General features: G+C 39.0%; 5 protein-coding genes and 3 long non-coding RNA genes across 13 annotated transcripts in view; 1 reads left to right on the forward strand and 7 right to left on the reverse strand.

Annotated features, from left to right (window-relative positions):
• LOC117610917 (uncharacterized) overlaps positions 1-1,869 on the reverse strand; it is a 2,466-nt gene extending 597 nt beyond the window's left edge. The window contains exons 1-4 of the mRNA XM_034338766.2: positions 1,380-1,869; positions 823-1,047; positions 107-163; positions 1-29 (exon numbers count right to left, since the gene is read on the reverse strand). The exon at positions 1-29 is cut by the window's left edge and continues 31 nt beyond it. Of these exons, the coding sequence (XP_034194657.2) occupies positions 1-29; positions 107-163; positions 823-913 (177 nt within the window). The 5' untranslated portion in view covers positions 914-1,047; positions 1,380-1,869. The remainder of the gene's footprint in view (positions 30-106; positions 164-822; positions 1,048-1,379) is intronic.
• A 2,135-nt stretch (positions 1,870-4,004) lies between these two features.
• LOC117610914 (uncharacterized) lies at positions 4,005-4,906 on the reverse strand. The gene is made up of 4 exons (XM_076690561.1): positions 4,580-4,906; positions 4,428-4,490; positions 4,152-4,355; positions 4,005-4,052 (listed from the first exon to the last, which is right to left on the reverse strand). Exons 1-4 carry the CDS (start codon positions 4,904-4,906, stop codon positions 4,005-4,007), a joined length of 642 nt encoding a protein of 213 aa, XP_076546676.1.
• A 1,799-nt stretch (positions 4,907-6,705) lies between these two features.
• LOC117610916 (uncharacterized) lies at positions 6,706-10,294 on the forward strand. 2 transcript variants are annotated; one of them, XM_034338765.2, is made up of 7 exons: positions 7,755-8,113; positions 8,179-8,245; positions 8,336-8,422; positions 8,502-8,579; positions 8,739-8,825; positions 8,924-8,995; positions 9,934-10,294. In XM_034338765.2, exons 1-7 carry the CDS (start codon positions 8,075-8,077, stop codon positions 10,014-10,016), a joined length of 513 nt encoding a protein of 170 aa, XP_034194656.2. In that variant the 5' UTR covers positions 7,755-8,074; the 3' UTR covers positions 10,017-10,294. The 2 variants fall into 2 exon arrangements, 1 of the variants encoding a protein (XP_034194656.2); XR_013062913.1 differs by lacking the exons at positions 8,502-8,579; positions 8,739-8,825; positions 8,924-8,995; positions 9,934-10,294 and adding exons at positions 6,706-7,037; positions 7,127-7,189; positions 7,262-7,465 and having other exon boundaries at positions 7,565-8,245; positions 8,336-8,381.
• A 16,595-nt stretch (positions 10,295-26,889) lies between these two features.
• Positions 26,890-29,910, reverse strand: LOC143305738 (uncharacterized). Its single transcript, XM_076690523.1, has one exon. The coding sequence runs from the start codon at positions 29,251-29,253 to the stop codon at positions 28,267-28,269; it is 987 nt and encodes a 328-aa protein (XP_076546638.1). The 5' UTR covers positions 29,254-29,910; the 3' UTR covers positions 26,890-28,266.
• Positions 29,911-31,219: 1,309 nt separating this feature from the next.
• Positions 31,220-33,864, reverse strand: LOC117610909 (uncharacterized). The gene is made up of 3 exons (XM_034338759.2): positions 31,894-33,864; positions 31,664-31,808; positions 31,220-31,497 (listed from the first exon to the last, which is right to left on the reverse strand). The coding sequence occupies exons 1-3, from the start codon at positions 31,979-31,981 to the stop codon at positions 31,416-31,418; spliced, it is 315 nt and encodes a 104-aa protein (XP_034194650.1). The 5' UTR covers positions 31,982-33,864; the 3' UTR covers positions 31,220-31,415.
• A 6,269-nt stretch (positions 33,865-40,133) lies between these two features.
• LOC143305735 (uncharacterized) lies at positions 40,134-43,189 on the reverse strand. Of its 3 annotated transcripts, XR_013062896.1 has the most exons (6): positions 42,276-43,184; positions 41,994-42,206; positions 41,755-41,914; positions 41,405-41,679; positions 41,072-41,261; positions 40,137-40,967 (listed from the first exon to the last, which is right to left on the reverse strand). It is a non-coding gene; the product is annotated as an uncharacterized LOC143305735 (long non-coding RNA). The 3 variants fall into 3 exon arrangements; XR_013062897.1 differs by having other exon boundaries at positions 40,134-41,261; positions 41,361-41,679; positions 42,276-43,189; XR_013062895.1 differs by having other exon boundaries at positions 40,142-41,261; positions 42,276-43,177.
• A 12,202-nt stretch (positions 43,190-55,391) lies between these two features.
• LOC143305744 (uncharacterized) lies at positions 55,392-57,218 on the reverse strand. Of its 2 annotated transcripts, XR_013062912.1 has the most exons (5): positions 56,302-57,218; positions 56,020-56,232; positions 55,781-55,940; positions 55,586-55,705; positions 55,392-55,509 (listed from the first exon to the last, which is right to left on the reverse strand). It is a non-coding gene; the product is annotated as an uncharacterized LOC143305744 (long non-coding RNA). The 2 variants fall into 2 exon arrangements; XR_013062911.1 differs by having other exon boundaries at positions 55,392-55,705; positions 56,302-57,210.
• Positions 57,219-69,417: 12,199 nt separating this feature from the next.
• Positions 69,418-70,290, reverse strand: part of LOC143305742 (uncharacterized) — a 1,823-nt gene continuing 950 nt past the window's right edge. The window contains exons 2-5 of one of the 2 annotated variants that reach the window (XR_013062908.1): positions 70,046-70,258; positions 69,807-69,966; positions 69,612-69,731; positions 69,418-69,535 (exon numbers count right to left, since the gene is read on the reverse strand). This is a non-coding gene — a long non-coding RNA (uncharacterized LOC143305742). Of the gene's footprint in view, positions 69,732-69,806; positions 69,967-70,045; positions 70,259-70,290 lie in introns of both variants that reach the window. The other variant, XR_013062907.1, reaches the window with a different exon arrangement.

Below are 70,290 nucleotides of genomic sequence, written 5' to 3' on the forward strand. Positions count from 1 at the left end.
TCCATCAATGGTCGCGGTGGATACCCCTTCTGAAAAAGTAAAAGAACGTAAACAAAAACAAGAATAATGAAAGAAATATATATTGTTTTTGTTGAAAAGGAAATACCTGCAATGAATGTTGTTTTTGGAAGAACTTCATTACATTTATCATTTTCGTTAGAATCTGTAATATAACTTGTAAAATATAATAAATATTGTTCCAGATTAAAATACAGTGTTATGTATTATATCATAGAAACTACGTAATAAATAATATGTATGTTCGAGCGAACTATTTCCCGAATGCCTGTCGCGACTAACTTCTATTATATTCCTATCCTTCTCTCATCGGCGCCCGTCTCTCTCACGCCGTTGGCCAGCGGTGTGGGGCGAGGACGCCGGGGGAGAGAGGGAGATGTGCGAACCTTTCGTCGCGCTACGACGATGCTCACTCTCGTTTCAAGGAAATTCTCTCGAGCAGTTTTCGGAGAATTCATATCAGCAAATCTCTCTTTTTTCTGGCGCTTCGCTCGAACCGAGTGCTTCGGCGAACCGCAATAACGCGGATTAGTTTATGTGAATGGTGGATCGAAATATAAACTTTTTGTTCATTTTATCTCTAAGACTACGTGTTAATTTATTAAATACAACGAGTTTTTGCTAAAATTACGCAACACGTTGTTGTGGAGTTCATTGCTTCCGCCTTTTCAAGAATCCTGCGTTTCGGTAAACGCGATCCGGCACCTCGCTCATTTCCTAAAGATTTCCAACCGCGGAAAATACGCCGCGACGAAATTTGACGGAACAATGTACGAGTATAATTTATACGAATTCGAAGCATACCTTTTGACATGAAATCGCTCTCGTAGTGTTCTTGTCTATGATCTTCGCTAAAGAAACGTAAAAATTCCCCTAATGGCAGTGTCCCAGACATTAAATTTTCTTGTGATGTTGTAATTTTCTTATTCTTTGCTTTATTCGTGCGTGTTCGTATACTCCTTATGTTTTCATTTTTTAATAATCTTTTATAATTTGTTTCTTGATCCGCAATTAGATTTGTTAACTTATCTGTATTTAAGAATTAAAAAAAACACACATTAAGTTTATGTAACACATTAAAATGATTAGAAGGATGGACGTATTCGATTAGTCTAGAACAGTGGTCCCCAAACCGTGCGCTGCGGCGCACCGATTCGCCGCAAAATAATTAAAATTATATCAAAAATGAGTAAAATATGAAATACCATTCTCAATATAAATCATTAAAATAAAAACAATATATGCATATAAGGTGCACTGAAATTTCTTCATTTGTTATAAAGTGTTTGGGAACCATTGATCTAGAACAGAGCTCGGCAAGATTTGCACATTTCAGCCGATTTTCAGCTGCCTCCGCCTACCGCTATTCCCCTTGCCGCGACATGCAACGCGCAGCCGACGAATCGTTCGAGGCTCAGGAGCGTATCGCTCGTGAACGTTTACTGGCAACCACTTAAAAATGTGATCGCGCGGTACCCCTCTCCAGTGACCTTGGTGCGTCAGTCTCGCGTATCGTTCGAATTTAATGTTACAGGATTGTCTGGAAATAAGCAAGTGGCTCGGGACCGAACAGTTGCTTATTTCGAAGCAGGTATGCTATTCGGCTTGACTTTGTTCTCGAAACGAGACGATAGAGAACGCGAGAAACAAGTGAGAGATCCGAGGTAGCGGCAAATCATAAAGTGATCGGCCGAGCAGCGATGTTATTTTTTGAACAAGGATAGAATATAGCATGCCCTCTCATTCTCGCACTATGCGTTTCCGAAGGCATGTAGAATCACATGAACGATACATGCTCCAATTTACTAATTGCGTGTTACACTCCCTCTTATTTTTTTTGTCGATTATTTTAATATTAAAGCACATCTGTGTACGAATGTTATATAATTATTGCTGTTCCAGTTAATAGGTTTTAAATAATACACAATACATGTAATTACAAATATTCAAAATGTTCCCTAAATTATTGATATACATAAATGGATATTTAATATACGAAAAGATGTTTTAAATGTCACTCTTGAAGAAATAAAGAAAATTTAAATATGTTGTAAAACTCTTTTTCACTGGCGCATCGACAAGGAGTTTTGTATATTTTGTATATTTTGAAAATTGTTGTTACTCACAATTAATACATATCCCACTATGTCAGTATCATCCGAAGCGAGTTGCTTATTTCGAAGCAAATATACCAGACTGAGAAAGCATTATATATATTCCATCCTTCTTTTACTAACCGATGTCACTGCTCAGTCAAGCGTGAAATTTATTACCCTAAACATCGGCTTCCCGCTTTCATGGACCTCTCACTCATGTCTCGTACCTCTCACTTTGCGGGCGACTTCAAACAAAGAAGAGGGGATAGCGAGTTGTTTACAGTAAAACCTGGATAAATTCAACGAAAGAATGCTTGGATAAATGAAACATCGCTATCCCCTCCACTTGGGGGGATCCCCCTAGGCGAACCGAGCCGCTCGACGAGGAAACCGTGTAATATGATCCGACCGTAATATCCGTGTGACTAATACTAATTCAACGATAAAACTTTTTTATTTTTAACTTTTTCTCAATGAAACTGTTACTAATGCATTTGTGAGATTTTTCTGATTAAAATGATACCAAACTCGATATAGGTTGAATTATATTTATAAACAATAGTAATAGAATAAACAACATAGAATTGAGACCACGACTGAATATCAATGATGTCGGCTGAATACAAAAGATGTGTACGGACACAGAATCGGCATGTCGGCTGCAAAGAAAACATGTGTACGGACTCAGAATCGACACCTCGCTTGGATAAATGAAACATTAAATGCCCAGAATCGACTCCTTGCTTGAATAAATGAAACATTAAATGCTCGGAATCGACTCCTCGCTAGAATAAATGAATCAGTAAATGCCCAGAATCGACTCCTCGCTAGGTTAAATGAAACCTTTGAAACCAAAGCCGACACCGCGACTGGTTTGGATTTCGATCTCTCTTGCTTTTCGCCAACTTATAACATCAATTTTAGCAAGTAATTATAATTTAAACTATATCGTGTTTGGTACCACTTTACTCACAAAAATCTCACCAATGCGCTAGTAAAAGTTTCACTCAAAAAAAGTCAAAAATAAAAAAGTTTTTTGATTCAATTAGTATTAGTCACACCGATACGTTTCGGCTCTTTCCTTTGATTTCGGACCTCTCTCTTTCCACCACTGTCCGTCCCTTTCTACGTTCACGCTTGGCTGGTCGTCGCGTGTCATCCGAGCTTCGATACCGTGCTTAGGTAAACGCAACCACTGGGTCCCAATCTTGGTTGAATTTATCCGGGTTTTACTGTATTTCGAAGCAGAGACCACTTGCTTATTTCCAGGCAATCCTGTACTGTATTTACAAGAAAATAAATATGAATTTAATTCATCAAAGTTTTACACTTCGAATATAAACGCAAGATAAATGTTTCTTTTTATCACTTCATAGTTCGTTAATTCGTTAATTCGCTTATAGATCTTTGACAGATCTCCAATATGAAAAACAAAATACATACATAGCTCCTTTATTGTAGTATAACACATTTTGAAAGATTTTGTTCCGATAATATAACTTGTTTTTCCACACAATTCATCTGTATTTTTTTAACCTTTGTTGTTACATTGTGTATTCATTCTATTAGTGATGGTAAACATAAACTAACTACATAAATGATAATAATATTCATAGCTATGAAAAACCGAAAATTTGGATGGACAGCCCTGAATTTTCTGATCACAGCACTGTGAAAAGATTCAACAATGTTGTTAGTCCTCACTGCAGAACCGTATACGCTGACCTTGAAAGAAATAGGAAGCCACACATTGCGCAGATATGTCATAAACAGAAGTTCATTTGGAAATGTGCCGCATAAAAGGTCAGCGACTAACTGAATGTGATTTAATGCTTCTGGAAACATATCGGAAGGAGCTAAAGGCATTGTCATAGCCATTGACAGAATCTCTCATGGTGCTCCTTGCAACCCCAACTTCTTCCATTTCCTTAATAGAGCCTGAATAATAAAAAAAGGATTATTCAATTCTTCATTCAGCACGTTAATGAGGTAAGTTATACAAAAGATACATGAATAATGCTAACGGTTATATTCTACCTGAGTAAAATGAAACCAGCATCCATGTATGGTAAACCTGGGGAATTGTGCTTGGACACTTTCCATAGCAGCTCTTTCGTAACCACACATGACAGTTTCTAAGTTGTCTTGCAATCGTGGAACAAGCGAAACTATTTTTCCCCAAATGGCTTTGTACATTGATTTAGTACGACATTCACATAAAGCAAAAATAGTAGCGATTCCCTGTAAATTGACATCATTTATTAATCTGATAATGTGAGATAAGCGTAACAAAAATGGTCAATGGTGGTATACCGTGTCATTGTAACGTATGTGTACAGTATAGAGTCGATGAAAAGGAGGCATTCGTGGTACAACCTAGTAAGAGATAAAAAATGATTAAAGTGTAGAGACTTTCATTATTTGAAAAGTATTAATCATATAAATGGTTTATGTTAAATACTTACTGAAAAAGTACCATCCATATATACTTCTTTAGCATTTTCTAATGCAGTTAGCAATGTAGTATTGGAGAAAATTAGTGCGTACTTGTTATCATTTGAGATTGCACATCCCTTGTAAATCTCTTTCAGAACATCATAATCTTTTAATATTTCGTGTGCACTCTGCACAGTTTTTGGCAAACCTGGTCGTGATTTTCTTTTCTCTCTTGACATTACCGATTTCATACTATTGTATGAAATATATGTTGCTGCATCAAGATTTGTATGACAAATATTGTCAAAGATGTCTTTATTATTTACTGAAGGATTTTTACTACGCTCCTCCAGCATGACTTGCTCGAGCGGTTTGTTTCAAATTTGGCGCTGCGCGAGGGTGTGCGGTTGGACGTTGTCACGCAACCCTGCGCAGGCGCGAGCGGCGTGTCGGTGGTGGTGGCGGCGGTGTATGGCCCGGGGCTGGGCCCGGCTTTGAGACCGTGATCGGTACCCTGTGCAGTTGGAACGTTTTGTTGTGTTGTTTTGAATTGCGATTTGTGCCACAGTTTTGACTTTAATCAGACTTTAAACGTGTGGCGAGTGCGATTGTGCGTGCGTCCTCTGTTCTGAAGCACTACGTGCTGTCGTTTTGTGTTCTGCACGGCCCGGCGATCTTGTGGGAGAATCAGACGGCCAACTGTGTGCAGTGATTGGTACGGCACAGTGCGGCAATCGGCTGGTTCTGCTCACCTGGCTAGCCGTGCAGAGAGTGACGCGTGTTTACGGTCACTCTGTCCCCGATTGCGGGACCCTTCCTGTGATCAGGAAGTTTCTTTTCGCGAGGACCACGGCGATCTGCGGTGACCGCGGCGAGGCGCCATTCCATTAAGGTTTAGGTAAGAGAGATCTCTCTGCGTGCGCTATTTTTTAAGCATTGAATGATCATTCAAATTCGTTTATGTATCTCTAGTTTTCGTAAGTTCTACGTTATATTATTTGTTATTTTCCCCATTTTCAGGCATTCAATTTGATTTAATTTTCTTTTGTTAGGACCAGGCTTTTTCCCCACTTTCGACTGGGGTTTTTTACAGCCGGTATCCGTAGAGTAGAGGCATTTAATTTTCAATCAAATAAATACATTTATTTTCTTTTGTTCTTCTCACATAATTTTTGTGTACAATTTATTTATTACCGGTGACACCAATTCCACCTCATGTCCTACCCATTCGATATTCCGGTTATTCGGAACAAATTCAGAGTATAAAAAAAATCGGGGGTACAGAATTGCCTCGAAATAAGCAACACGCTCGGATCTGGCCAGTTGCTTATTACGGATCAGGTATGCTATTCGGCTCGACTTTGTTTTTTAAACGGGACGATAGAGAACACGAGAAACGAGTGAGAGATCCGAAGTAGCGGCAAATCATAAAGTGATCGACCGAGCAAAGATGTTCGTTTTTGAACAAGGATAGAATATAGCATGCCCTCTCATTCTCGTACTATTTCGCTTATTTCAAGGCAAATATGCTAGACTGAGAAACCATTATATATATTCCATCCTTCTTCTACTAACCGATGTCACTGCTCAGTCGAGCGTGACAATTTATTATCCAAAACATCGGCTTCTCGCTTTCACGGGCGACTTCAAACAAGAAGGAAGGGATATGGATTTGCTTACTTCGAGCCAGAAAACTGTTGCTTATTACAGATCAAGACTGTATGACCATTTCGGAAGTACAAACCTTTCCTTCTATACTGGCTATTATTACTTATATTTTACGAAAGATACAAAAAAAATTTTATGATCTTTGAATTACACGCTTTACCCCTTTTATTCAGACGTGTTGTCATTTAAGAAGAAATTCGTGCACAGAATTATTCATACTTTCAATATTCTACCAAAAAGTAGATCTAACACCTATTTGCACATAAAATGGAAATTTTTAATGGGAGAAGAAAAAATACTTTTATATATGTTTATGAAGGATATTCTTATAACAAAGATTCCAAGAATCCGAAGATCTGCCGTTGTTCTGGTCGTCAATTTAAAAAATGTACAGGAACATTAATTGAAAAAGATGAACATTATTTCGTGCAAAAACCGCACACTCATCCGAACGAACCGCGCTATACAGAAGTATTAAAATTAAAATCAGCCATACTGGAGGAGCGTAGTAAAAATCCTTCAGTAAATAATAAAGACATCTTTGACAATATTTGTCATACAAATCTTGATGCAGCAACATATATTTCATACAATAGTATGAAATCGGTAATGTCAAGAGAGAAGAGAAAATCACGACCAGGTTTGCCAAAAACTGTGCAGAGTGCACACGAAATATTAAAAGATTATGATGTTCTGAAAGAGATTTACAAGGGATGTGCAATCTCAAATGATAACAAGTACGCACTAATTTTCTCCAATACTACATTGCTAACTGCATTAGAAAATGCTAAAGAAGTATATATGGATGGTACTTTTTCAGTAAGTATTTAATATAAACCATTTATATGATTAATACTTTTCAAATAATGAAAGTCTCTACACTTTAATCATTTTTTATCTCTTACTAGGTTGTACCACGAATGCCTCCTTTTCATCGACTCTATACTGTACACATACGTTACAATGACACGGTATACCACCATTGACCATTTTTGTTACGCTTATCTCACATTATCAGATTAATAAATGATGTCAATTTACAGGGAATCGCTACTATTTTTGCTTTATGTGAATGTCGTACTAAATCAATGTACAAAGCCATTTGGGGAAAAATAGTTTCGCTTGTTCCACGATTGCAAGACAACTTAGAAACTGTCATGTGTGGTTACGAAAGAGCTGCTATGGAAAGTGTCCAAGCACAATTCCCCAGGTTTACCATACATGGATGCTGGTTTCATTTTACTCAGGTAGAATATAACCGTTAGCATTATTCATGTATCTTTTGTATAACTTACCTCATTAACGTGCTGAATGAAGAATTGAATAATCCTTTTTTTATTATTCAGGTTCTATTAAGAAAGTGGAAGAAGTTGGGGTTGCAAGGAGCACCAAGAGAGATTCTGTCAATGGCTATGACAATGCCTTTAGCACCATCCGATATGTTTCCGGAAGCATTATATCCTATTTCCTATTTCTTTCAAGGTCAGCGTATACGGTTCTGCAGTGAGGACTAACAATATTGTTGAGTCGTTTAATAATTCTCTTGCACAACGTTTCCAAACAACGCGGCCGAATTTATGGATTTTTTTAGGCAACTTTTCACGCGTTTTTTAATGCGTGTAATTCTTTTTATTTCATTGCAGTAACATTGTAAAGAAATTGATTCACAGATAACTTGTTAAAAGTAATCAAAGATGAAACGATTGACTACGAACGTTTATTAAAGAAGTTGAAGGTTACACGGATTCGTACTCGCGCCAATCGGAAAAGGAACGCCAAAATTAAGTTATTACAAGACAATTTAATTAACGGAATACTGCCAATTGAGCAGTTTTTAAACATGTTTAGTAAAGATTATGAACAACAGCAATACATTGATAATGTATTGTCAAGTGGTACGTTTTCATACTTCTACAATGCTACGTTCGACTTATGCTTCTAGTATAATTTTTTTTACTAGACGTTTTTAGACTGCGATGAAAATGGCGTATATAATGAAACTCGTACGATTGAAACATTCAGTACAGGTAATTATCTATCTCCAAACTAAGATGAATTCTGTTAACTATTTGCATTTAATTTGAACAAATTCCAATTTTTTTATCAATCTTTTTCAGAGGACAGTTCGCTCGAGTACACGAGTAACGGAGACCGTAGTATTCAATATGTTCAAGTAGATAGTACAGCAACCAATGATATAGATGGTACATTTCTAATTACTCCAGTCTTCAATTTTATTTATTACTTAACACGTCAATTATTATCGTACATAATCTTTTATAGATGACATTCCATCAACAATGCCGGATAACAGTATATGTATACAAAATCAAGCAGTACCTACATATAGTACAGTAGAAGGTGCGTTCTGTTTTACCTGATCATTTTTTTTTCTTTTGTTTTCTTGTTTCAAGTGTGCTCAGAGTAAAATACTGCTAAAATTTGTGTCATTTTCAGTTCTTTTTTTTCTGTTGTTTCTACGCTTAATAACTCATAATTTATGTACATCATTTTTTGTAGGTAATGACGTTTATATAATATGTAGCTGTAGAGAAAACGAGGCTTGTGTGCATTCAGGAAATAAGAACAACGAAGAACCAATAGAGGGTAAATTTTTGATCACATCTTATTAATGTTTAGATTATGTATTACAAAGTAAGTAAATTTTATTGGGTCCATCTTTAATGTATACTTATGTGTTATAGGTGATATTTCTTCAACACCCATTAACAAACCCAGTGATATTTCCACGAAGGCTTTAGAGGAATTGCACATAAGTGTGGATAATATGACAGATCGTATGTTTAACCTTCACTGACATTTTCAGCCTATGTTCAAATTTTTAAATACTATTTTACTAATTAAAATCGTTTTACAGATACAGACATTTGTATAAGTAGTAGCCAAATTAATGCACAGAATTTAATAGAATGTAAATTCTTTACTTGTTCATATCTTTACTTTTGATTTTCAATCAACAGTTTATCAGCATTTAATTTGTTACCTTTGATAAATACAGTGTAAGTGATATTGTATCTGTATAAAATACAATGGGGTGTATACAAAAAGATAATATGCAGGGTGTTCGACAACAGGTGTGCAAAATTTGAAGGGGTGATTCTAGGGATCAAATTAAGACGAAAATCAAGAATAATGAAATAGCGTTTGCGGCTTTGTTTTCCAGTAATTAACGTTTAAATATTCGAGTAAAAAGCGCCTCAAACCTGCAATTCGCCCAGCACCGACGACTGAATGTCAGGTCAACAAAGGAAGGTACAGTCATAACCAAGAATCGTTGAATAGTAGAAATTTACCTCGTGCTATTTTGTTTTTCGGTACTGCAGCATTCGGCTTTCTCTTCTTGGTTATGACTGTACCTTCCCCTGCTGACCTGACGTACAGTCGTCGGTGCTGGGCGGATTGCGAGTTTTAGACGCTTTTTACTCGAATTTTTAAACGTTAATTACTGGAAAACAAAACCGCAAACGCTATTTCGTTATTCTTGATTTTCGTTTTATTTTGATCCCTAGAATCAACCCTTAAAATTTTGCCCACCTGTTATCGAACACCCTGTATATAGTACATGATATCATGCAATATCATTTTATATTGTTATCTATTTATGCAAAATTAAACTTCGCAAATGTACTTCATAATATACATATTTTATAGTATTTTAAAATTAATCTCGTTTTGGTGTATTCTGTTTCTATAGGAACTGGTCAAAGAACCTGCTGCTGCGAGTCAGGCGTCAGCAGTACAAGACTACCATGCGGCCATATTTATTTTTGCCAATAATAAAAAGTTAATATTAACCTAACCAAAGCATTTTTTAATTAGACTAATATCCTTGCATTTGTGGCGGATGTGCGGCGAAAGTTCGCGAGAACGTTCGCGTCGAGACGCAGCCAGCGGCACTTCAATCGACGACTCCGGCAGTCGTAAGATCACGAAAGAGAGACGCCTATACATACAGGGTGTCTCACTTAAACGGATACAGAGCTCCTTATTCCGTAACTATTAATGATACAAAAAATTGTTGATATGGAAATTGCTTGGGAAAAGGGGGTCTATGTTTTGGCCAAAGTGAAAAATCTTTCGCATTATTAGTTTAAGAAATATGATGGTCAAGTTTTTTACCATATATTTTTTTCAGATCATGTAATAGTGCTTCTCAAGACAAATTCATTAAACTGTTCGGGATTTGAGTCTCAAGTACCCCAGCGGCAAACACGCGACTCGCGAGAAAGTCTTGCGGTGTTATACACGTGGGTGCTGAATATGCGTGGAGAAGGGTTGAAACACAAAAACGAAAGAGAAATGATTATTATAAGTAAACACAAAACTTTATTATGAAAATGTATAAATTGAGTAAAAACGATGAAGAGAATATACGAAGAGCTCGGCGTAGCGATGGTAGGCACATCGACTAGTCGCGAGGTAGCGTAGACACAAGAGTAAGGAAAAATCGGAGAAAGCGGAAAAAAGCGCGTTCGTGGGGGGTGTGAACCGGTGCCTACGTGAAAGCGCTAGAAAGTCGCACACGGTACAAGTGTCTGCTTTCGACCATGGTGCTGCCGCCTTCCGGTCGGCAGAGCAGGCTCCATGGATTGTGGCGTCTCCGACGAGGGTGCCACAGGGACTCCCCCCTTAGTGCCTGACTGGAGGAGGGCACGAAGAAGTAGAAGAGCCCTGAGGTTGCTCCAGGGGAGACCGGAAGGTCACGGATGGTCGAGGTCCCGGGCGGGGCGACTGGACCGGCTGGCTTGGCGGCTCGTCGACGGCGACAAAGGCCGGCTTCAAACAGTCCACGGAGATAGTGCGGACCTTGCCATTAACGTCGATAACGTATCTCTTGGCGTCGAGGTGCTGGAGGATACGGTGTGGTCCAGTGAAGGGCGGCGTCAGCGGCGGCTTGACGGCGTCAACCCTCCGGAAGACGTGCGTGCAGGAGGCCAAATCCTTATGTACGAAGTGCTTGGCCTGAGAATGGTGCGAAGTTGGCATCGGCTTTAAGAGGCGGAAATGATCCCTCAATTTGTGGAGAAATGAGTGCGGATCCGCAGGGCGATCCTGCATGACGAAGAAATCTCCTGGAATGCGGAGAGTCGTCCTAAACAAGAGCTCTGCAGGAGAGGCTCGAAGGTCTTCCTTGTAAGCAGTCCTCAGGCCGAGGAGGACAGTTGGAAGAAGGTGAGTCCAGAGGACCTCAGGATGGCACATCAAGGAGGCCTTGAGTGTCCGGTGCCATCTCTCTAGGATACCATTTGATTGCGGATGGTACGGGGTTGTGCGGATCCTACCTGCCCCGACAAGACGAGCGAGAGCTGTCCGTCCACAATAGCGGTGGCCGTCCACAAGAGGAAGAACGATTAGGTCCAAATGGACGTGGTTAAACTGTTGACCGGGACGAGGCACTCACGTGCCCATTTCAAAGCATCTGCTCGGATGCCTGGTCAGACGAATTTCTCCCTGAGGCGCAGAGAGGTGGCACGGCCGCTTGGATGGGCGGACGAATGCACCACGTCGAAGGCTCTGCGTCTCAGCTCCAACGGACTGTAAGGCCGAAGGAATCCGGAGGAGGTGCTGCAAAAAATGCGATAGCCGTCGACGACCATCGGCTGGAGGCTCAAGCAAGAGGCCGCGCTCTTGTGCCTCGCTCTTGTGCCTCGCAGATCACCGCAGGAAACAAGGCCGTGGGCATCTCGATGGTCTCTACCCGGGAGAGCGCATCAGCAGCGGCGTTGTTGTTGCCGTCTATGTGGGTGAAAGTGAGGCAGAACTGGCTTATGAAGTCCAGCTGCCTGAGCTGGCGCGGTGAAGCCTTGTCCGGCCGTTGTTTCAAGGCCCTGACGAGCGGCTTATGGTCTGTGCGGACCACGAACTCTCGACCCTCGAGGAGGTGCTCAAAGTGTTTGAGCGCTGCATATACACCCAGCAGTTCACGGTCATAAGGACTGTATTTGGCTTCTGCGGGTGAGAGTTTCCGCGAGAAGAAACCCAGCGGGCGCCAAACGTTATCCTCCAACTGGTCCAGGTGCGCCCCGAGAGCCGTGGAAGAAGCATCTGTGGTAAGGCGTAAGGGAGCCTTCGCAGAGAGGAAGCTCATCTGCGCCGTTGCAGCGAGGCTCCGCTTGCAGCTAGGCTCCGCTTGCAGCGCTCGAAGGCATCTGAGAGCTCAGGCGTCCAGTTGATGGCTCGCCTGTCCTTTTTCTTATTGGAGCCGCGAAGGAGATCCGTAAGGGGCGCTTGCAACGCTGCCGCGGCAGGAATTAGAGCCCGGTAATAATTTATTACGCCGATGAAGCGGCGGAGGTCGGTTATTGTTGGAGACCTTTTGTATTCTAGGACAGCAGAGATCCTGGTCGGAGGTGGCTTGAACCCGTCCGGGGAAATCTGATAGCCGAGGGAGGTCGGAATAGCATTCCGCAAGCCCAGCGGCATACTGAAAAACTCGAACAACCCAAATGGGGTGGTCACCGCTATCTTGGGAATGTCCTCTGGGGCGACTGGGATCTGGAAATAAGCCAAGTTTAGATCCAGGGTGGAAAAAATCTTCCCACCGTGGAGTCCGAGCAGAAGATCCTCGATGCGAGGGATCGGATATCGGTCACGCACCGTGACCGAGTTCAATCTACGGTAATCTCCCGTGGTGCGCCAGTCACCTTTCTCCTTCCTGTCCAGGTAAATGGTGCTGGCCCATTGGCTGCTGGAAGAGCGAATAACCCCGTGGAGGAGGAGGAGGTCAAAGTCCCTCTTGACCGCTTGGAGTTTCTCTCAAATCAGGCGCCGAGGCCTGGCGAAAACCGGCGGGCCCGTCGTGACGATGTGGTGTTGCGCCGCCGCCGCCGAGGGTCCGTGACTCGGAGCTGAGCCTGGCTGCAAGAGGTGGTGGTACGTCCGGATAAGGGATCTGAAACGATCGTCCAGTGCCTCGACATCCGAAAGACTCGGCGACGCGACGCTGATCCCTTGAAGGGCAGCTAGATGGGCGATGCCCTCTGCAAAGCAGCGCGTTGCAGAATCCACGAGGCGGCGATGCCTGAGGTCGACCACGAGACCGTAATGAGCGAGGAAATCCGCACCCAGGATGGCGCATTTGACGTCTGCGCATATAAAGGCCCAGGGGAAGGCTCGCCGAAGGCCCAGATTCAGCGTTAGGATGCGGTGTCCGTATGTGCTGATGGTGGATCCATTGGCTGCAAGGAGCTTCAGAGATCCAGGAGCCGGGTTACGCTTTGGGGCCCTGACCAGCAGCAGCGAAATTACCGAGCCCGAGTCAATCAGGAATTTGACGCCGGAGGAGCGGTCAAAAACGTGGAGTCGCAGCTCTTTAGAGAAAGGCAGTCTTGGTAAACTGTGTGCGTTTGGGCTGCCACCCGCGGCCTGCACCGAGGGCAGCCCTAGATGTTTCCTCGTTGGTCAACCGGGGAGGCTGGTCGGAAGGTGCACGGCTGTGCCGCTGCGCCGAAACGACGGTGGTAGCGGCAGATTCCATCCGACCGAGCTGGCGACGAAGAGCGACGGGAGGAGCTTGAGCGCCCGCCGAAGCTGGAAGATCCGCCGGATGTTGCCACCTTGTTGAGGATTTCCCTCGAGATGGCGATAAGCTGGGTGAGGAACATCCTGATGTCCTCTGCCTCGGGATCCCGTCGGATCGTGCTGGCGACCGGTGAGGAGGCGTGGGAGAAGCTGCCGGTGCTGTTAAGAGACAACACACCCGGGGTAATGGGCGTCTCCATAAGCTGATCTGCAGCTTTTAATTGCTCGTCGAGCGAATTCATCTTAAAAATTTTTAAGATGTTCTGTACGTGTGTCAGGAGCAGCGCCATCCAGCGGATGCGGAGAACGTCCTCGGTGGCCCTGTCGCCCGCGAGGGTCCGCATGTGCCGGAAGAGCTGGGAGGGCTTCCTGTCCCCCAGCTCGAGCTCGTTGAGCATCCTCTTCTGGAGCTGTCGGTCAGCCGAATCCGTGAGGCGCTCGAGAATGCGCGTCTTCAGCGTGGTGTATTTATTGTCCTCTGGAGGAGCCCTGAGAAGATCTGAAATCTCCGCCATGGTGTCTGCGTTCGGAGCACTCACGGCCAGATGATACTTGGATTCATCCGAACGAATCCGATTCACCTGGAACACCGATTCTAACTGGTAGTACCAGAGTTGCGGCTGAGAACGCCAAAAGGGCGGAACACGGCACTCAGTCGCGACGGCCACGCCGGGCTGTGCATTGTCTTGATCGGTTTCGGCCATGTTTGCACCAGCGACGGGCGCGTGCGAGAGGGGAGGTAAAGAAGACCTCGCTGAATCGTCGTATTCCGTCGATGTGCCACGCTCCTTAATTGTTCGGGATTGGTGTCGATCCCGGAAGGATTGCGCTGGAAATAATTTTACTCTTGCTAGACAGGTTTTACAAATTGATTTATTTGAGTCACAAATAAAATAATCGTTGAACACACTGATCGGACAATTCGTTCGTTGAACACGCAATACAAATAAACAGATGAGCGGTTACCGTGATCCGTGGCATTTAACAATTTGGTTTGATCTGTGGTCATGAACAATAAGCCCCGTTAATTTTATAAATTCGGCCCGCTCTTTGATGATGCCCGTGATCATGTGCGAGATCAACACGTGGTCGGCTTCTCACATGGTTTAATTGTAGCGTAATTGAACAATACTTGTGAATCCTGTCGCTCGCACAATTGCTGAGGATTCTGAGCTGGTTTTGGTGAGCTGGTGATCTCAATTTGCTGGGTGATTCGCACTTGAACACTGTGATCTCGAAAACAAGAGTGAGCACGTGTCGTGAACTTGAATAGATGATCGATAATGGCGGTGAAGCCCGCTCGCCGGTGAGAAGACCCCTGCTCACGCGTTGACCTAGATGGGCGACTGCCGATCGATAAATCGATCGACCGTGAGCACCATCATGGCTGAGCGGATTCTCAAACATTAATAGTAGAGTCCAAATCTTCCACCCCCGACGAAGAAGAAAAATCTCCGCGCTTCAGCTTCGGCGTGGAAGACAACAAGGGTTTCGGCTGGCAGAGGGGTGAGGAAGATGGCGGCCGAGGAGCATCTGTCGGCATGCTCGCGACGCGTCACTAAAGCGTCTGAACGGCGGCCATTTTGAAAAAGTCTTGAGTGACCGTAGAGACGCGCAAAACCACTGTTTTTCACGAATTTTCACCAATCGTTTGATTATAGCGGAAAAAACACGAAAGGGTGCACTAACACGATCACGTCGGGGTCACCAATGTTCGGGATTTAAGTCTCAAGTACCCCAGCGGCAAACACGCGGCTCGCGAGAGAGTCTTGCGGTGTTATACACGTGGGTGCTGAATATGCGTGGAGAAGGGTTGAAACACAAAAACGAAACAGAAATGATTATTATATTGTAAGTAAACACAAAACTTTATTATGAAAAATGTATAAATTGAATAAAAACGATGAAGAGAATATACGAAGAGCACGGCGTAGCGATGGTAGGCACATCGACTAGTCGCGAGGTAGCGTAGACACAAGAGTGAGGAAAAATCGGAGAAAGCGGAGAAAAGCGCGTTCGTAGGGGGTGTGAACCGGTGCCTACGTGAAAGCGCTAGAAAGTCGCACGCGGTACAAGTGTCTGCTTTCGACCATGGTGCTGCCGCTTGCCGGTCGGCAGAGCAGGTTCCATGGATTGTGGCGTCTTCGACGAGGATGCCACAAAGCTATAATGTATACACTCGATTTTAATCAGTTTTCAAGATATAACGTTTACAAATTTCCCGATTTTCAGTGGATACGACTCAGTTTGAATGGCAAGTCGTAAAAACGGCCCTATTGTTGCGGTTTCTTATTCTTTGGATCTGTCGTTCCTAGCGTAGACTGTGGCACTTACCGCTACAATAGGATCACTTTTACTCAACTTAGACTTGTTACTCAAACCAAGACATATCTACTGAAAATCGGGAAATTTGTAAACGTTATATCTTGAAAACTGATTAAAATCGAGTGTATAAATTATAGCTTAATGAATTCGTCTTGAGAAGCACTATTACATGATCTGAAAAAAAATATATGGTTCCATTTAAAAAATAAAACTTGACCATCATATCTCTTAAACTAATAATGCAAAAGATTTTTCACTTTGACCAAAACATAGACCTCCCCCCTTTTCCCATGCAATTTCGTTTTGTCATGTGCTTCGTGTTTCGCTAGAAAATTTTGAAGTACTAGAGATTACCAAGAAAAATAAATGTAACTGGTACAATATATTGTCGGACTACATGTAATTCATATTATCTATTACAATTGTCAAGAAATTTAGTGAATTCCGCTTTGTAATATTTTAGGTTATATTTACCTATGGTGAAATAAAACATTAATTCATAGTAATTGAATTTCCGTTTCTATCTTTTTTCCATAAATCTTCTTTGAACAAGATCGTTTCTAAATGTTTTAATACTTTTTCTGATTGGTCTGATTATATTTTTACATGTGCTGACGGTTATGAAAATAGTGTAAGTTTAAAATTTGAAGTTGAATATTTAATCTTTTGTTAGGATGAAAAAAGAATGTATTATATATAGTACAACTCAAATTCATTTTATATTACATCATTATAATAAATCTAATACAGAGTATCGACATGAAAATATTTAAGTAACATTTAGTCTCTGCTGAATGCTGCTGCTACATATATATAAATATACATACAATATTTTTCATATTCCCAAAAAAATATTTATGACATTACTTATATGTAATTTATATGATTATATTGACATTAAAATTAAATATTGAAGATATAATGAATATACAATCATAAATTTACCTAGAGAGGAAAGAGCAAAGGGGAGAAGAGTGGAATATAGCAATAGGAAAGTATGGGTAGACGGCGAGGAGTAGAAATGGAAAGAAAAGAAAGGAGAGTAGAAAATATAGTAAGGAAGATATAGAAGAAGAGGAAAGAGTTAGAAACGAGAAGAAGGACCTGAGAGGGAAGGAAAGAAAGTAAGAGAAAGGGCCAAGCCACACAGAAGACTGAAAATACAAAGTATAATTTAAGTTAAAGTTAAGGCTAATCAATAGTAAAAACCAAAACAAAAGTTTAGTTTAGTTTAGTTTAGCTTAGCGCAGCCTAGTTTTGTTTATGTTTTAGTCTTGTTAAACGTTTATCTAAAAGTTAAGACCTTCAGTAGAATTTATGATTTACCAAGTTAGGATTTGATTTTTTGTTATGATTTTGATTTTGCTTATGACTTTGTTTTTGTATCTTTTTCTGTTTTTTAACTTTGACTTTGACTTTTTACTTTATACTTTTTTTAGTTTCATGATCCCGGAAAATATATGAAGTTAAGTTTGTTGTTAAATATATGTAAGGTTGGGGAACGCTCCTCAAAAGCGCGAACCATAACATTCTGTAGGACTTTTCTGGATCATTTGTATCCTTTTTTGTACACTTCTTTTTATATGTTTTTGCGTCATCATTTTACCCATTATTATTATATAGATAGATAGCTTTATTTCTTGCCTTTCGGCTTTGAAAGGGGGTTTGGCACGTGAGTGCGCCTACAATATCTTATAAGATATGTACATTAAGTTTAATACAATAACGCCCGTGATCTTTAGGTCTTCCGTCCCTGGCCTATCTCCTTCCTTCTTTGAATTATTTCCCTCATCCATTTTCTCCCCTTCTCTTGACCCTGCAAAATATTCCACCTTGTTAGATCATTACCCCTTTCTACTTCCCTACATTCTTTTAACAAGTGTTCTATTGTCTCCTCTCCTAGTCCACACATTCTACAGACGTTATCCTCTTTCTTTTTCCAGTATCTGTTGCCTCTTTCTTCATTCCCACATCTGAACCTTGCAATCATTGCTTGGTTCCTTCCCTTGTATTCTTCTTTCAGATAGATAGCTCGATTTTCCTCCCTTATCCCTCTGTATTTTCCGTTGTACCTTCCTATTACTATTCTGTCATAAAATGTTTGGCACTGCTCTGCTCTGTCTAATTGTGATAGATTTTCTGCTAGCGTCAGGTCTCCCGTGCATTTAGCTTTGACATCCTTTATTTCTATCCCTTTCTCTTCGTAGTATTGTCTTCTCTGTTCTTCCCATTTCGATCTTTTCCTCTCGCATTTTGTATCTACCTCTTTTCAGCATTCTAGTATTATTTTGTTAATTCCTTTCGTCCTTGTTTTTTCTTCGTATCTCACCGCTCTTCTGCCTGCTTCTATTCTTATTTTGTCCTCCTTTGTTTCATCCATTACTATATGTGTTGGTGTATTGAAGTCCAATCCTAATACCCATTTTATGTACTTTGTATATAGTTTCTCAAGTCTCTCCGATTCGCTCCATCCCCATATCTCTGCTGCATACATCATAACGCTTTTCACCAGACTTCTGTAGATCTTCATCCTTCTTTCAAAGTTGTTTTTGAATCTCCTTTCTCCTATTCCCCATGTTTGCTTCATCACTATCATCGCCTTTTTCGCTGTTTCTCTCCAGTGCATCTCCGTTCCTCCATTTTTCTGGAAGTGATACCCTAGGTATTTGAAGTCTTTTACTTCTTCTAATTCTTCTTCTCCCCATTTCCAGATCTCCTTTTTCTTCTGACTTTTTCCTTTCTTGAAAGTTATTATCTTCGACTTTCCAGCGTTTAGCATTAACTCTCTTCTTTCAAAGTATCTTTTCATTCTGTTTATCATTTCCTTTAAGTCCTGCGGATGTGTTGCTAATAGTACGATGTCATCTGCGTACGACAGTGACCAAAACTTCTCTTTTCCTATCACCATTCCTCCTGCTTGTCCTTCTCTCAGTTTCTCTTCAAGGTCCGCCGTGTATAACGAGAATAAGGTAGGGCTTAGTGGACATCCTTGCCTTAATCCTTTGGTTGTCCAAAACTTTTCAGATACTTCCCCATTAACTCTTACCCTATTCTCTGTTTCTTTGTAAATTTCGTTAATTCTCGTTCTTGGAGTGTAGTTCTCCATAACCTTGCTCAGCTTTTCTCTGTTTACTTTATCGAAAGCCGCTGTTAGATCTGCGAAGAAAGCATATAGCTTTCCCCCTTTTTCTTTGATTTCTCTGTTTACCACGTAGTTTAGAATAAAAGTGTTGTCCATCGTGCTTCTTCCTTTTCTGAAGCCTGCTTGCGTCTCTGGTATGATTTTCTTTTCCTCTAGCTCTGCACTTAATCTGTTCTCTAGAATCATCGCGTATATCTTGTATGTCGTATTTAGTAGCGTTATCCCTCTGTAATTCTTTACATCATCCCTATCTCCCTTCTTAAATATAGGGCTAATTATACCTACTTTCCATCTCCTTGGCATTCCTTCTCCCTTCCATACTTTGTTTATCAGTGTTGTGATTCTAGTGAGTACCTTTTTTCCTCCATGTATCCAGACCTCGTTTTCTAGGCCGTCTTCCCCTGCTGCTTTCCTTTTTTTCAATTTCTTAATTTGCCTCATCACTTCTTGCTCCGTTATAATTTCATTTGTTACCTGTTGTTCCTCTGTATCCTCTAAACTCGCTTCTTCTTCTTGGTCATTTTGTTCTTTTCCTTCTAATAATTCCATGAAATATCTTCTCCAGCCCTGTATGCTTACTTTGTTTGTTGTTCCTATTCTTTTTTTTCTTTCCCGACTTATATATTTCCATATTTCATTTGTGTTTTTAATTTGTTCTATTTCTTCTTCTTCTTTCTTCTGTTGTTGGTCCTTCTTCTTCTCGCAGAGTTTCTTGAATTCTCTCCTTTTCTGAATGTATGTCACCTTTTCCTCTTTCCCTCTTCTCCATTTTCTCAGCTCTTTTCTCGTTTCTCTTTTTCTCTCTGTGCATTCTTTATCCCACCATTTCTTGTACCCTGGTTTCGATTTCATTACCTTTACCGCTTTCTTGAGTACCGTCCCGTTGATCTTATGTACCATTTCTGCCATCATTTCGTTTGCATCCTCCTTCTCGAATTCAATTTGTTCCACTTCCTCCTGGTAGTCTTTCCTTCCATATCTCTTCTTCTTGCTTCTCTACGCTGGTTTCTCCATAAATTTCTAATTTCAGTGGTAAATGATCTGACTCTATCCTCTCTTCTATCCTAAAACTTCTGATATCATCTTTAATTGCTGGGTCTATTAATACATAATCGATTACTGTGTTTCCTTTGCCTCCAATGAAAGTATATTCACCTTCTTCGTCTCCTTCAAAATTACCGTTCATGATCTTCCATCCGTTGTCTTATACCATTTCTATTAGCCTGTTTCCTTCTATGTTTTTTATTTTGTCTCTCGATTTTCTCGTTTCTTTGTCCTTCCTATCCTCATTGCTAAATGATTCTTCCAAACCTATTCTTGCATTGAAATCCCCGCCGATTATAAGTCTTTCTTCTTTCATACCTCCGATTGCCTCTTCTATATTCTTTCTTGTCTTTTTCATATCTCTGCTGTATACCGTGATTATTCTCCATATGTTACCTTGTATCTCCATCTTCCTTTCTTGTATGTCCGCATTTTCCTCCTGTGTATCTCTTTCTGTTATCCTTTTCTTCACTCCCGTTATGATGCCTCCTCTCGCTCTACCTTTGTTCTTCTCTTTTTTTGCCAGTTGACATTTCCAGTTGAAACTGTTCGATAACCTGTTCTGTAACCCATTCCATTGTTTCTCGTCTACCCAAGTTTCAGTTAGTCCTACGAAATCATATGTCTCCATGTATTCCCAAAACTGCTTATCTTTATTGTACAGACCTGCGACGTTCCAGAAACCTATCGCTAATGTCTTATTCTTTACCTGCTGCTTGGCATGTACCTTCTGTTTTCTTTTCTCGTTCTTTTCATTGTTGTTATTTCCCTCTCCTCCCCTGTTCGTCTTGTTAGGCGAGAACCTCTGCTAGCTTGACTGGCAGAGATAACAGCCTGCATTCCCTATTCCCACGGTACGGCAGCCCAGAAACTGATGACACATAGAAACATAAGAATCCGACGACTGGGCTGCTTCTTCGCGAACGAAACTGCGCAACATATTCATACATATAATAAAAAACCACACCCGGGCGGGCATTCTGCGCCAGGCGACTTCATAGCAAGGGTCACGATCGCTTAGTAGTTAGTTCTCGTGCGAGATTCGAACCATTATCCGAAACTCAGTTATTAATTCAATAAACCTAACGTGTGTGGAAGTGATACCGTGTAGTTTTAATTGCCTCCCTGAGTTGCGACGTAACAGGAACAATTTATTGGCGATCCTGCCAGGATCTCCACATCCTAACTCGATAAAAGGAAGCGCTGAGGCACCTCACCGCGACGAGACCCAACAACAGAAAAGGAAACCACCAATGCTGGAGTATTGCATGTAAGTACGTCTTTGTAAATCAACATGAAGAAGTTTGTCAAGCTTAACGACATCACCGACGAGCCTGGCGGTAGTGCCGATCAAAACTCAATTGAGTTAGGGAAACTCGAATCCCTTATACAAAAACAAAAAGAACTCATAGCGGAGCAGCGTAAAATCAAGGAAGAAATTCGCGCGTTACGCCCTCGTGCCAAACCCGATCTTCACGACGAAGACATCGCACTCACCGAGGATGAGAGCGATAATAACGTCACAGATAGTTCGATAGGAAGGAGAAGCGCCGAAAAGGACGAGCGGAACACCGATAGGGCCCTGCGACACGTTAGCGAGTTTAATGGACACAATATAACTGTAGAAAGATGGATTCAGGGTATAAAAGCAGGGTTGAGCGTCGCAAGAAATAAGGAAATGTTTCTCCACCACCTCATTATTCACAAAATGAAGGGAGACGCTGAAAAGTTCTTAGGAAATCGCGAGTTCAGAGATGTAGACGAACTGTGCGACGCAGTTATGGAAGAATTCGGTGAAAGACGTTCAAAGGAACTGCTTATAAATGAACGGAACCACTTGCGGCAAGGTAACCGGAAGGTGAAAGACTACGTCAAACATTTTAATAAAATCCATCAAGATATTACCAGGGTCATCAATAACAACAAGGAGTTCACGCCAGAAGAGAAAAGAACATTAGTCAGAGCAGAAGAAGAGGCTGGACTAGCTATTTTTATACGCAATTTGTCACAACCATGGAGAACATCGGTCCGCCAAGCCAGGCCGGGGACGTTAAAGCTCGCACAAAGCATAGCCTACTAGGAAGAGAGAGAAGAAGAACTGTGTCAGGAGTTGTCCAGGTATGTGCATCTGGGAGATAAGAGTCGACCTCGCGGTATAGAGAAACGTAGCGGTGACGCATCGCGACCTAGATACGACGGTCAACGACAGAGCGATAAGAAATCCTCCGGGACAACTGTCCCTACCTGCTTCAAGTGCAACAAGCAGGATCACTACTCAAGTAATTGTAGAAATTTTCAAAGGGACCGCGATCAAAAACCCCCAGACATCAAATATATAGAATCGGACCAACACGAAGTCAGCTGCGAGTCAACATCCGAGTCGGAACCGACGCAGACGGAAGACCAATTACCGGACGATTTCTAATCGACACCGGTGCATCGCTCAATTTGATTAAAGGTGGTTTAGTTCAACGCGCTCATATGCCATGGAAAGTGAAACCTAACGAGTTTGCGGGAGTAACCGATGGTAAAGTGAACACAAAATACGCAGCTCTCTTGGAATTAGGAGGAAAGCAACACGAACTGGCAATCGTCAAGAATGAATTCCCGCTGGAAGTTGACGGACTGCTAGGTATGCCGTTCCTTGAAAAGGAGGAGGCAAAGATCAACGTCAAACGTAAAACTATTGAACTAACTCACACCATTCACCGCGTATTCAACCTAACGGTAAGTCAAGAGCGATTAACCAAATTGAAAGAAAACGTCCGTTTAGATCATATAATAGATAACACAGAACGAGAAGAGATCTGGGAGATTTTGAGGCAATTCGAGGATGTGTTCTCACTCCCAGGGGACTCACTGCCGGTAACGAAACTTGTTGAGCATTCGATACCTACATTAGACGAAGTTCCGATCAATTCTAAACAGTGCAGGTACTCACCTCACCACCAAAACGAAATTGACCGACAAGTCGCAGACATGATGGAGAAAGGGATCTTGCGAGAATCCACATCTCCGTACAACTCGCCGATCTGGGTAGTCCCAAAAAGGGCCGACGCCAGTGGCAAGAAGAAGTGGAGGATAGTAATAGACTTCCGAGGCTTAAACGCAAAGACAGTTCAAGACGCTTACCCGATGCCAAACATTGTCGAGATACTCGACCAGTTGGGGAACGCAAAATACTTTTCGTCCTTCGATCTGGCCTCTGGATTTCACCAGATCGCGATGAAGACCGAGGATCGACCGAAAACAGCATTCTCAACATATGATGGGCATTACGAGTTCAATCGGATGCCCTTCGGCTTGAAGAATGCCCCGGCCACATTCCAAAGGATGATGAATCAGGCTTTGCGAGGTCTGAAAGGCAAGATTTGCCTGGTCTTTGTGGATGATATAGTGATTTGGGGAAAAAGTGCCGAAGAACATCGAGAACGACTGAAAACCTTATTAAATCGACTTCGCGAAGTTGGTTTGAAATTGCAGCCGGACAAATGCGAGTTCCTCAGTGAGAGGCTAAAATTCTTGGGGCATATAATCACCCCAGACGGGGTGAAACCCAATCCAGAAACTCTGAAATCTGTCGAAGAATTCCCAGTGCCAAATTCGACTAAAAAGGTAAGAGAGTTCCTCGGTTTAGCTAATTATTATAAACGCTTTATCGACAGGTTCTCTCAGATTGCGAAACCGCTGAATTCACTGCTGAAAAAAGATGCGAAATTTGAGTGGACCGAGGTCCATCAAAAGGCATACGAGAAATTAAAGGGGTTGTTGGTGAGTGATAAGGTGCTAATGTACCCAGACTTTAAAAAGGAATTTATTCTAGCAGTCGATGCATCCGGAGACGGTATTGGAGCTGTACTGGCGCAAAAGGATGAAAACGGGAAGGAAAGACCAGTAACTTTTGCCAGTCGCACCTTCAATAAAGCCGAAGTAAAATACTCCACCAAAGATAAGGAAACGTTAGCCATAGTCTGGAGTGTGAGACACTTTAGACCCTATCTTTATGGAAGGAAGTTTACTATTTTGACAGACCACCAGCCAATACCCTACATGGACAAAAGCAAACAGCCAGGGGCTATGCAAGAACGCTGGCGGGTATTTCTGATGGAGTATGATTATGAAATTAAATACAAGAAAGGGTGTCTGAATACGAATGCTGACGCGCTCAGCCGTAACCCCATAGATCATCACAACGACGTCGTCCTCGTAGTAAAGTCTACGAGAAGACCACTCCGAAAACACATTGTGTTCTCAGAAGAAGTAGATGACGACAGCGTAATGGTCGAATTCTACCTGGGTCAACCAAACGTGCAGTTTAACGAACAACATTCCTTCGTAGTAACTTGGCCAGAGTTTACTATGGAAAACCTACAAGCTAGTTTCGAGGCAATTAGAGACACGATAATTGCACAGGAAATAGAACGCATCACTGTCGATTATGCCGGACTGTTGTGCCTGTTGCCAGGTAAGGCAAGACAAATACAAGATCTAATTATTAATTTTTTTCAAGACCCGTCACTCCGCGTGACTTTGGTAACGAAGGATCTGAGGACGCCGGAGACGGAAGCGGAAAAGCTTGAAATAATCAGACAAACGCACGACACTATGCTTGGAGGACACGCTGGCATCCGTAAAACCATAGCGGCTATACAGAGAAGTTACACATGGATAGGCTTACACCGAGATGTAAGTAAGTACATATCTGAATGCTTAATCTGCCAGGAGAACAAAATCGTTCGAAACCCAACCAAGATGCCTTTACGAATCACTGATACGCCAATGGCCTTCAACGATAAGATCGCGATTGACATCGTTGGACCGTTGGAACCGGACTCCAAAGGTATGAAATACATATTAACCATGCAAGACCAGTTAGCAAAATACCTCGAAGCCAAGCCTTTAGCGGACCAGAAAACCGAAACGGTAGCGGAAGCTTTACTGAACACTTGGATTCTACGCTATGGCACTCCTAAAGCAGTACTGACGGATCTAGGAACCAATTTTACCAGTAATCTCATGGAAAATCTAGCCGATATGCTTGGATTCGACCTCCAACACACTACAGCTTTTAGACCAGAGTCTAATAGCTCGCTTGAACGCGCTCACGCAGTTATTAAAGACTTCTTGAAGACCCAACTCTCTCGAGAAGAACGCTGCAACGAACATTGGAGCAGGTACCTGCAAGGAGCCGTATTCACATACAATTCAACTACCCATTCATCAACGGGAGTTACACCTTACTCACTTGCGTTTGGCAAAGACCCACCCCTCATGAATCAATTGGAAGAAGAACCGGAAGCCACCTATTTGGATTTGGTAGAACAAATGCGAGTACAACTACGACGAATGCATAAGCAAGCTGCTGAAGCAATTATTGCAAGCAAGGAACGAACCAAGAAACGGTTTGACAAAACGATTAAACCGTTATCACTTGAACCAGGAGACTGGGTATGGTTAAAGAACCAAAACAGAAACCGCCTTGCCGCACTAACGAAACCTTATCTTGGGCCATATCAGGTCAAACAACTCCATGGAGACTTGAACGCTTTACTTAACATAAATGGCAAAGATACATTAGTCCATCTTAACAGACTTAAATATGCTAATCTTTCGTCTATTTTAGATTAAGTTTTCTCCTATGGAAAGGAGGGTTCGCCGAAGGGATGGCCGAGATCGAGAAACTCACGAACCTTCCAAACATCTACTTCAACCCGATGGGAACCACGAGACTCTACCATCACGAATGGAAAACACTGGTCTTCGTGGATCTCCGAGACATCAAAGCGGTCGAAACGACAATCCGTGAAGCATTGAATCACCCAATCCACACAGAAGGTAATGGATTCTCGCCATCACTCTACGGACACATGTCGAATCGCTTCCAACGTAGTTTTAATCATAAAAATACTTTACTAACTAGTCTAGGATATAAAAAGGTAGAACGTAAGCGCGTGAAACGCGGTTGGTTAAATCCAATCGGCGACCTAGCTAATATTTTATTCGGCACCCTTAGTCAAAAGGACGCCCAGTATTATAACTCCGAGATAGATAAGCTGTACACAGACAATAAGCGTTTGAGCGTCCTTATTCAAAACGAAACCACAATTGTTCGAAGTATTTTGAAAAACAAAGATATATTTGAAGATAAAATTACAACATACGTGAACAAAATCAACAATTATACCAATGCGAACATAGAGCGAATATATGAACGCACGAATACACTCGAACTATTACTAGAATTAAGCGAAATAATCACCGAACATAACGAATTAATTGAAAACCTGCGATCAATTGTAGTTAATGGAGAACAAGGAAAAATAGACCCTTTGTTACTAGAACCTGATCAACTAAGCGAAATTTTACGAACCATCGAGCAAAAATATGGCTCTAGCCGTATGATATTTTCTAACACAAATGAATTTGCTTATAAATTTTTACGAATCGCTAAAGTTAACGTTTTTGTGTTAAACTCATACAAGCTCTGCTTTGAGTTAAAAATCCCCATCGTAGAAGAAGAAATTTACGCCTTGTACTCCATGATACCACTCCCACATATAACTGAAGATTACATTTATCTACTACACACCCAAGAACAATATATTTTAGTCGAAAGAGATTCTCGTAGCTACTCTATAATCAGCGATCGAGATATAGATCATTGCATAGAAATTTCCGACCTCCGAATCTGTGCCCGACACTCACCTTCGCTCTCCACAGAATTAACAAATCCATGCATAAAACGTGCCTTACATAACTTACCAGCAGACCATAAAGATTGTCCAGCCAAAATGATTACACATACAAACCCTATTTGGATACAACTATACTCGAATCAAGAATGGATCTCCGCATCTTACTATCTAATTTCTTTCCACGTTTCATGCAAGGATTCTAACCGCGTCATCTCACACCATCTTAACGGAGTAAACAAAATTAAAATCAAAGCAGGTTGTATCGGACATACTGCATCCGTAACGTTATACTCTAGCGAAACTATAAATAATCACAACGAATTGCAATTACAATTAGGCCTCGCCAATATTACAATACCGAAATTAGACGACACCGTTAAAGCTTATGCACGCGTACCAGAACTGCGAAAAGAATTAATAACTAACAACGACTTGAAATTGGCATCTAAATCACTCGACCAAATCATCTCTGAGGCACATTCGATTTCCACACACACACGTAGCATCTCCAGAAACGAAAGCACCTGGATGATCTTACAAACACTAATAGGAACCTTAGGCATAATGATAGGATTGTACATATTTTCAAAATTTAAATTATGGCGTTTAATATTTTGTCTATTTAAACCCTGTACACGCAATAACTGTCTTAATACCAATTCAAACGGGACCAACCACTACGGGTCAGCGCCCCAATCTGTAGTATACACAGCGAACGCATCAGAAACTTGCAACCTCCAACCCACTCCTCTACCACCCGAAGAAAATAAATTATCACAACCTTCGCGGCGAAAGAAACATCGCGTTTCCTTCACCGTGCCTCCTATTTGATTTCACAAGTAAAATCAAAAATAAGGAAGGGGGTGTTAGGCGAGAACCTCTGCTAGCTTGACTAGCAGAGATAACACCCTGCATTCCCTATTCCCACGGTACGGCAGCCCAGAAACTGATGACACATAGAAACATAAGAATCCGACGACTGGGCTGCTTCTTCGCGAACGAAACTGCGCAACATATTCATACATATAATAAAAAACCACACCCGGGCGGGCATTCTGCGCCAGGCGACTTGATAGCAAGGGTCACGATCGCTTAGTAGTTAGTTCTCGAGCGAGATTCGAACCATTATCCGAAACTCAGTTATTAATTCAATAAACCTAACGTGTGTGGAAGTGATACCGTGTAGTTTTAATTGCCTCCCTGAGTTGCGACGTAACAGTCTTTTCAGACGCGGGAGGAGTGGTACTTAGAGCCTTATCTTCTGTCGCGGTCCCTTTTCGCTCGGTGTCTTTCTCTGAAATTAGAGAGTCACTGAACTTTGTCGGCTCCAAAATTTTGCCTCTTCAAGTCCTACTCCCTCTTTCCATTTGAAAATCCTGTCGTTTATCCTTACCTTTCTGTATCCTATTTTCACGTGTGCTCCCTGCTCTCTCTCCGCTTTCGCAATACCTAAGATTGCCTTCTGGGTATCTCTTTCGTTTTTTGTTAAATCATTATCAATGCATATTTTCTTACCTTTCAGTTTGCCCTTCTTCATCATTATCTCTTTTTTCTGTTGCCAGTTTCTTAACTTTGCTATCAAAATACTCCCTCTCTCTCCCTTTCTCATCCAGAAAGCATCCTCTATTTCCACCTTCACCTGCAAATTTTCTGATATTACCTTTTCTGCTGTATCTTTCGGTGTTTCGCCTCTTGGTAGTTCTTCTCCTTTCAGTGTGATATTGTTTCGTTTCTCCCTTTTTTCTCTTGCCTCCTCTTTTCGCTCTATACGGTTTATTCTTTCAATTAATTCGTCCGCCTTATCTCTTTTAATTTCCAGATTTTTAATTCTATTCTGTATTTCTTCTTTTTCTAGCTCCCACGCTTCTTGCTTTCTTTTCCATTCTTCTTTTAGTTCTCTTATTTCCTTATTTTTGGATTCGTTTTCTTTCTTAATATCTTGTGTGTCCCTCTTCACTGTCAGTACCAGCTCAGTCAATCTGTCTAACTTGTCCATTTCTATATCTTTATGTTCGCCTTCTGTTGCTTCGCTTTCTGTTCCTTCTCCTTCCGTAGCTTCTTGCGGTGGTGATCTTCCTATTCTTCTTGCTTTTTGGAAATTTTCTATCAGTTCTTTCTCCACTTTTCTTCTTTCTTCTTCTGCTTCTTCTTCTTCTCTTTTTCTTTTAAAAGAGTCCAGCAGTGATCCTTGGCTGCCCGACCTATACTTCCCAAGCTGTTCAACTAAAGCCGGCCTTCCTCTTTTTCCGGAATCCTTTGGGCTCTCCGTCTCTCCTGTCTTACTCATCTATGTTTTTCTCTCTCTGTGTTTGCTTCTGTGCCTATACTTCTCCACGTGGCTACGCCAGACTTGACGCGGCCACTCTGGTCTGCCTCTAGATGTCGCTACCTTCGTTTTTCTTTATTTTATCAGTTTCTCATCCAGTCGATCTACATTTATCGACGTATTATTCCACGTCGTTTATTAATCTACAATATCGACTTTTTCCACGTAGCTTATTAGTCAATCTAACCTCTTACCTCTTTCGCCAGTTTCATTTCTTTTAAGCAACTTGTTTCTGTGTACCTTTTTGATGCCTTTATTCACCTGAGTTCTTTGGTTTTTCCTCTTTCCAGCGGTATTTATTGCACCTCTATCCGTTCAGATTTGCCTTCGGAATTGATTGATTTTGTTTCACTTCTCTCCGACACATACTGCCTCTATAGCTATCGTCACGTGACCCCCCAATAATGATATTGTTATTAAATGTATATTACATATCTGATGTAGATATAGTAACAGTTATATTGTTATTAAATACATATCACATATCTAATGTAGACATGCCATTAATGATATTCTTATTAAATGTATATTATTGTACATTACACCTCATGTAGATATAGTAATAATGACATTGTTATTAAGTGTATATTACATTATATCTCATGCACATATAGCAATGACATTGTTGTTAAATGTATATTACATTATATCTCATGTAGATATCGTAATAATGACATTGTTATTAAATGGATATTACATATCTGATGTAGATATAGTAACAGTGATATTCTTATTAAATGTATATAACATGTCTAATGTAGATATGCAAATAATGATATTCTTATTAAATGTATAGTACATTATATCTCATGTAGATATAGTAATAATGACATTGTTATTAAATGTATATTACATATCTGATGTAGATATAGTAACAGTTATATTGTTATTAAATACATATCACATATCTAATGTAGATATGCTATTAATGATATTCTTATTAAATGTATATTATTGTACATTACATCTCATGTACATATTGTGACTTCACAATACTTTATCGCAAACGTTTGGCGCCAGCCACGTCTCGTGGCGGTTCGAAATCGAAAGGGAAAAGGGGTAATCGTGGGTGTCTCACAGGGGATGGGCCTTGGGGCACTTACGCCCTTACAATACTTCGCGGGGGAGTACGCAGGGAGGATTGTTGGGGAGAGGAGATCTCAGGGTTAGGACGGGTTCCCAGGAGGTTCGTACGTTACGCGTAGAATGATTACTACAAGGGTGGGGGGGGGATAATAGGGGTTGGACACGGGTTTCGCAAAACGTGAAAATCTCTAGAATTCGCGGCAATACGCGGACACGAAAGTGCGCGGGCGAAGGTGGCCGTTGCCTCGATCTCGCTTTACAATTAATACTTCAAGGGACTCACCCAAACTTTCCTCACTCTTTCACTCGTCGCTCACTATTCTCGCTCTATCCTCTCTGTACTTTTCTATCGCTTAGCCTCGGGCTCAATGACGGTTCGCCGTCGCTGCTGCGACGACGAAACCGTCGCGGGATGGTTTGGGGAGGGGATGGGACTAGGAAGGGGGCCTCTTCCGGCAACGGGATAGATCGATTATCGATCTTCGATACACCGGTGCTCGGGGTCGATGGGGCCGGCGGATATCCCGCGATGACGGGTGGCCTGAGGTCTTCGGGCTCGGCGACAGATGGCTCCGGGTGGACGTTTTGCATTATCTGGGCAGCTTCGTCTATTTCTTCGGAGTCACACGTTGCTCCGTTTCCTTGGAGGACGGGTTAGGGGTCTGTCGCCGGCCTCGTAGCTCCTTCTGCGGGTGTTCCCGGTAGGTCTTCTGTCGCCTCCATCGGCCCGACATCGGTGCGTAGGGGGAAAGGGTTAGGTGAGGGAAGGGTTACGGGTGGTTTTGAGGTGGAAGTGTAACGTGGGGAAAGCGCAGCGATTGTAACGGGGGGGGGGGGGGGGGGGCACGGGTGTCACCACGTTACAATATACATATAATTAAAGTGCTGAAAATTTTACATCTTCAACAAATAATGACAAAAATCGCTTCTACTTTTCGTGAGAACCTCCATTATGCACAGTTTCAGTCGGTTCCGCGTGATTAGATTATTAACATTTCGAGATATACTCAAGTACTTTTCTGCAGTAGCAATAACTTTCATACTTTACCTTCATAATCTCCATATATCAATATCTTATTCCCTTTATAAAACGATAATAAAGATTCTGTCAGAGTTAACCTAAAAAGCAGTATATGCATATTATTTTACATTAAAGTCTAATTTGTATTTTCTAAATTTAAATATTTTTTAGAACATTACAATTATATAGTAATAAGTATCATGAAAACAATTATATGTAGTTTAAGAAACCTAAGTATTTATAACAGTTGATGCAGGAACTAACCTTCTATTAGCAAGATCTTTCTGTATTGTTTCAATCCTTTTATTTCTTATTATAGTCTTTTTGTTGCTTTTACGACATACACATTGTCCTTCATTTAATCTTTTTATTTTAATTTCTTCATCCATTATTAGTTGTTCTAGTTTTTCTGTAAGGTTTGAGAAATCATTTTTTCATTTCGTTTATACAAAAATGATAAGAAACAAACAAAATAAAAATAACAAAAGCATTACCCAAAAATACCCATATGTTCTTTTTGCCTTTTCCCATTTTCAATAAAACAATATTATTATAACATTCTGTTATGTTATTTGTTCTCATGGGGCAATCGTTTACTGAAACTTTTTCTGCCTTTGGTAGCCATGTGGATCGTATTGTTACGTCGCGAGCGAGCGATACGGCGCGCGCGCGACATACAAAATAAAAAAAAAACGAAAACGTAATGTGAATGTTTGGTTTGATTAATTGGTGTTAATACGCGGTTGAAACGGTATTAGCGCTGCCACCAGTTCTAATCGTATTTGACGATGTTGGGTCAACCACGATTAGGACAATTTAAAAAGAATCAAATTAGTCAAAAAGAATTAAATCAAGTTAAGCCGAATTAAGATTCTGGATTGTCTGAGTTCGTCAATGCTCTGGTCCCATACGGGCCCCTCGTGTGAATTCGTGCAAGAAGTTAGGCATGTTAATAAAGGAAAATGAGAAGGGTGTTTGAACGCAAATTATTAGAAATCAAATATGGGTAACATGTGTATAATTTCGGAAAAATAATTACAACAAAATGATTTAATTAACAAAACGTTCGAGCTCTATGAAATATATGGAAAAAGAAATTAGTATATGTTAGAACGGTTATTAAATTAGAAAAGATATGTGAAATTTATATGTAATGAACTTTAACGAGAAATTGACAGGAAAATAATAGAATTACTTTGCAATAATGATGATTCGAACTACGGTGTTTGTTTTACGATGATTCGAGAGTGATCAAAAACAATAAAAAAAAAAACGAAGAGACGGTCCCAGTTGGATACTTCCAAGACAAACTGTCTCGTGGGCCGTCTTCGTTTGCGCGTATTCGGGAAATTTTAGTTAATTAAGAAATCTTTTAGATACCTCGAAAATGTGGAACGGAACGATCTAGTGGGATACTTCCCCGACTAGCAGTCTCTTAGATCGCCGTTTTGCCTCACTCGACACCAGATTCGCTATGTTAAAGTATAGATTGTGCAACTCACCAATTCGATGTAGTGTATTTTAAATATGATATTTGCAATGGATCGTATACGAAAAGCTGTGGTGGTTGTGGTCTAGAAATCTGGAAGGCGAAGAAGAGATGAGAACTTTTTGCACGCGCACTACGCGATCGCGTTTGAGCCTTGGTTATTACGGAAACGAGATACAATTAGAAACTAATACGAAAACATCGCGACGCGGAAAAAGAATATAATTAATTTGCGAACGAAATAAAAATGAAAGAAAAAGATAGAAATTGAAAAGTGTGGAATGATTTTAACGTATTCGTATGAGTCTTTGTCACAAAACCGCGAACCGAAACACTCTCGACACTCTGCCTTGATGAGGACTTTGCCGAGCAATCTAATTACACGATTTTATTAACAACTATGTCTCTACGCGAACACGGGCTTCCCGTCACGTACCTTACGATTTTTCGACGAAGAGTGATTTGCGTCAGTCAAGCGATCGTGTCTCAGGGTTCGACCCGCGATCAAGGGCCCAAAGTGGGGACATCATTTGGCAAATCAGGGTACGTGTCGAAGGGGAAAGCCCGCACGCATTGGTTTTGACTAGGCGCGTTTCCCAAGTTCTCATCCCTCCTTCACTTTCGTTCCGACTCTGTCTAACGTCGACTTTCTTTCTTTTACCCCTACAGCGCTACACGAATTCTATGCGTCGCAATTCCCATACTTTTCTGGAATCTTCGCAATGGCCTCTATTTGAATTTATTCATTTTCCAGATTAATTAATGAACCTTCTACAAGCGTAACCCTGGTGTCGACAAACATTTTATTTAGTTTTTGTTCGTTCGAAGTATTTCATAACCGATGTTCGTTATTTTACAGTTTTCCACGCATATTACACGCATTTTCCAGTTTTCGTGACAAGGGATACGGTGTTTTACTTTCAATAAATTATAGGAGGATCACAGTCGCTTTTTTAACGAAGATTCACGCGTATTGAATATATATTAATTGTTTCAAAATATTTCCTATAACGCTTGGCAGTTTTTGTTGCCTATTCTCGACAACACGTGTTTATGATCCCTGTCGACCATTGTCTCGAACGTTCTTGAACGTTGGTCGACGTTTTCAAAATCGCAGTGGTTGTCACGCAAACCTCGCTTTCTATTCCCATTCAAACCGCTTCATATCGTTCAGATCGAATCGCTTTCATTCTTTATTGCATTCATTCTTCCGTGGAAGGAACGGCTGACGCATGTTCTACAGGTATGAGAGGTACCTGCTCGTAAAGTAGGCAAAAATCGCATTTTCACTTATTCTGCGCAGTTAAGCTGGGATACCTCCATGTGCGTCGCACTGCTTAACCGCGCGGCGAAGGATGATTATGATACCTCTCTTTGACCTTAAACGGTTTCGAATTTCAATACATTTCTAGTGCGTAGTTCCAACGGCAATCGTCCCAAGGAAGACTAATTTGTATTATTTGAAAGAGCTAAATATAGAATAAGTGTTATTAAATGCATATTACATTATATATCATGTAGATAAAGTAACAATTATACTGTTATTAAATATATAATACATTGTATCTCATGTAGATATAGTAATAATGACATTGTTATTAAATGTATATTACATTTGTAAGAAAATTACGAGAATGCAAGGAATAGGTTCGTATTGCACAATGTGGGCGTATTAAAGTAACACTGGAACTCGGAGTTCGTAATAAGGCTTGTACGTTAATTTTAATCGATGATGTGGACACGTCCACGATCAAGGCAAGAGTGACTTGTAGCCAAAACGTTAGCCGTGAGGACGCCTACGTCACCATGGCCCTTTTCCTACCGAGTTTATGACGCTTTGTCCTTACAGGAAAAACCCGTGACGTACTAACCGTGAAATACCGTTGCCGAGGTGCGCACGGTCCGCTCTAACAGTTGTATCTTTTTAAAATTTCTAACACATTATATCTCATGTAGATATATTAATAGTGACATTGTTACCAAATGTATATTACATATCTAATGTAGATATGCCAATAATGATATTCATATTAAGTGTATAATACATGTAGATGTAGTAATAATGACATTGTTATTAAATGTATATTCCAATATATCTCATGTAGATATAGTAATAATGACATTGTTATTAAATGTATATTACATTATATCTCATGTAGATATAGTAACAATTATACTGTTATTAAATATATAATACATTGTATCTCATGTAGATATAGTAATAATGACATTGTTATTAAATGTATATTACATTATATCTCATGTAGATATAGTAATAGTGACATTGTTACTAAATGTATATTACATATCTGATGTAGATACAGTAACAATTATATTATTATGTGCTGGATTATTCAACAATAATCCTTATGCAGAAATGAATCGTTGAGAAGCACTGTCTTTTGTGTAGCTACGATAGCCTGACTGGCACCATCAGGTCTAAGGGCCTGTGACTGTTTACTGTTAGAGGCCAGGGTAATAAACACGGAATAGACGAAGTTTCTTTCTTCAAGTGGACGGCAGATTTTCTTTCGGGGGTCTGTGCGTGGCTTCACTTCCAGTTTGAATTTCACAGAGCGAACATCCTTCTAAGCCAGTATAAAATAAATCTAAAGTATTGATAAAAGATTATAATCATTTACCCCATATTCCAATATTATGAAATCTATATTACATTATATATCATGTAGATATAGTAACAATGACAGTGTTTTTAAATGTATATAACATTATATCTCATGTAGATATAGTAATAATGGCATAGTTATTACATGTATGTTACATTATATCTCATCTAGATATACTAATAATGACATTGTTATTAAATGCATATTACATATCTGGTGTTGATATGGTAACCATTATTTTATTATTAAATGTATATTACATTACATCTCATGCAGGTATAGTAATAATGACACTGTTATTAAATGTATATTACATTATATTTCATGTAGATGTAGTAATAATGACATCGTTAATAAATGTATATTACGTATCTGATGTAGATATTGTAACCAGTATTTTGTTATTAAATGTATATTACATTATATCTCATGTAGATATAGTTATAATGACATTGTTATTAAATGTATGTTACATATATGATGTAGATGTGCCAAAATGTTTTCATTATGGCTATGAAACGACGCATATACCACGTGACTGGAATTAGCTTGGGCCATGAGGAAAACCGTGACTCGAGGGAGTCGCTGGTAAATTGACCTTCTGTATGTAGAGAGATAACCTTTTTATCCGACTTCGAAAAGGAGGAGGTTACTCAATTCGATGTGTATGTATGTTTTTTTTATTTTTTTATTTTATGTATGTTCACCGATTACACCGAGACGGATGGACCAATCGGAACGAAAGCATTTGAATCTGGTATAGTATGTTTCCCGATTGGTCCCGTTACAAAAACATTTTATATTTTTTCACTCCGAACGCTTTTTATTGCAAAAAAATATACTGTGTCATGTACGTGCGGCCTACGTTCGCCGGTTACTCCGAGACGGGTGGACCAATCGGAACGAAACTTTTTGCATCTTGTAGAGTATCTCTCCCACTTGGTCGCAACAGAAAGGCATTTTGCATTTTTTCATTCCTAACGACTTTTATCGCAAAAAACGTAATACTTCATTTATATCTTCCGGCGTTTATGCTGCAGGGAATGTACCGATTGCGATGAAACATTTTTTATTTAGTAGGAGGTATATCCGCGACGATCCCACTTGCAAAAATTTATTGGAATTTGTTAATAACTACTGTCATAGCGAAAAATGTATTCCTTGATGTTATTCTGCAAGGAAGATATCGTTCGCGATGAAACCGTTCATATTTAGTAGGATATACAGGGTGACACGCGACTACCTCGACACCCGAAGAGGGATGATTGCTAAGATGATTCTAAACAACTTTTTCCTTTGCCAAAATGTTGGTTAAGACTTGGTTTTCGAGTTAATAACAAAAAACACCGACCAATCCGCGCGCGTACAGCGCGCAGTCCCAGGAACTGCACTGACAGGTACGAAAACCGGACCTGACATAGGTCGTGAACGAATGGCTTGGCACCCCGTCGGCATAGCACAATAAAAAAACATAACTGGTAGAACACCTTTAGTCGTTTAAAATGAATACGGAACCTAATCTCTTGTCGCCTGTCATAATGTAAAAGTGAAAATTCTAAGGATTCTAAACAACAAATAAAAATGTTTGAAGTGGAATAATTAATAAACGTTTGAATTGGAGGCTACGCTAATGATGCATAATTTGAAAACAATTTAAATGAAACTTATCCATTCGTTTCTAAATTAACTTGCTACGCTGAAAGCAAAAACATTATGATAGGTGACAAGAGAATAGGTTCCGTATTCATTTTAAACAACGACTAAAAATATTCTACCAGTTCAGTTTTTATATTGTGCCATGCCAGCGGGGTGCCGAGCCGTTCGTTCGCGACCTACGTCAGGCCCGGTTTTCATAGCCGACATTGCAGTCCCTGAGCCGCTCGGATTGGTCGGTGTTTTTTGTTAATAACTAGAAAACCAAGCCTTAACCAACATTGTGGAAAAGGAAACAGTTGTTTAGAATCACCTTAGCAATTATCCCTCTCCGGCTGTAGAGGTAGTCGCGTGACACTCTGTATATCCGCGATGATCCCACTTGCAAAAATTTATGAAGTTTGTTGTTTATTAACCATTTAAATTTGGTCAATATTTTTTCAGTTTATGGTTATTAGCTAAGCAACAGAAATCCAAAATCACCTTACACTATCCTACAAATACTACAGGTTCCACTAAAAAGTGTGAAATAAAATAATTTTTAACAAAAAACATATCCGACTTCGAAATGCACTAAAAAGTGTCAAATAATTTCTATTTCATTTATACCAATATTCCATAGCTATTAATAATATCTACTTAATCGTTAAACAGAATACCAATTACATTTCAAAGTTTTCGGAGGCGGCGCAAAATTATAAACTTTTCTTCTACTAGGAAGATCCTAGTTCAGGCGTCGGCAACATATGACAAATGACCCATTTGATAATTTCAAGTAAACAACATTCAACGGGAATCAGCATACCCATTGCGGATTAACTATACTGCAGTTCACGAGAGACCATTTTTGCAATAAACGACAACCGGGTGCGCGACAAGTGTTAGTGCGGCACCAGCCTCACATCTTTCTTGGTGTTCCAGATTAACCAGCGATTATTCAGCGATAACATAGCGAACTTCAGAGCGATTTTTATCGTATATTACATTCTACAGTTTCACGGTAAGCCTGTTCAGTACTAATTTGTCGAGCACGGCATTATTATTCAATTTCGACCAGGCAAAACGGGCGATCTATTAAGCCTACGGGTTATGAGAGTCTCTTCATTTTAGATCGTCTCGTTTCCACATTCAGGTACCAATCATAATTTATTTCGCTAACTTAATATTCCGAATTTTGAATCGTCGCGAGTTTGTGTGTGACGATTGTTTCGACTGCGATATTTTATCAGGGACGACCTGTAAAGCCCTTGCGGGGGTTGTAGGAGTCTCTTGATTCAGGTCGTTACCTTGCGGATAGAAACCGCCAAAACCTTAATTTTCTATTATATTCGGTCGAGGCAGTCGTCCTTCATTAAGAACATATGATTTTTACATTTCAAATCCGGATAATATTATATTAGAAGGTCTCATTGTAAACCAAAGGCTAAACATCTTTCCCGATTTCATCTATATTTATATCAAACAATAGGTTAAGCATCTTTACCCTTGTAAAACCAGTATTGTTTTTAATTCAATTCATTTAATAGTAATTAGTAGTATTCAAATAGCATCATTTCAGTACTCAAACAATAGTCATTTCAAATTCAGTTTCTGTTAGCTTCAATAGTTATTTTGAATTAAAATTACTTTCTTTTTGCACACTAAATTGTATTAACATTTCTTTCAAATTCCGTTTTGTATCATTTCCTTTATCATTCTATGTTTCAAATCCTCGCACCCCAACATAAAGTTTCAAGGAGGGACCCGTATGGGACCCAGAACACTGACGAACCCAACGGAAATAATCACTATCTAAATTTCCGTCTTTTAATTTGTTCTGACCGTAGAGGACGCCTCCGCGTCATACGCGGTCAGAACTGGTGGCAGCTATACCTTTCTCATCGCCCAAAAATAAGAGGAATCAAGTTCAATATTTTCCATCTTAACTAATTAATTATTCTTTCTTCTTTTACGTTGCGCGCTCGCCACGCGCAACGTAACAAAATAGAAATTATTTGACACTTTTTAGTGCATTTCGAAGTCGGATATGTTTTTTGTTAAAAATTATTTTTAATCTTTCTCTTTCTAATTCACGTATATTCCTTTACTCTTCCTGTCATACTAAAGACTTCGTTATTCATTAAAATATAATAAATTTTACAAAATTGTTTTGATCTTAACGTTATAGGAAGGAAACATGCTTTTCAAAATTATTACAGATTACTGAATTTGAACGAATACTAAATAAAAATATAAATTCGCAACTTGGAGTAACCGGCGTGGCGGAAATATAATATTACAGTGTTTAGTGAATTTATTAGAAAATTCGGATTATTATAGTGTATGTATAAGAAATTTCGATCATCTTCGCGGAATCGATAAGGAACGTTCTAGAGTGGTCGGGATTATCGGACTACACGAATGATGTTTCGGGTTTACATCCGGCGATATTCAGTACCAAGGACGACACGTGATTTTGAGCCGTGGGACCACGCTGATTTCGAGGAATTTGTTACGCTAACAATCGGAATTATGTCTGGAAGAGATAGACTATCTCGAAATTTCAAGGATCGTTTTTGCGTTCAATCCGGGGAGGTCCGGAATGTAAAACAAGCTATCGATGTTCATGGTTTCCGTTCGCACGTCCAACCAAGGTCGAGGGTACGACGGATCAAGATGATGGGAGCACGCCCATCAAAAAGAGGACAGAAGAGGGGGGGGGGGGGGGGGGGGGGGGGGGGGCACAAGGCGAATGTGTAAAAATTTCTGTTCGGACCGTAACATCATTATGTTTGCTTACTAATTGACAATTATGTAATTTTAATTGGCCCCATTGCACATTCAACTCAATGGGATTTAGTGGAATTTTGTTTGATTTGGTCTAGTTTGGTTAGTTGGGTTTATATGATTTAGATATATTTTAAGGAGTTGGTCTGATCTTTCTATTGTAGTTTTATACATTATTTTAGGGTTATGTTAGTATGAGGATAAGGATGCATTGCATACGTCTTTAACGTTCTGAATTGCGGTTTGATTTTAGTTTGATTTATTTGCTTATTCTGTTCTTTATTTGTCAGTCACCTTGACGTATTTCAGGGATTTCTTTCTCCTTTCATTTGCGTGTTTTATGTTTCTATGACATTGTTGTTCATTACCCATTATCTTTATCATCATTTATTATTATTTAATTGAAATTGTAGCTCTTCACACCTCTACAAGGTAATGTGTTTTACTTATTATATTTAACGTCATTTGATTGCGTTTAGGTAATTCTAATTTAGCTCTTAAGGATGGTCAACAGATCAATGAATTTATGGTACTTTATGGAATTTTATGTAACTCAACTCAGCCTATTTCAATTACTATTTTGATTTGGTAAGTTTAGGTTTAGTGAACGTTTAATGGAGAGGTTGTTCAGGGATGTACACGCTGCGGTTGCTTTCCTGGCGGAATGTGATGCCTTTTATTGCTTTATATACATTGTTGTTTCTTTTCTCTGGTCCTTTTGTCTGACGGGGTTTTTCTTGTAATTTCCTTCCTTATAACAATGTTTTGTTTTATTTTGCCTACTTATTTTAACTGCTATCCATATGTCTTGTTCTATTAAATGGGATTTAATGGAATTGTTCTTGATTAATCTGACTACAATATAAGGAGTTTAATTATCTACAGAATATACATTTTATTAATTAATTTGAATATATTTGTTGTATTTCATTATATATTAATTATATATTTATATTATGCATTCATCTACTCTGCTTTACACTGCTTCGGTAATTAGCTTTCATTAGCTTCTGCTTATACCGGTATTATGTTTCTGTAATGATACGGTGGTACCCGGTGGTCAAATAATGTACGTAATTTTTGCAAATTATTGTTTAATTGACTTGATTCATCGCACTCTGTATTGCATTGTCTTACTTGTATTAATATCACATTTTGTTCGTAGCGGCACAGTAGTTTAGGGTGTTAATAATTTACGCAATTCACATTTTGTTCGATTTAGTTTTGATGTTTTTCATGTTGCTCCTTATATTATGTCGGGTTTACATCCTCTTTTCTTCCTATTAATCACTATGTTTCATTATTGCCTGATTTGGTGTAAGGTCTTCTGTAAGTAGATTAACACTTATACTTGCCATTAGAATCTGTTAGTTGTATTTCCATCTCTTCTTATTGTACGTTTATAGTTATTTACGTTTATATTTACCCTTATCGTTTTCTTCTAATTCACTAATAGTTTATTGTACTTGCCTTCATTCCTGATTGTTCTTTAACCGTTTCTTGCTTGCTTGTTAATCCCCGTTTAATGGAGTGATGTACAATGTTGTTTCTTCAAGCAACTCCAATATTTACTTTGTCCTTATTTGCTTTTGTTATATTTATGTTGCTGTATACATTATGCTTACCATTATTTACTGTTTTTCCTTCTTGGATCTATTGTCAATTAATTATTTCGACTTATTAACTAGATCTTCTTTTGTGGAGGTATGGTATTCTTTCATGGTTTAATACGGTGGTATAATTTTCTGGAATTTCAATATTTTGTCTTGTTACTGGATTTTGGCCTGTTCAGTTTATTATTTGTTGTCTTCTAAGTATACCTGTTCATTACAAGGTTGTTTGGTTATATGTAATGGAAGTTTTAATCGACTATCAATCTGCATTATCCTGGCTGATCGGGAGGTGTTTTCAGCTGGTTTAGCATTTTAATCCAGTTCCGTTTTATTTCCTATTATTTCTAGCCGTTCTTCTGGTTGGCACCTTGATAGATTTGATAGATAGATTTTGAAGGGTTTGGCGGTCATACAGGTATTCATTATGTTATACATGTGTGGCGTACCTTTCTTTTGTGGGGATCTTCTTTTCTTTTCCTTATCTTGCGTCCATGCATGGTGCTTAGTTAGCATTAAAAGCCGCTGTTTTGGCCATACTTAACCTTATTGACTTCTGTTATACTTACCAGTTTTCTATAATCACTTTCTTTCCTCCTATTTATTGTTGATTGTTTTTTTTACTTTAGCTAAGTCGTTGATTTTGATTCCATTAAGTTGGTCTGCAAGGGGTGAGAAGTTTTGAGGTTAATACTTGTTGATGTTGATTATTAATGGGTTTTGTTTCTTACCCTTAGGGTGTTGTTAATGAAATGATGTTTTGTTTTGTTTTACTCTTGGTTGTGGTGTTATGCAGGTTGCACTTTTGCTCTTTTGTTGCTGAGTTTAATCTAGCTAATGTTGACTGACATTTGCTATTTGCGGTTTGGCACTCTTATTTCATTTCACATCATTGGTTGATTTTATAGATTATTTAAATTTTTCCATTTTATCGGTTTTATTTGCAACGTTGCGATGATGTTAAGTGCTAAATATTCTTTGCAATTCGCTTTCCGCTACTTGATTTGACGTTTAACGTTTGACGTTTTACTGTTTGATTATTTGCTCATATTATGTTGGGTCCACATTCTTCTCTGCCGGGCTCACTTCTTCTTTCTTTTGTCAATTGCTCAGCTTTATTCTTGTTGTCTTATTTAAATTTTAATTGATTTTGACCCGTTTGATTGGTTCTATGTAAAACCCACGGGATATTTGTTGTTCGATTTGATTTTAGTCATCATTATTTTGGCAATTAGTCTTTTGTTTGTATTGCATAATAATTTATTTACACAGTATGGTACTACAATGTGCCTTGTTATTTACTCAATTATGTTTCTTGCTTTGGCTTATTCAATATACTTATTTATATTATTTTGGTATTTAGTTACCTTTTATCTTAGTATTTTTACCTATAGCTGTATTGTGGAATTTTGTGTTTAATAATTTAGGCAATTTTACATTTTGTTCTTCGATTCATCGCATTCAATTGACTCTGCCTTATGATGACTTTATATTTTTTTTCTTCTGTCGGGTTCTCTTTTCTTTCTTAATTGTTTCATTCATTTTGTTGCTTGTGTTACGTCGCAAGCAAGATACGCCGCGCGACGTACAAAATATAAAAATATAAAAAATTTAGATATTTAGATATTATTAATTTGGAAGGTTAGCGCTGCCGCCAGTCCTAATTGCTTATGACGATGTTAGATCACTTTCGATTAAAACAATTAAAAAAAGGTTAGTAAGATTAAACTGTAGATTGATTGAGTTCGTCAATGCCCTGGTTACATACGGGCCCCTCGTGTGAATTTGTGCGTAGATGGTAGGCGTGATTGTGTAGGAAGGAACTGTGTTTAAACGCAAATTAATTATAAACTGATTAAGAATAACAAAAGTATAATTGCAGAAAAATAAGTATAACAATAAAAATGGTTTAGTTAACAGAAAGTACGAGCTGTTTGAAATACATGAAAAGAAGAAATGAAATATATGTAATAGCAAGAAAAATATAAAGTGAGATCTATTGAGTTGAAATATGACACAAAATTCGTAACGGAAGATAACAGGTGAACTATTTGATTTAATTGAATTTGATTCGATATTTGTCGGTATGATTCGGTATGATTCGAGCGACGATGTTCGACAAACAATTATTACGCGATAAGAGGAAACGGTCCCAGGGGGAAACTATCAAGACCACGGTCTCGTGGGCCGTGTCTCTTCTGTATGATCGGAATTTTTACAAGAAATTGATATATTTGATACCTTGAAACGCGATAATGAACGGGACGATTCAGTAGGAAATTTCCAGGACACGCAGTCCCGTAGATCGCCCGTTTTACATCACAATCAACCAGATTCGTCGTATTGAATAGAATGAAATAGACAACTTACCGAGCTCGATGTTATAATAATGTATGATAAAATATCTACAGGTTCGCTTATAATTCGCTGGTGTTGTCTGGAAATCTGGAAGGCGAAGAAAAGATGAGAAACTTGTCACACGCACTACGCGTTCGCGATCGGCCTTCGATTATTCGGTGTTACGGTTACGAGACGATACGAAAACTAATTTCAAAAACGACGCGACGCGGAAAAAGAAAATATAATTATCGACCGATTTAAAATTGAAAAAGAAAAGATAGAAATTGAAAAGTGTGAAAGAATTTAACGTATTCGTATGAGTCCTTAACGCGGAAAACGAGAATCGCAATGTCCCGCCACTCTGCCTTTTACAAGGACTTTACCGGGCAGCTAATCACTACAATTTTTCACGCGAAAACTAGTGCTCGACGCGAACACGGGCTCCCCGTCACGTACCTCACGGATTTTTCGACGAAGAGTGATTTGCCTCAGTCAAGCGATCGTGTCTCAGGGTTAGACCCGCGATCGGTACCCCATCATTTGGCAAATCAGGATACGTGTCGAAGGGAAAGGCCCGCGCGTATTGGTTTGTCTAGGCGTGTTTCCCGAGTTCTCATCCCTTCTTGACCTTTCACGCTGCCTTTGTCTAGCGTTGTCTATTTCTTTCTACCCCTCTATTCTACGAAATTTGTGCGTCGCAATTCTAATACTTCTGGAATGTTCTAAATATATTACGACTTGATTTTATTTGAATTCGTTAATCAAAGAGGCTTTTATAAATAATGTTCCAGTATCAAGAAGGTCTAATGATGATAGATGTTTAGTTTACTGTATTGAATGACTATTAATTGAATTACTATTAATTATTCCGTTCTTTATTCGCGTCTCAGCGGTTTACGTGATAAAAGGCAATCGATATTTTATTGTTATCGTTAAATCGCGGATAATTGCGCATGGTTTGTTGCATTTACTTAACACTAGACCCGCGTATATTAATTATTAACAATATCATATATTTGAAACGTTTTACGTTTAACGTTTACCAGATGTTCGTTGCCGATGTTTATTGCCCTAGTCGACCTTTCTCGAACGTTCTTGAACGTCGGTCGACGATTTCAAACTACAGTGGTTGTCACGCAAACCCTCGCATTTCATAGTCATTCAAACAGTCTCATTCCGTTCAATTCCAATTACTTTCGTTCTTAATTGCATTCATCTATTTCGTTTGCGAGGTAAAACGAAAATCGTATTTCCCTTGTTCTGCGCGGTTAGGCTGGGAAACTTCCAAGTGCGTCGCACTGCTTAACCGCGCGGCGAAAGATGTTGATAATACCTTTCCTTAACCTTAGCGGTTTCGAATTTCTATGTGTTTATTGCTACGCGGTTTCGACGAGACAATCGTCCTAAGGAAGGTTGACTTCTTATTATTTGAAAAGAACTAACTATAGCCTCCTTTGTATACCTCGCCTCGGATTATCTCCAAGTGCTGCGCACGGACGAGGTACGCAAATTCAGTATATTAAACGGTTAAATGGCGGCCAGGTGTAAGGTGTGGCAAATTCAGCCACATTAATCGGGTCAACTTTCCCGTGATTGAAAACGGTGTTCCGGGTCGCGTTCCAGTTGTTAGGAACATTTGCGTAGTTGCCCCAATCATAGACTGACCATGGACGTAGCTCTCTATTGTCATAGGACCATGAGTCTTTTCTGACTCTAAAACTAAATATTTGGCCCAAAACCGCAACTCTTCTGTCAAGTTGCTGACAACAGACACCGCGTATCTCAGACTCAAGATAATGTTGAGTTCTATTGAAATGCGGCTCATAGCTTAAGTCTCTCTGGTACCAAAGGAGTTGACCAATGGAACCAAATGGTCTGTCACATAATCCACCTCCAAGCTTAAGCTTGGACGATGAATTGTTTAGCGCGTCATGCACCTTCTCAAACAATACCGTATTCAGGCAAAAACGGCCTCGGCCGTTAAAATCATTGATAGTAATATTTGCATCCTCAAGATGCGTGCGCTGATCGGTAGTAAGAGTAGTGGCGCGTGACCAACCCAGTAAGTTAACAGTGGGAAGGCCTGGCGCTATATCCTCCACATTGACAGGATGCAGGTCTGCTGGCAGCTGCCAGTCACGTGCAACATTCTGTCTGGTGGTGTACTCCAAATCCTTCATGATGGATAGCGTTAGCACACGTGGAGACGGCATGGAAGCGTACTTCCAATGAGTGTTTGCGTCAACACGTCCAAAGTCACCCTGGCCATTCGGCCAGATAAGGTCAACTGTGACATGATGGTGCTTACCTGCTTCATCACGAAAGTCCCCAATTGATCGGAGATATGTGTCAATTGATGGTGGCAATGTGTAAGATTTGCCATTGAGATAATTAATTAAATTAAGTTCATCAATTTCAGCAATACCGCGCAAATCACGAAGCTTGCTGTAACGTGCATACAAATGTAGACACATCACATAGCGGTACACCGATTTAGACACAACGACAGAGAAGCGTTTATCAACAGCAGCGCGTAAGTCATATTCACGCTCGACGAGTGGGATGAAAGACTCGTGCGTGACTGCAAAATTACGCTGGTTGTGATACTCTGTCAAACCCGCGAAATCTTCAACGTCGATTTCGTCATACATTGGGTCATTACGGAGTGGAGTGGAGGTGGTAGATAACCTTACATTATCCTTAGCTGTTTTTCCTCCCTCAGGAGGCGGCAAAGGCGAAGCTACAGATGGTTTTAACCCTGTTTGTTTAGGCCTAAAGGCCTTCTTAGGGAAACGTCTCTTTGGAGGTAGGACCTCGACTGCTTCGTTATTGCTCTTAGCGTTGGACATGATTCGGTAGTAGGCACTGCCTGAGATTCGACCAATAAGTAAAACTTTTTGGGTGTTCGGTTTTTGTTAGTATTCTATTGCAAGTTTTGATGTCTCCTTTCGCTGCTAGCGCGAATGAGATGTCGGTTGTTTCTATTGTGTATAATGTTTCGCGATTTTTAGATGTTAGTTTTGTTACCGGACCTCGGTATAGTACGTCGTATCTAGTTTTTAAACAGTCTTCTCTCGGTAGCGCTGACCAGAAGGTGTGTCCTCCTTCCATGTCGATACAATGTTCATCCGAAAATTTACAAACTGTTCCTGATGCTAAGCGTAATTTATCGCTGTTAAGACTAACTTGCGCGGTGTATTCTATTAACGTGATTTTTATAAGGCCCTGTACGTATACTTTATTCCATGTTCCGTAGCTATCAGAATAGGACGCTCCTGTACATGAGCTTTCTATTGCGTTTCCCGCGAGACTTATTCCTACGGATTTTGTAGAGTTTACTTTTAAATTCGCGATTGTATGAAAGTTGTCGTATCTAAATATTCCGGTATTATGTATGGATTTACAGTTTTCATGGCTTATGTCTAAAAGGTATTCTTGTATCGCGTTTTCTACTGGTACTAAGTGACTGAACATTCCACATCGGAAAATTGTGCGTTGAATTTCTATTTTGCATTGTATGATTGGGACCGTTCTGAATTCTGCTAATTGTAGTAGCCGTATTGTGGTGTTGGTTACGCTAACGTCTGCATGGTGGAAGTCGCATTCCCCGGTGTCCAGTAAAGAATATGTCGATACGATCGGGTTGGTTGCGCCGCAATCGAATCCGATTATTGCTTGGCTAATTTTGAATGTGCTGATATAAATTAATAGAATTAACTTCATTGTCGGCTCTTTTCCTAGAAAGAAGGCTTATGTTATTTTCTGTGCTGCTAAATGCTTAGTTTGTTCGCATGAACTGTTTTTGGCTTTCCTTTGTAATTGATTGTTATATTATTGTTATCCCCTATTTTTAGTATTTCATATGGCCCTAGATACCAATCTTTTTCTAATTTTCCCGGTTTGGGTTCTTTGAGTAACCATACTTTGTCTCCGGTTTTGAATTCTACCGATTTAATGAATCTATCGTAGTATTCTTTTGATTTCATTTTTGAGTCAATTAGATTTTCGCGTGCCATACTAGCTATATCTCTCATGTTTTTTATTAAATTTTCCAAATAATCGCTGTGTGTAGGTAGTTGTTCTGATTTCTTTAGGGGTTCAGTCGAAGGTAGCCTAGCTGGATAAGCGAAAACCAGTTCATGTGGTGTGAATTTATGACTGGAATGAATGCTTGTGTTATAATTGAATTGTGCTAGCTCTAGAAGTTCATCCCATTCACATTTTTTTGTTGAAAAGTTTTTTAAATATTCGCAAAGTGGATGGTGTGCTCTTTCTAATGATCCATTTGATTGGGGTGAAAAAGCTGTTGTTTCGATTTTTGAGAATTTAAATCTTTTTGCAACTTGTTTCATTATTTTGCTAGTGAAATTTGTTCCTCTATCTGTGAGTACTATTTTAGGTGAGCCGAAAGTGCATATAAATTTTTTTACAAAAGCGTCTGCGACTGATTCTGCTGTCTGATCTTTTAGAGGTACTGCTACTAAGAATTTCGATAATTGGTCTTGTATGGTTAAGATGTATTTATTATTATTTTTTGTAACGTTGAGTGGACCAACTACGTCCATCGCGATTTTATCGAAAGTTTTTATTGGTGTGTCTGTTATAACCATCGGTTGTCTAGTTTTAACTCTTTTTAATTTATTTCTTTGACATTCCTCGCACTTTTTTATTTTGTTTTGAATGTCTTGTTTTAGGTTTTCCCAAAAGAATTTGTCTTTTATTCTATTGTATGTTCTATTTACGCCTGAGTGACCTCCTAGTTTTGTGGAGTGGAATTGGTCAAATATTTTATCTCTGTTTTCAGGTTTTACGTATTCGATACTGTTTAGGCATATTATTATTTTAATGTTTGTTTTATTGAAGGTGTTTTTTAATATTTCCTCTATTTCGTGCCAGTTTATATTTAATATTTTAATGTCTTTTGAAATACTGAAGATTTTTATATTTTTCCGTATAAGTAAGTCTTTTAATGTATTAAATAATTTTATCAGATTTTGTTTTATTTTTTCCGATGATGTTGCTACGTTTAAGCATAAGATAAAGAGTTTTTTGTTATTTACTTCTATTAATTCAATTTCGTTTTCGGATAGCTTGGGATTTACTTTTATATTCTTGATTTCCATTAACGCGTTGGTGTTTTTGTCTAGAGGTATGCCTTGTTGAGTAATTATTTGTACGATGTTATCGTTTCTAAATTGAATTGAGTTTTTTGTGTAAATTAAATTTTCCTGTTCCTGTTCTTCTATATTGTCTTTTTTTCCTTTATTTTCCTGTTTCTTGCGCTTAGTCGTTTTTCCCTTATTATTGCTATTCAGAGTTGCCTCTTGGTTTAACGGTTCTTGGATCTTTTTTCTTGGTCTACCCCTTCCTCTTTTGATTTTGGTGTGATTGTCGTTTGGGGCTTCTACTTTATTTTGACTTGGAATTTTTACGGGTGTCGATTTTTCGCTGATTTTTTTCTTTCCTTGCGCTCTTGTTGTAACGGAAACGTGTACGTTGTCTACTGGATTTCTCGATAATGCATCGGCGTTCACGTTTTGCTTACCCGGTTTATATACTATATTGTATTCGTAATCCGATAATTTTAGTCTCCATTTTTGTACTCTGGTATTATTGTCAGCTGTTTTTAGCCAAAGTAATGGTTTATGATCTGTGACTATTGTAAATTTATTCCCGTAAATGTAGTTTCGGAATGTTTTTATCGCGAACATTATTGCCAGAGCTTCTTTTTCGTAGGTGTCGTATTTAATTTCGGCTTCTTGCAATACACGTGATGCGTATGCAATTGGTTTATCTTTCCCGATTTCTCCTTGTGATAATACTGCACCTAGAGCGTATTTAGATGCGTCTGTCGTAATAACGTATGGTTTCTCGAATTGTGGATACTGTAGGATGGGTGCGTTGCATAATATTTCCTTGAGTTTTACAAAAGCGTCTTGCTGTTCCGTGTTCCAGGAAAATTTCGTGTCTTTTTGCAGTAAACTCGTTAGAGGTTTTGCAATTTTTGCAAAATTATTTATGAATCGTCTATAGTATCCTGCGAGTCCCAAGAATTCTCTTATGTTCTTGACGTTCTTGGGAGTAGGAAATTTTTGGACAGCTTCCGTTTTTGCTGGGTCGGGTTTTATCCCTTCCCCACTTATTATATGACCTAGGAAGCATACTTCTGCTTTAAGAAATTCGCATTTTTCGGGTTCGAGTTTTAATTTTACTTTTCTTAATTTCTGAGCGACTATGTTGAATCTCATATTGAGTTCTTCTAGGTTTTCTCCAAATACTATAATATCGTCAATGAAGACAAAGCAGATTTTTCCAATTGAGTCTCCTAAGGTTGTATTTATTACTCTCTGAAAGGTTCGTGGTGAATTTCTTAATCCGAAAGGTAGGACGTTGAATTCGAATCGTCCTAGTGGATGTATGCTGAAAGCTGTCTTATGTATATCCCTTGGGTTCATTTTGATTTGATGGAAGCCTGATTTTAGATCTATTACGTGATATAGTTTTGCTTGTCCTAACTGGTCGAAAATTTCGGTTATGTTTGGAAGTAGATATGGGTCTGGAATCGTTTTTTCATTTAGTTTCCTGTAGTCTATCACTAGTCTCCATCTTTTTTTTCCTTCAGCTGTTTCTTTCTTTTTGACTACCCAAGTTGGAGCGTTAAAAGCACTTTTTGAATGTCTGACAAAACCGTTTGCAATTAATTTTTCTGTTTCCTTTACTGCCGTTTCTTTTAGCCTATGTGGTAAAGGGAATTGTTTTACGTATACAGGTTTTTCGTCCGTTAGGTTAATTTCGTGTTGTTCTGTATTATATGATTCTATTTTATCTCCTTCTACCCAAAATATATCGTTATTATCCTCAATTAGTTCCTTCATTATAGTTCTGTTTCCTTCTGATAGATTTCCTAATCGAATTTTTCCTAATAGTTTGTCTCGTCGATTTTCCGTTTCTTTGCTTTCCATTGCAATATTATCTTCCTTGTTTTCGGCAAAACTGATTTTTCCTACTTCTAATATTTCGCTTTCGTTTATTTTTGGTAGATTTCCTGTTTCTTGAAATCCTTCCAGTATATCTTCTACATCGTACGAAGCATAGTTATATTTGTTTTCTAAAGGGTCGGTTTCGTTTTTGAATTTGATGTTTGTATTCTCGTCCACTTTGGTTAGAAATTCTGTATAGTCGTAAGAGTCTATTTCACATTTTTCTTCTTGATTGTCGAGTACTGTATTTATACTGTTTATTATCTGTTCTATGTATTTGTTATCTGTTTCTAAATGTTCCTCGGGATTTGATGACGTCGTCTTTTCTGTATCTATTGTCACGTTACCTGGTTCGTTATTTAATTTGTCCACTATGTTTAATAAATGTAGTGTGTCGTTATTGAGGCTAACGTCCCAGTTTCCTGTCATATTATCCGGTTGCGGAAGGTCTTGGCTTGCACTGTCTTTGTCGCTCGTGTTTTCGCTGATTTCTGTTTGGTGCAAGGTTCCTGCGTCCGTATGTACAGGGGTCAGTGTCTCGTTCGCGTGAGTCGTGTCTTGAAGTATTTTGTTGAGGAAGCATTTTTGCTCGTCTGTTAGTTTTGGTAACTGATGTAAAGCTAATGTTTGACTTGTTATATTTGCCTCTCCTGATTTTAGTTCGAATTTTCCATTATTTATTTCTACGTATCCCTCGTCTAATCTTAATTTTTGTTCCAGGAGTACTTTTATTCCTAATATTCCGTCATATGGTATTGAAAAGTCCTGTGGTGCTACATGAAAATCGAAATATTGGTAGTTTATCGGTATTCTTACTGCTCCTAAAGTTTGCAATGGTTTGTCTGTAATGCCTGAGAGTAATATTTTTCTGTCTTGTAATATTGCGTTTATAGGAATTTGGTCTTTTTTTATAATATTTAGTTGTGCACCGCTGTCAATAAGGAGGTTGCATTCCTTTCTTGTGTAAGGATTTTCTATTGTAATGTATTGTAATAGGTTCTCCAATCTCAGTGAATACGTTGCCATTCTTGTTGTTATTCTTTCTTCTTTTATGATTTGATCATCGGGCAAGTTGGGTCCTAGCGTTTTTTCTTGTTCTGATTCCTTTGGCTTCGTACTGTCGTTAATTTTATGTGTTTTGAGCGGCTCATCCTTGCTCCTCCCTATGCGCTCTCTCCAGGAGGAGTTTATTCGTTTCCCGATCTGTACTGTTGATGGTTTTGCCCTCTGTAGCATTCTTCTGTTGTGTGATTCGTACTTTTGCATAGGTTGCAGATTTTTCCGGCGCTGTTTTCCAGGCTTTTTAGTTTCCTGCATGCGTCTATTTGGTGTCCTGGCTCTTTGCAGTAGGAACAGATATCTCTTTTTTGTGCTCGTAGTTCGATGGCTTTTAGTTTCCTACATTCCTCTATTGTGTGATTTGGGGTTTTACAATACTCGCAGAATCTTCGTAGTTCGCTTGTGTGTTTCTGATTGGCCCTATTGTCATTACTATTTTTAAAATAATTACTATCGTTGTGATTGTATTTTCTGTGGTAGTTACTCCTATATGAATCATTTGATTTTTGTTGAGGTTTCCTTGGCTCGTGGCAGTCTTCTGCCGAGTGTCCTAGTCGCTTACAAAGTTGGCATTTAATTTGATTTGTTCTGGTTTGGAAAACTCTTGCTTCCTCGCAATTTGCCGCGCTGTGGCCTTCTTCCTTACAGATTGTACACATGACTAATTGGAGATCGTTGGGTTTTGTTGTTGGGCAAGTTTTTGCTGTGTGGCCCGCTTCGTCGCACAGTTGGCACGTAGGTGTTGGACAATCTTTTGTTGTATGATACCTGCTATTACAGATTTCGCAAAGTTCTGTAATTTTTGGGAATTTCGTGCAGGTGTTTGGTTCGTGACCGGTTCCTCCGCATTTCCAACATGTCTCGTATTCGATTATAAACGGGCATTCGTTGACCGTGTGCCCCTTTATTTGGCAGTATTGGCAGTGCTGTCCCTTTACTTTGTTCATCTTACATGCATCTGTTGAATGTCCTGGAGTGTTGCAATGTTTGCAAATGAGTTCTATTTTCTTTTTGGCCAGTTTGCAGTTATACGATATGTGATCCTTGCTTTTGCAATATACGCATGCCGCGTTCTTGCAAAATAAGGCTTCATGATTTAGGTCTTGGCATATTTGACACATATATATTGCTGAGTTTGCGTCGTGTTTCCCGAGACTGTACAGTATGTTAGCCGGTTTGTTTCTCAATATGTCCTGTTTTCCTAACTTTGTTTCTACTTCGATTGCTTCCTTTATAAGGGCAGCTATATTGTCTTTTTGTTTTAGTTCTAATCTGATTTCTTGCCTTAGTCCGTTTTTAAAGCTTTTTTCTGCATCGGTTTTTATGGCTTTGTCGAATTCTTGTATAGCTTGCTGGGTTATACCTGCTTCTGTTTTCTTTAGTTCTTTGATCTGGATTACTAGTTCTTGTAGTCTGTTCCCGTAACTGAGCACTGTTTCGTCCGGTCTTTGCGTTAGTTCTGTTAATTTTCCATATAGGGTGTGTATATTTTCAGTGGATGGAAATAGTATTCTTATTGCTGTGATAAAATCATTTAAGTTATCTAAGGGTGTATTTATTAATGCTTTGTATACTTCGCCTTTTAGTTTTACTTTCACAATTTGAATTAGGGCTGGTTCGTCTGTGGGTGTTATGGTGTTTTTGGCGTGCTTTAATTTTTCTATGTATTCTGTGACTGACATATTTTTCCCGTCGAATTCGGGTACTAGGGTTGCTACGTATTTTAGGGGTAATCTTAGGGGTTGGATTTGAATTTGTTGGTCTGTCATTTTCTTTTTCGGACTTGCGCAGATGAGTGTTAAATTTTCTTTGCTATTCTCTCCGTCCAGATTTCCTATTAGGCTTGGTTGCTCTGTGATTCCTTCGATTTCGAGTAGGGATATGTCGTTTTTGTAGCTATTGTTTATTGTTTCGTTTAATGTTTCGGTATTATTTCTGTTATCCTGGGGACTTATTCGGATTAGTGGGGATGCGAAACTTCCTGTTTGTTTGTTATTATCGGCTTCGTTACTTGGATTAATTGTAAATCCTATATTCTTGTTTTGCCAGTTGGCACTTTCGTTTTCTGTTTGGTTAGTGTTTATTGCTAGATTTTTAACGTTCTTTGTTTTGGGTATTGCACCTAGATTTGTATTCGCGTTTGACACCTCGGCTGTGACTTCTGGTGTGAAGTCAAATGTTCTTCGTTCTGTTGGTGAACGCGGTGTTTTACGGCTTTGTAAAAAAGCTGATGCGTAATTACGATCTTCTACGATACTTTTAAGTTCAGGATTTTCTTGTGTCCTGCTTCTTGTTAATCTATTTCCGTCCGTAGTATTTTTGTTATCCGTTGGTTTAAAATTTTTATTATTCATTTGAAATTTTCATTATTTGTGATTATTTAGAGAGTAAGTGAGTTCGTTTTATGTTTAAGTATTTCTTTATGTATGCTTTGTAGCAGTATTTCAATAAATTGCTTGTGTTGTATATAAAATTGATTCGAAAGTGAATGACTTGGATTCTTCTAAAGTTGCAGGCAAAGATTTATATTCTCTAGCTAGATTTTTTTCTTGAATTTACCCTATATTACAGGTTAGTAGCGTTCGTTGGCGTTCGATTCGTACCGGAACCACTGTAAAGTCGCGGAGTTCTCTCTCTCACTGAGTCCTCGGCGTACTTTATGAAATGTGATCTGCGTTGTCAGGTAGATAGAGGTTCTCACTTACCTTTCGCTGGGTTGGGTAGAACCTATCTATGGACTGAACCTGTGGTGTGTGTGTCGTCCAAGTGTTGGAGCGGTAGGGTAGATGTTCGAGTGAAGATCACGCACTTTCGATCACAATGAATGTTTATTCGTAACTGGTACAGTTCTTGATTCGCGCGCGGTTACAATCGAGTCTTACAGAATCTTGCTCTGTCGAAGCCCTGAGCTTCGTAGCAGAGTCATAAACGCTAGACTTAGTTAATTTATCGATATTACCGGAATCTTGCTCTGTCGAAGTCCTGAGCTTCGTAGCAGAGTCGTGTAGATTCTAGAGTATCGAACTCTGAACGGTACTTCGCGGATTATATTCGCGGATTTTGGTACTTGTACTTGAATTTCGAACTGCGCCTACGAGAACTTCTTACGAGAACTATTGGTAATATTGACTGTGTACGGGCGGGCCCGGTCGCGTTATTTTATATTGACAAATGAGGTCGACATTTGATTTGGCAATTCGGGTGAACCACCTCATTCGGATCGTCAGCGTTCTCGCCGTACGACGACCCGGCTGAGTTGCTCACTCAGAATTTGCGGAACGATGAATTTGGATGGTGCAATGGAAGTTTAAAGAATTTAGTTGATGAAATAGGAGTTCCAAGAATGCGTCGTAGGACGTGACAATACATATGTTGTCCTGATTTGAATTGTGAAATCGATTGCAAAATTAAGGAAGTTTATGTTTATTTATATGTATATAGAATGCGTCACAGGACGTGACACCCTTATCGTTTTCTTCTAATTCACTAATAGTTTATTGTACTTGCCTTCATTCCTGATTGTTCTTTAACCGTTTCTTGCTTGCTTGTTAATCCCCGTTTAATGGAGTGATGTACAATGTTGTTTCTTCAAGCAACTCCAATATTTACTTTGTCCTTATTTGCTTTTGTTATATTTATGTTGCTGTATACATTATGCTTACCATTATTTACTGTTTTTCCTTCTTGGATCTATTGTCAATTAATTATTTCGACTTATTAACTAGATCTTCTTTTGTGGAGGTATGGTATTCTTTCATGGTTTAATACGGTGGTATAATTTTCTGGAATTTCAATATTTTGTCTTGTTACTGGATTTTGGCCTGTTCAGTTTATTATTTGTTGTCTTCTAAGTATACCTGTTCATTACAAGGTTGTTTGGTTATATGTAATGGAAGTTTTAATCGACTATCAATCTGCATTATCCTGGCTGATCGGGAGGTGTTTTCAGCTGGTTTAGCATTTTAATCCAGTTCCGTTTTATTTCCTATTATTTCTAGCCGTTCTTCTGGTTGGCACCTTGATAGATTTGATAGATAGATTTTGAAGGGTTTGGCGGTCATACAGATATTCATTATGTTATACATGTGTGGCGTACCTTTCTTTTGTGGGGATCTTCTTTTCTTTTCCTTATCTTGCGTCCATGCATGGTGCTTAGTTAGCATTAAAAGCCGCTGTTTTGGCCATACTTAACCTTATTGACTTCTGTTATACTTACCAGTTTTCTATAATCACTTTCTTTCCTCCTATTTATTGTTGATTGTTTTTTTTACTTTAGCTAAGTCGTTGATTTTGATTCCATTAAGTTGGTCTGCAAGGGGTGAGAAGTTTTGAGGTTAATACTTGTTGATGTTGATTATTAATGGGTTTTGTTTCTTACCCTTAGGGTGTTGTTAATGAAATGATGTTTTGTTTTGTTTTACTCTTGGTTGTGGTGTTATGCAGGTTGCACTTTTGCTCTTTTGTTGCTGAGTTTAATCTAGCTAATGTTGACTGACATTTGCTATTTGCGGTTTGGCACTCTTATTTCATTTCACATCATTGGTTGATTTTATAGATTATTTAAATTTTTCCATTTTATCGGTTTTATTTGCAACGTTGCGATGATGTTAAGTGCTAAATATTCTTTGCAATTCGCTTTCCGCTACTTGATTTGACGTTTAACGTTTGACGTTTTACTGTTTGATTATTTGCTCATATTATGTTGGGTCCACATTCTTCTCTGCCGGGCTCACTTCTTCTTTCTTTTGTCAATTGCTCAGCTTTATTCTTGTTGTCTTATTTAAATTTTAATTGATTTTGACCCGTTTGATTGGTTCTATGTAAAACCCACGGGATATTTGTTGTTCGATTTGATTTTAGTCATCATTATTTTGGCAATTAGTCTTTTGTTTGTATTGCATAATAATTTATTTACACAGTATGGTACTACAATGTGCCTTGTTATTTACTCAATTATGTTTCTTGCTTTGGCTTATTCAATATACTTATTTATATTATTTTGGTATTTAGTTACCTTTTATCTTAGTATTTTTACCTATAGCTGTATTGTGGAATTTTGTGTTTAATAATTTAGGCAATTTTACATTTTGTTCTTCGATTCATCGCATTCAATTGACTCTGCCTTATGATGACTTTATATTTTTTTTCTTCTGTCGGGTTCTCTTTTCTTTCTTAATTGTTTCATTCATTTTGTTGCTTGTGTTACGTCGCAAGCAAGATACGCCGCGCGACGTACAAAATATAAAAATATAAAAAATTTAGATATTTAGATATTATTAATTTGGAAGGTTAGCGCTGCCGCCAGTCCTAATTGCTTATGACGATGTTAGATCACTTTCGATTAAAACAATTAAAAAAAGGTTAGTAAGATTAAACTGTAGATTGATTGAGTTCGTCAATGCCCTGGTTACATACGGGCCCCTCGTGTGAATTTGTGCGTAGATGGTAGGCGTGATTGTGTAGGAAGGAACTGTGTTTAAACGCAAATTAATTATAAACTGATTAAGAATAACAAAAGTATAATTGCAGAAAAATAAGTATAACAATAAAAATGGTTTAGTTAACAGAAAGTACGAGCTGTTTGAAATACATGAAAAGAAGAAATGAAATATATGTAATAGCAAGAAAAATATAAAGTGAGATCTATTGAGTTGAAATATGACACAAAATTCGTAACGGAAGATAACAGGTGAACTATTTGATTTAATTGAATTTGATTCGATATTTGTCGGTATGATTCGGTATGATTCGAGCGACGATGTTCGACAAACAATTATTACGCGATAAGAGGAAACGGTCCCAGGGGGAAACTATCAAGACCACGGTCTCGTGGGCCGTGTCTCTTCTGTATGATCGGAATTTTTACAAGAAATTGATATATTTGATACCTTGAAACGCGATAATGAACGGGACGATTCAGTAGGAAATTTCCAGGACACGCAGTCCCGTAGATCGCCCGTTTTACATCACAATCAACCAGATTCGTCGTATTGAATAGAATGAAATAGACAACTTACCGAGCTCGATGTTATAATAATGTATGATAAAATATCTACAGGTTCGCTTATAATTCGCTGGTGTTGTCTGGAAATCTGGAAGGCGAAGAAAAGATGAGAAACTTGTCACACGCACTACGCGTTCGCGATCGGCCTTCGATTATTCGGTGTTACGGTTACGAGACGATACGAAAACTAATTTCAAAAACGACGCGACGCGGAAAAAGAAAATATAATTATCGACCGATTTAAAATTGAAAAAGAAAAGATAGAAATTGAAAAGTGTGAAAGAATTTAACGTATTCGTATGAGTCCTTAACGCGGAAAACGAGAATCGCAATGTCCCGCCACTCTGCCTTTTACAAGGACTTTACCGGGCAGCTAATCACTACAATTTTTCACGCGAAAACTAGTGCTCGACGCGAACACGGGCTCCCCGTCACGTACCTCACGGATTTTTCGACGAAGAGTGATTTGCCTCAGTCAAGCGATCGTGTCTCAGGGTTAGACCCGCGATCGGTACCCCATCATTTGGCAAATCAGGATACGTGTCGAAGGGAAAGGCCCGCGCGTATTGGTTTGTCTAGGCGTGTTTCCCGAGTTCTCATCCCTTCTTGACCTTTCACGCTGCCTTTGTCTAGCGTTGTCTATTTCTTTCTACCCCTCTATTCTACGAAATTTGTGCGTCGCAATTCTAATACTTCTGGAATGTTCTAAATATATTACGACTTGATTTTATTTGAATTCGTTAATCAAAGAGGCTTTTATAAATAATGTTCCAGTATCAAGAAGGTCTAATGATGATAGATGTTTAGTTTACTGTATTGAATGACTATTAATTGAATTACTATTAATTATTCCGTTCTTTATTCGCGTCTCAGCGGTTTACGTGATAAAAGGCAATCGATATTTTATTGTTATCGTTAAATCGCGGATAATTGCGCATGGTTTGTTGCATTTACTTAACACTAGACCCGCGTATATTAATTATTAACAATATCATATATTTGAAACGTTTTACGTTTAACGTTTACCAGATGTTCGTTGCCGATGTTTATTGCCCTAGTCGACCTTTCTCGAACGTTCTTGAACGTCGGTCGACGATTTCAAACTACAGTGGTTGTCACGCAAACCCTCGCATTTCATAGTCATTCAAACAGTCTCATTCCGTTCAATTCCAATTACTTTCGTTCTTAATTGCATTCATCTATTTCGTTTGCGAGGTAAAACGAAAATCGTATTTCCCTTGTTCTGCGCGGTTAGGCTGGGAAACTTCCAAGTGCGTCGCACTGCTTAACCGCGCGGCGAAAGATGTTGATAATACCTTTCCTTAACCTTAGCGGTTTCGAATTTCTATGTGTTTATTGCTACGCGGTTTCGACGAGACAATCGTCCTAAGGAAGGTTGACTTCTTATTATTTGAAAAGAACTAACTATAGCCTCCTTTGTATACCTCGCCTCGGATTATCTCCAAGTGCTGCGCACGGACGAGGTACGCAAATTCAGTATATTAAACGGTTAAATGGCGGCCAGGTGTAAGGTGTGGCAAATTCAGCCACATTAATCGGGTCAACTTTCCCGTGATTGAAAACGGTGTTCCGGGTCGCGTTCCAGTTGTTAGGAACATTTGCGTAGTTGCCCCAATCATAGACTGACCATGGACGTAGCTCTCTATTGTCATAGGACCATGAGTCTTTTCTGACTCTAAAACTAAATATTTGGCCCAAAACCGCAACTCTTCTGTCAAGTTGCTGACAACAGACACCGCGTATCTCAGACTCAAGATAATGTTGAGTTCTATTGAAATGCGGCTCATAGCTTAAGTCTCTCTGGTACCAAAGGAGTTGACCAATGGAACCAAATGGTCTGTCACATAATCCACCTCCAAGCTTAAGCTTGGACGATGAATTGTTTAGCGCGTCATGCACCTTCTCAAACAATACCGTATTCAGGCAAAAACGGCCTCGGCCGTTAAAATCATTGATAGTAATATTTGCATCCTCAAGATGCGTGCGCTGATCGGTAGTAAGAGTAGTGGCGCGTGACCAACCCAGTAAGTTAACAGTGGGAAGGCCTGGCGCTATATCCTCCACATTGACAGGATGCAGGTCTGCTGGCAGCTGCCAGTCACGTGCAACATTCTGTCTGGTGGTGTACTCCAAATCCTTCATGATGGATAGCGTTAGCACACGTGGAGACGGCATGGAAGCGTACTTCCAATGAGTGTTTGCGTCAACACGTCCAAAGTCACCCTGGCCATTCGGCCAGATAAGGTCAACTGTGACATGATGGTGCTTACCTGCTTCATCACGAAAGTCCCCAATTGATCGGAGATATGTGTCAATTGATGGTGGCAATGTGTAAGATTTGCCATTGAGATAATTAATTAAATTAAGTTCATCAATTTCAGCAATACCGCGCAAATCACGAAGCTTGCTGTAACGTGCATACAAATGTAGACACATCACATAGCGGTACACCGATTTAGACACAACGACAGAGAAGCGTTTATCAACAGCAGCGCGTAAGTCATATTCACGCTCGACGAGTGGGATGAAAGACTCGTGCGTGACTGCAAAATTACGCTGGTTGTGATACTCTGTCAAACCCGCGAAATCTTCAACGTCGATTTCGTCATACATTGGGTCATTACGGAGTGGAGTGGAGGTGGTAGATAACCTTACATTATCCTTAGCTGTTTTTCCTCCCTCAGGAGGCGGCAAAGGCGAAGCTACAGATGGTTTTAACCCTGTTTGTTTAGGCCTAAAGGCCTTCTTAGGGAAACGTCTCTTTGGAGGTAGGACCTCGACTGCTTCGTTATTGCTCTTAGCGTTGGACATGATTCGGTAGTAGGCACTGCCTGAGATTCGACCAATAAGTAAAACTTTTTGGGTGTTCGGTTTTTGTTAGTATTCTATTGCAAGTTTTGATGTCTCCTTTCGCTGCTAGCGCGAATGAGATGTCGGTTGTTTCTATTGTGTATAATGTTTCGCGATTTTTAGATGTTAGTTTTGTTACCGGACCTCGGTATAGTACGTCGTATCTAGTTTTTAAACAGTCTTCTCTCGGTAGCGCTGACCAGAAGGTGTGTCCTCCTTCCATGTCGATACAATGTTCATCCGAAAATTTACAAACTGTTCCTGATGCTAAGCGTAATTTATCGCTGTTAAGACTAACTTGCGCGGTGTATTCTATTAACGTGATTTTTATAAGGCCCTGTACGTATACTTTATTCCATGTTCCGTAGCTATCAGAATAGGACGCTCCTGTACATGAGCTTTCTATTGCGTTTCCCGCGAGACTTATTCCTACGGATTTTGTAGAGTTTACTTTTAAATTCGCGATTGTATGAAAGTTGTCGTATCTAAATATTCCGGTATTATGTATGGATTTACAGTTTTCATGGCTTATGTCTAAAAGGTATTCTTGTATCGCGTTTTCTACTGGTACTAAGTGACTGAACATTCCACATCGGAAAATTGTGCGTTGAATTTCTATTTTGCATTGTATGATTGGGACCGTTCTGAATTCTGCTAATTGTAGTAGCCGTATTGTGGTGTTGGTTACGCTAACGTCTGCATGGTGGAAGTCGCATTCCCCGGTGTCCAGTAAAGAATATGTCGATACGATCGGGTTGGTTGCGCCGCAATCGAATCCGATTATTGCTTGGCTAATTTTGAATGTGCTGATATAAATTAATAGAATTAACTTCATTGTCGGCTCTTTTCCTAGAAAGAAGGCTTATGTTATTTTCTGTGCTGCTAAATGCTTAGTTTGTTCGCATGAACTGTTTTTGGCTTTCCTTTGTAATTGATTGTTATATTATTGTTATCCCCTATTTTTAGTATTTCATATGGCCCTAGATACCAATCTTTTTCTAATTTTCCCGGTTTGGGTTCTTTGAGTAACCATACTTTGTCTCCGGTTTTGAATTCTACCGATTTAATGAATCTATCGTAGTATTCTTTTGATTTCATTTTTGAGTCAATTAGATTTTCGCGTGCCATACTAGCTATATCTCTCATGTTTTTTATTAAATTTTCCAAATAATCGCTGTGTGTAGGTAGTTGTTCTGATTTCTTTAGGGGTTCAGTCGAAGGTAGCCTAGCTGGATAAGCGAAAACCAGTTCATGTGGTGTGAATTTATGACTGGAATGAATGCTTGTGTTATAATTGAATTGTGCTAGCTCTAGAAGTTCATCCCATTCACATTTTTTTGTTGAAAAGTTTTTTAAATATTCGCAAAGTGGATGGTGTGCTCTTTCTAATGATCCATTTGATTGGGGTGAAAAAGCTGTTGTTTCGATTTTTGAGAATTTAAATCTTTTTGCAACTTGTTTCATTATTTTGCTAGTGAAATTTGTTCCTCTATCTGTGAGTACTATTTTAGGTGAGCCGAAAGTGCATATAAATTTTTTTACAAAAGCGTCTGCGACTGATTCTGCTGTCTGATCTTTTAGAGGTACTGCTACTAAGAATTTCGATAATTGGTCTTGTATGGTTAAGATGTATTTATTATTATTTTTTGTAACGTTGAGTGGACCAACTACGTCCATCGCGATTTTATCGAAAGTTTTTATTGGTGTGTCTGTTATAACCATCGGTTGTCTAGTTTTAACTCTTTTTAATTTATTTCTTTGACATTCCTCGCACTTTTTTATTTTGTTTTGAATGTCTTGTTTTAGGTTTTCCCAAAAGAATTTGTCTTTTATTCTATTGTATGTTCTATTTACGCCTGAGTGACCTCCTAGTTTTGTGGAGTGGAATTGGTCAAATATTTTATCTCTGTTTTCAGGTTTTACGTATTCGATACTGTTTAGGCATATTATTATTTTAATGTTTGTTTTATTGAAGGTGTTTTTTAATATTTCCTCTATTTCGTGCCAGTTTATATTTAATATTTTAATGTCTTTTGAAATACTGAAGATTTTTATATTTTTCCGTATAAGTAAGTCTTTTAATGTATTAAATAATTTTATCAGATTTTGTTTTATTTTTTCCGATGATGTTGCTACGTTTAAGCATAAGATAAAGAGTTTTTTGTTATTTACTTCTATTAATTCAATTTCGTTTTCGGATAGCTTGGGATTTACTTTTATATTCTTGATTTCCATTAACGCGTTGGTGTTTTTGTCTAGAGGTATGCCTTGTTGAGTAATTATTTGTACGATGTTATCGTTTCTAAATTGAATTGAGTTTTTTGTGTAAATTAAATTTTCCTGTTCCTGTTCTTCTATATTGTCTTTTTTTCCTTTATTTTCCTGTTTCTTGCGCTTAGTCGTTTTTCCCTTATTATTGCTATTCAGAGTTGCCTCTTGGTTTAACGGTTCTTGGATCTTTTTTCTTGGTCTACCCCTTCCTCTTTTGATTTTGGTGTGATTGTCGTTTGGGGCTTCTACTTTATTTTGACTTGGAATTTTTACGGGTGTCGATTTTTCGCTGATTTTTTTCTTTCCTTGCGCTCTTGTTGTAACGGAAACGTGTACGTTGTCTACTGGATTTCTCGATAATGCATCGGCGTTCACGTTTTGCTTACCCGGTTTATATACTATATTGTATTCGTAATCCGATAATTTTAGTCTCCATTTTTGTACTCTGGTATTATTGTCAGCTGTTTTTAGCCAAAGTAATGGTTTATGATCTGTGACTATTGTAAATTTATTCCCGTAAATGTAGTTTCGGAATGTTTTTATCGCGAACATTATTGCCAGAGCTTCTTTTTCGTAGGTGTCGTATTTAATTTCGGCTTCTTGCAATACACGTGATGCGTATGCAATTGGTTTATCTTTCCCGATTTCTCCTTGTGATAATACTGCACCTAGAGCGTATTTAGATGCGTCTGTCGTAATAACGTATGGTTTCTCGAATTGTGGATACTGTAGGATGGGTGCGTTGCATAATATTTCCTTGAGTTTTACAAAAGCGTCTTGCTGTTCCGTGTTCCAGGAAAATTTCGTGTCTTTTTGCAGTAAACTCGTTAGAGGTTTTGCAATTTTTGCAAAATTATTTATGAATCGTCTATAGTATCCTGCGAGTCCCAAGAATTCTCTTATGTTCTTGACGTTCTTGGGAGTAGGAAATTTTTGGACAGCTTCCGTTTTTGCTGGGTCGGGTTTTATCCCTTCCCCACTTATTATATGACCTAGGAAGCATACTTCTGCTTTAAGAAATTCGCATTTTTCGGGTTCGAGTTTTAATTTTACTTTTCTTAATTTCTGAGCGACTATGTTGAATCTCATATTGAGTTCTTCTAGGTTTTCTCCAAATACTATAATATCGTCAATGAAGACAAAGCAGATTTTTCCAATTGAGTCTCCTAAGGTTGTATTTATTACTCTCTGAAAGGTTCGTGGTGAATTTCTTAATCCGAAAGGTAGGACGTTGAATTCGAATCGTCCTAGTGGATGTATGCTGAAAGCTGTCTTATGTATATCCCTTGGGTTCATTTTGATTTGATGGAAGCCTGATTTTAGATCTATTACGTGATATAGTTTTGCTTGTCCTAACTGGTCGAAAATTTCGGTTATGTTTGGAAGTAGATATGGGTCTGGAATCGTTTTTTCATTTAGTTTCCTGTAGTCTATCACTAGTCTCCATCTTTTTTTTCCTTCAGCTGTTTCTTTCTTTTTGACTACCCAAGTTGGAGCGTTAAAAGCACTTTTTGAATGTCTGACAAAACCGTTTGCAATTAATTTTTCTGTTTCCTTTACTGCCGTTTCTTTTAGCCTATGTGGTAAAGGGAATTGTTTTACGTATACAGGTTTTTCGTCCGTTAGGTTAATTTCGTGTTGTTCTGTATTATATGATTCTATTTTATCTCCTTCTACCCAAAATATATCGTTATTATCCTCAATTAGTTCCTTCATTATAGTTCTGTTTCCTTCTGATAGATTTCCTAATCGAATTTTTCCTAATAGTTTGTCTCGTCGATTTTCCGTTTCTTTGCTTTCCATTGCAATATTATCTTCCTTGTTTTCGGCAAAACTGATTTTTCCTACTTCTAATATTTCGCTTTCGTTTATTTTTGGTAGATTTCCTGTTTCTTGAAATCCTTCCAGTATATCTTCTACATCGTACGAAGCATAGTTATATTTGTTTTCTAAAGGGTCGGTTTCGTTTTTGAATTTGATGTTTGTATTCTCGTCCACTTTGGTTAGAAATTCTGTATAGTCGTAAGAGTCTATTTCACATTTTTCTTCTTGATTGTCGAGTACTGTATTTATACTGTTTATTATCTGTTCTATGTATTTGTTATCTGTTTCTAAATGTTCCTCGGGATTTGATGACGTCGTCTTTTCTGTATCTATTGTCACGTTACCTGGTTCGTTATTTAATTTGTCCACTATGTTTAATAAATGTAGTGTGTCGTTATTGAGGCTAACGTCCCAGTTTCCTGTCATATTATCCGGTTGCGGAAGGTCTTGGCTTGCACTGTCTTTGTCGCTCGTGTTTTCGCTGATTTCTGTTTGGTGCAAGGTTCCTGCGTCCGTATGTACAGGGGTCAGTGTCTCGTTCGCGTGAGTCGTGTCTTGAAGTATTTTGTTGAGGAAGCATTTTTGCTCGTCTGTTAGTTTTGGTAACTGATGTAAAGCTAATGTTTGACTTGTTATATTTGCCTCTCCTGATTTTAGTTCGAATTTTCCATTATTTATTTCTACGTATCCCTCGTCTAATCTTAATTTTTGTTCCAGGAGTACTTTTATTCCTAATATTCCGTCATATGGTATTGAAAAGTCCTGTGGTGCTACATGAAAATCGAAATATTGGTAGTTTATCGGTATTCTTACTGCTCCTAAAGTTTGCAATGGTTTGTCTGTAATGCCTGAGAGTAATATTTTTCTGTCTTGTAATATTGCGTTTATAGGAATTTGGTCTTTTTTTATAATATTTAGTTGTGCACCGCTGTCAATAAGGAGGTTGCATTCCTTTCTTGTGTAAGGATTTTCTATTGTAATGTATTGTAATAGGTTCTCCAATCTCAGTGAATACGTTGCCATTCTTGTTGTTATTCTTTCTTCTTTTATGATTTGATCATCGGGCAAGTTGGGTCCTAGCGTTTTTTCTTGTTCTGATTCCTTTGGCTTCGTACTGTCGTTAATTTTATGTGTTTTGAGCGGCTCATCCTTGCTCCTCCCTATGCGCTCTCTCCAGGAGGAGTTTATTCGTTTCCCGATCTGTACTGTTGATGGTTTTGCCCTCTGTAGCATTCTTCTGTTGTGTGATTCGTACTTTTGCATAGGTTGCAGATTTTTCCGGCGCTGTTTTCCAGGCTTTTTAGTTTCCTGCATGCGTCTATTTGGTGTCCTGGCTCTTTGCAGTAGGAACAGATATCTCTTTTTTGTGCTCGTAGTTCGATGGCTTTTAGTTTCCTACATTCCTCTATTGTGTGATTTGGGGTTTTACAATACTCGCAGAATCTTCGTAGTTCGCTTGTGTGTTTCTGATTGGCCCTATTGTCATTACTATTTTTAAAATAATTACTATCGTTGTGATTGTATTTTCTGTGGTAGTTACTCCTATATGAATCATTTGATTTTTGTTGAGGTTTCCTTGGCTCGTGGCAGTCTTCTGCCGAGTGTCCTAGTCGCTTACAAAGTTGGCATTTAATTTGATTTGTTCTGGTTTGGAAAACTCTTGCTTCCTCGCAATTTGCCGCGCTGTGGCCTTCTTCCTTACAGATTGTACACATGACTAATTGGAGATCGTTGGGTTTTGTTGTTGGGCAAGTTTTTGCTGTGTGGCCCGCTTCGTCGCACAGTTGGCACGTAGGTGTTGGACAATCTTTTGTTGTATGATACCTGCTATTACAGATTTCGCAAAGTTCTGTAATTTTTGGGAATTTCGTGCAGGTGTTTGGTTCGTGACCGGTTCCTCCGCATTTCCAACATGTCTCGTATTCGATTATAAACGGGCATTCGCTGACCGTGTGCCCCTTTATTTGGCAGTATTGGCAGTGCTGTCCCTTTACTTTGTTCATCTTACATGCATCTGTTGAATGTCCTGGAGTGTTGCAATGTTTGCAAATGAGTTCTATTTTCTTTTTGGCCAGTTTGCAGTTATACGATATGTGATCCTTGCTTTTGCAATATACGCATGCCGCGTTCTTGCAAAATAAGGCTTCATGATTTAGGTCTTGGCATATTTGACACATATATATTGCTGAGTTTGCGTCGTGTTTCCCGAGACTGTACAGTATGTTAGCCGGTTTGTTTCTCAATATGTCCTGTTTTCCTAACTTTGTTTCTACTTCGATTGCTTCCTTTATAAGGGCAGCTATATTGTCTTTTTGTTTTAGTTCTAATCTGATTTCTTGCCTTAGTCCGTTTTTAAAGCTTTTTTCTGCATCGGTTTTTATGGCTTTGTCGAATTCTTGTATAGCTTGCTGGGTTATACCTGCTTCTGTTTTCTTTAGTTCTTTGATCTGGATTACTAGTTCTTGTAGTCTGTTCCCGTAACTGAGCACTGTTTCGTCCGGTCTTTGCGTTAGTTCTGTTAATTTTCCATATAGGGTGTGTATATTTTCAGTGGATGGAAATAGTATTCTTATTGCTGTGATAAAATCATTTAAGTTATCTAAGGGTGTATTTATTAATGCTTTGTATACTTCGCCTTTTAGTTTTACTTTCACAATTTGAATTAGGGCTGGTTCGTCTGTGGGTGTTATGGTGTTTTTGGCGTGCTTTAATTTTTCTATGTATTCTGTGACTGACATATTTTTCCCGTCGAATTCGGGTACTAGGGTTGCTACGTATTTTAGGGGTAATCTTAGGGGTTGGATTTGAATTTGTTGGTCTGTCATTTTCTTTTTCGGACTTGCGCAGATGAGTGTTAAATTTTCTTTGCTATTCTCTCCGTCCAGATTTCCTATTAGGCTTGGTTGCTCTGTGATTCCTTCGATTTCGAGTAGGGATATGTCGTTTTTGTAGCTATTGTTTATTGTTTCGTTTAATGTTTCGGTATTATTTCTGTTATCCTGGGGACTTATTCGGATTAGTGGGGATGCGAAACTTCCTGTTTGTTTGTTATTATCGGCTTCGTTACTTGGATTAATTGTAAATCCTATATTCTTGTTTTGCCAGTTGGCACTTTCGTTTTCTGTTTGGTTAGTGTTTATTGCTAGATTTTTAACGTTCTTTGTTTTGGGTATTGCACCTAGATTTGTATTCGCGTTTGACACCTCGGCTGTGACTTCTGGTGTGAAGTCAAATGTTCTTCGTTCTGTTGGTGAACGCGGTGTTTTACGGCTTTGTAAAAAAGCTGATGCGTAATTACGATCTTCTACGATACTTTTAAGTTCAGGATTTTCTTGTGTCCTGCTTCTTGTTAATCTATTTCCGTCCGTAGTATTTTTGTTATCCGTTGGTTTAAAATTTTTATTATTCATTTGAAATTTTCATTATTTGTGATTATTTAGAGAGTAAGTGAGTTCGTTTTATGTTTAAGTATTTCTTTATGTATGCTTTGTAGCAGTATTTCAATAAATTGCTTGTGTTGTATATAAAATTGATTCGAAAGTGAATGACTTGGATTCTTCTAAAGTTGCAGGCAAAGATTTATATTCTCTAGCTAGATTTTTTTCTTGAATTTACCCTATATTACAGGTTAGTAGCGTTCGTTGGCGTTCGATTCGTACCGGAACCACTGTAAAGTCGCGGAGTTCTCTCTCTCACTGAGTCCTCGGCGTACTTTATGAAATGTGATCTGCGTTGTCAGGTAGATAGAGGTTCTCACTTACCTTTCGCTGGGTTGGGTAGAACCTATCTATGGACTGAACCTGTGGTGTGTGTGTCGTCCAAGTGTTGGAGCGGTAGGGTAGATGTTCGAGTGAAGATCACGCACTTTCGATCACAATGAATGTTTATTCGTAACTGGTACAGTTCTTGATTCGCGCGCGGTTACAATCGAGTCTTACAGAATCTTGCTCTGTCGAAGCCCTGAGCTTCGTAGCAGAGTCATAAACGCTAGACTTAGTTAATTTATCGATATTACCGGAATCTTGCTCTGTCGAAGTCCTGAGCTTCGTAGCAGAGTCGTGTAGATTCTAGAGTATCGAACTCTGAACGGTACTTCGCGGATTATATTCGCGGATTTTGGTACTTGTACTTGAATTTCGAACTGCGCCTACGAGAACTTCTTACGAGAACTATTGGTAATATTGACTGTGTACGGGCGGGCCCGGTCGCGTTATTTTATATTGACAAATGAGGTCGACATTTGATTTGGCAATTCGGGTGAACCACCTCATTCGGATCGTCAGCGTTCTCGCCGTACGACGACCCGGCTGAGTTGCTCACTCAGAATTTGCGGAACGATGAATTTGGATGGTGCAATGGAAGTTTAAAGAATTTAGTTGATGAAATAGGAGTTCCAAGAATGCGTCGTAGGACGTGACAATACATATGTTGTCCTGATTTGAATTGTGAAATCGATTGCAAAATTAAGGAAGTTTATGTTTATTTATATGTATATAGAATGCGTCACAGGACGTGACACCCTTATCGTTTTCTTCTAATTCACTAATAGTTTATTGTACTTGCCTTCATTCCTGATTGTTCTTTAACCGTTTCTTGCTTGCTTGTTAATCCCCGTTTAATGGAGTGATGTACAATGTTGTTTCTTCAAGCAACTCCAATATTTACTTTGTCCTTATTTGCTTTTGTTATATTTATGTTGCTGTATACATTATGCTTACCATTATTTACTGTTTTTCCTTCTTGGATCTATTGTCAATTAATTATTTCGACTTATTAACTAGATCTTCTTTTGTGGAGGTATGGTATTCTTTCATGGTTTAATACGGTGGTATAATTTTCTGGAATTTCAATATTTTGTCTTGTTACTGGATTTTGGCCTGTTCAGTTTATTATTTGTTGTCTTCTAAGTATACCTGTTCATTACAAGGTTGTTTGGTTATATGTAATGGAAGTTTTAATCGACTATCAATCTGCATTATCCTGGCTGATCGGGAGGTGTTTTCAGCTGGTTTAGCATTTTAATCCAGTTCCGTTTTATTTCCTATTATTTCTAGCCGTTCTTCTGGTTGGCACCTTGATAGATTTGATAGATAGATTTTGAAGGGTTTGGCGGTCATACAGATATTCATTATGTTATACATGTGTGGCGTACCTTTCTTTTGTGGGGATCTTCTTTTCTTTTCCTTATCTTGCGTCCATGCATGGTGCTTAGTTAGCATTAAAAGCCGCTGTTTTGGCCATACTTAACCTTATTGACTTCTGTTATACTTACCAGTTTTCTATAATCACTTTCTTTCCTCCTATTTATTGTTGATTGTTTTTTTTACTTTAGCTAAGTCGTTGATTTTGATTCCATTAAGTTGGTCTGCAAGGGGTGAGAAGTTTTGAGGTTAATAC

Source organism: Osmia lignaria, chromosome 10, assembly GCF_051020975.1.
Source record: "Osmia lignaria lignaria isolate PbOS001 chromosome 10, iyOsmLign1, whole genome shotgun sequence".
In the NCBI taxonomy this organism is placed as follows: Eukaryota; Metazoa; Arthropoda; class Insecta; order Hymenoptera; family Megachilidae; genus Osmia; species Osmia lignaria.

Excerpts from the sequence above, each read along its gene's own strand:
- LOC143305738 (XM_076690523.1), bottom strand. The coding sequence starts at position 29,253 with ATGAGTAAGACAGGAGAGACGGAGAGCCCAAAGGATTCCGGAAAAAGA.
- LOC117610914 (XM_076690561.1), bottom strand. The coding sequence starts at position 4,906 with ATGCTGGAGGAGCGTAGTAAAAATCCTTCAGTAAATAATAAAGACATC. Across the intron at positions 4,491-4,579 it reads ATATGGATGGTACTTTTTCA|GTTGTACCACGAATGCCTCC; the intron begins GTAAGTATTTAA and ends ATCTCTTACTAG. Across the intron at positions 4,053-4,151 it reads GCTGGTTTCATTTTACTCAG|GCTCTATTAAGGAAATGGAA; the intron begins GTAGAATATAAC and ends TTTATTATTCAG.
- LOC117610909 (XM_034338759.2), bottom strand. The coding sequence starts at position 31,981 with ATGAGAACAAATAACATAACAGAATGTTATAATAATATTGTTTTATTG. Across the intron at positions 31,809-31,893 it reads GAACATATGGGTATTTTTGG|AAAAACTAGAACAACTAATA; the intron begins GTAATGCTTTTG and ends CAAACCTTACAG. Across the intron at positions 31,498-31,663 it reads AAAGATCTTGCTAATAGAAG|GTTAACTCTGACAGAATCTT; the intron begins GTTAGTTCCTGC and ends ACTGCTTTTTAG.
- LOC117610916 (XM_034338765.2), top strand. The coding sequence starts at position 8,075 with ATGAACAACAGCAATACATTGATAATGTATTGTCAAGTG. Across the intron at positions 8,826-8,923 it reads CAACGAAGAACCAATAGAGG|GTGATATTTCTTCAACACCC; the intron begins GTAAATTTTTGA and ends TATGTGTTATAG. Across the intron at positions 8,996-9,933 it reads TTTAGAGGAATTGCACATAA|GAACTGGTCAAAGAACCTGC; the intron begins GTGTGGATAATA and ends CTGTTTCTATAG.